Raw genomic sequence first — 72089 nt, forward strand, 5'->3', positions numbered from 1 at the left:
AGAGAACAAAAAACCAGTTCACCATTCAGAGACCTTTATTTAAAGAATTACTGAGGGGCACCTGGATGGCTCAACTGGTTGGGGGTCTGCCTTCAGCTTGGGTCATGATCCCGGAGTCCCGGGATCAAGCCCCACAAGGGGCACCCTGCTCAGCGGGGAGCTTGCTTCTCCCTCTCCCTGTGCTCTCTCTCACTCACTCTCTCTCTCAAATAAGTAAAATCTTAAAAAAAAAAAAATTACTGAAAGAAAACTGAACCCAGAAGGAAGGAGTGGGATGAAATAAGCAACAAACAAATTGGTAAACCTAAATAAGCACTGGCTAAAAGACTTTTTGGTGGGGAAAGTGACATAACTTGGTGAATTTGGGAATAATTTAGCCTTGGTCTCACTTATCTTGGGAGCCTACACACATTCTGGTCCATTCTTTCTTGGATTTTTACAGGGACAGGCCTCAATGTGGAACTAGGTGTTTTTTATAACTAGATAGATAAGTCTGCTTAATTCTGGGGTGTGATAATTCCAAGCCTATAAGACACATGCATTTCTATAATACCAGTTTTATCAGTAATAATGCTGATATTTTTATCTCCATTGCCTACTCTTCTCAGTTGTTCAAAAATTGAGATAGAGATTCAGCTAAAATGGTATCTAGAAGGAAATTTGTAGCTACAAATATACGTATTAGAAAACAAGAAAGACTGAAAACTAATGATCTAAGTGTTAAACTCAGGAGATTAGGAAAAGAACAAAGTAAACATAAAAATATAGAAGGAAATAATAAAGAGCAGATGAAATAGAAAACAAAGAAGTAATAAAGAAGGCAAGAAAACCAAAAGCTGGTTCTTCTAACAAAGCAGTAGTAATAAGAACCAAGAACAAAAAGATTAAAATAATACTAAGAATGAAAAAGTGGATATATAACTACAGAAGAGAGTTTCAAAACTCACAAGTGAATAATCAACTTTATGCCTACACATGTGAAAGCTTAGATGAAATGGTAAATTGTCAATAAAAATATAAATCAATATTGATTCAAGAAATAATAGAAAACACAGAATATAACCACTAATGAAACTTAACCAGTGGTCATCAATCTCCTAAATTCCAGGTCAAGATGTTTACAGACCTATTTTACCAAAACCTTGTCAAAGAAAAGAAAAAAGAGAGGAAACCTCTCACCTTCTATGAGGCTAGTATAATCCTGATATCAACAAGATGAGTAAAGAAAGGAAAATTTAATCTTACATATAAATGCAAACATTCTAAATAAAATAATCACAAGCCAAATCCAATATATCTAAAAATAATCAGAATGTCATGGCCTCACTAGCTTATCCCAGGAACACAAAGATATTAGAAAAATTATTAATATTCACCTCATTAATAGATTAAGGGAGAAGAAAAAGGTCATACCAATAGATAAATAACATTTGTTAAGTTCAAAATGTCCACTTATGAGAAAAATTTAGCAAACTAGGAAAAGAGGATAATTTTAGTTTCTTACATCATAAACACAGAAGTATTTAACGTTAGGCACAAGACAAAGATGCTCATCATTACTGCTCATATTCAACATCAGAGAGTTTAGGCAACAAAAAACGAGAAGTAGAAGGATTAAAAATGAAGAAAAAATTAGTTATTTCTCAGACCATATTGTTCTATACACAGAAAATTCAAGAAACTACAAATACTAGAATTTATGAGAGTACAGCACAGTTGCTGTATACATGGATCAGTGTAAATAAATCAATATAATTCCTATATTCTAGCAACAGGCATTTTTTAAAGCATATTCAACTCAAGTCTATGTGACCCCACAGCTTGTCATGCTTTTAGCCACTAGATTCTATGATTTCCTCCCCGTAATTATGTAAAGAATGTGGTGGTAACCCCTTGCTCCTGACCTCAACTGTTTCTTTTTACTCTAATATTTTAAGTGTTCTTCAATGGAAGAATCATTCTCACACCTTCAAATTTTAGACAGAAAGCATGGATAAATAAATGGTCCTAGGAGAGTTTCAGGATAATTCTGGAAAAAAATCTAGATGGTGGCAGGCTCAAAAGGATGATGGCTAAAGAGGCACCTGAGGAGGAAAGCTGGAGGCCATGAGATGCCCAGTAGGACTGGGGGCTCAGGGTTCTGCTGGGGGCGGCAGTACCCAATCCCTGCTCTGCTCACGCACTGCCTGCTGGGAGACCCCTCCACCCAGTCTAGCCACATCCAAGAGGACCACAGGGTCAGCCAGGAGCTACCCGGCTTCCTGTGTGCTCGTGACATGGGAGAGAGATGGGATTCTTTAATATAGAAATGCTAGAGTCAAAACACCACCATACCTTCCAGTTTCCTTAGTATTACCCTTGAAAATGGATTTCATGTTACTCATCGCAACAGCAGCAGGGGCTGTAGTCACACTTGCTGCTGCAGCTGTTGCAGCATTGATAGTAGTAAAAAGTCTAAGTTCTCTTAAGAAGAGAGCAAGTAGGGACAATGAGAGGAGTAAAAAAATCTATTTCAAGACGGAAACAAATAGGAAACAGGAAACACACAAACAATTGGGTAAGAAGAAACAGGAAACACAAGAAGAATTGGGAGAGAAGGAACAGGAAACCCACGAAGAAGTGAACGAGGAGAAACAAGACAGTCAAACTTTGTAAGTGTAAATTATAATTTGCTTAAATTTCTGCTAGACAACAGACGACGATCAAATGAAGGCAGATAACTGGACCACACTAGGCTCCTTTTCTGCGGATCAAAGGGCACAGTCTGGAAGCAATGCACTGGCTTGCCTGGTGTCATAGTGACAGAAAGACTTAAGATCAGTTTTATGGAAAACTGGTTTTCAGAGGTAAGGGTTAGTGGAGGAGACTGCATCTTTATAATGGTGTAAAGGAAGTTACATGAAAGGAAAGTTGTCAGTGTGCTCTTGTTTCCTGGCAGAAGTTTGTTTTTTGGCATTTCAGACCCTGGTAAGGAAAAACAAAACCCTTAAATTTGTTCCGTTGGCTTTCACACAAGACTGCCGCGAGCGCAATGAAAAGGACTCCTTTCCCCGGGAGCGGCGGCGCCCCTGCAGGCAGGCGAGGCTGCCGCCATGCGGCACAATGGGCGCCACCTCACAGAGCCGGGCGCGGCGGGCGGGCGGCAGGACCGCGCGGTCAGACTGCGAGCGCTCCGGCTGGCGGCACATGGGCCCCTCGGGGCGGCGAGGCTGGCGGGTGGGTACTCTGGCTGCGGGTGGCCCTTCGTCGGGAAAGAGTGAGGAGTGGGCGCAGGCCAGCCCCTGCCGGCCTGCGCGTCCCACTTCGGGCAAGCCTCGGCAGTGTCCAGCCGCTGTGATAGGCGTGCCTCTCGTTGCCACAAACAACCCAAAAGGGATGCTTCAAAACACGTTGGCTAAGCGCGGGGCCGGCCGGCTGCCTCTCACCTAACCCACTCGCAGTTCTCCCAGCTGCCGCGCGATGGCGAGCAAACTACCTTCGCTTTGCGTCCTCTCCTCCCTGATCCTCCCCGCTCCGCCTTCTCCCTCCCACCCTCAGCTGGCTCAGCCTCCTCCATTTTCCAGATCTTTCTCGAACCCTCAGCTTCTCGGGCAGCCGTTGCCCGAGTACTGACGGAAGCGGCCGAAGTGGAGGCGTGGAGCAGCCTCGGGCGCAGAGCGGCAGTTCGCGCACCTCCCCGGCGGCCGAGCGCGCAGGCGCAGACCTCTGTAACTGCCGGTTGGAGGCGGTCGAACCGCAGTGGCGAGAGACCGAGGCGGCGGAGCCAGCGGTGCTGGAGGCCTCTGTTTCCTCCTCTGGTCCCGGACGCGCTGCCCTAGATTTAATGCGTAGCGACTTCGGGTCATCTCTCCTTTGCTTCTCGTAGGAGTCACAGTTATTCGAGCAACAGCTCAGAAAAGGACGCGGTTCCCGCACAGGAGGCTTCAGCACCAGCACCCCGACCATTGGGCGGCGGGATGTCTGTGGTTGGCATTGACCTCGGCTTTCTCAACTGCTACATCGCTGTAGCAAGGAGTGGCGGCATCGAGACCATCGCCAATGAGTACAGCGACAGGTGTACCCCGTAAGTGTCTTGGCTCGATCATAACCCCGACCCTAACAAACGTTTTCTGCCGACCCTGCGTTGGTCCTGCTGGCTGGTTTCTTCTGCGCGCCGAACCTTGTGATGACAGGTGCAGTCCATCAACTGCAATCTCTGGAGACCGCTGGTTGGCGGGCCCAGGTGGGAGTCGGACTTCGTCTCACTGCAAAGCTGCTTTTCCTTAAGGGACGAGGGACTTCACTCTAATAGTTGGCGCATCTCCTTTCTGTACCCACTCACGCCCACATCACCACCCCGGCCTCTGTTCCCCAGCGGGCCTGCTTTAGTTTTCGGGGGGTGGTGCAGAACCACCTCGATATCCCGAACAGATCTCTGAAAAGATGTCTGGTTACCTCTAGCAGGGCTTGCGTGGGATTATCGGCCGCGGGCGGGTATCTCCCATTAGCTGAGTAAAGAATTCTTCCTTCTGCCCTTCCTTCTTTCCCCCATCTCTCTCTGGGTGACAGCTTTTCAGAAAAGTAAGAGATGAAAGCTTAGACTGCACACACCAGAAGATGAGCTGCAGGTTCATCTGGCCCAGAAAGCCTTTTTTTTTTTTTTTTTTGATAAGTTGTTGAGGTGTTCGAGGTTTTACCCCAGTGCCCTTGAAAATTCGAGGTAATCGGACTGGTTTCTAGTGGCGTATATTAATGATGCATTAATAGGGAGGGAATCGGGGATGGGAGTTGTTGGCCTCCTGTATTGTATTGGTAATGTATGTCCATTAATGGAAAGCGGTGCAGCTAGAACCTATCAAAAGCGAATGTCTACAGAATGAATAGAAGAATCAGAGGCGGCTGTCCTGTATAAACAGGATTGTGGAATGATTCGTTTATGAACACTTAATGAAAGACTTAGGAGTGGCATTATGTCACGGAAACATGTTTCCACACGTTCCATTGTTTCTCTGGTCTGCGAAGTTTGTTGGCAAAGAATAATTAGACAAAGAATAATTAAGACAGGTCTATGAAAAACTAGGCTTTTATTGTCAGCTCCTGTTACTGGTAATTTTGTGAACAAACCAACTGTTCCTGTCTTACTTTCTGTGGAAAAGTAACTAAACATCTTGATTTGACGCTTTAAGATGACCCAAAATATAATTATATAAATATGGATTAATTTTAAGATCAGTGTTAAGCTAAGCCTTTAAATGATAAAATTACTATGATTTTATGAATAATTTAAAAATATGTCGAGGAGATGTTGAAGAGTAGCTTACTTGAAGCAGTCTGTGCTTTGGTTTCTTTCAAAGAATATTCTGGAAGATTTTATACCACGTTTTTCTAGATATATACATTATATTCTTTTGAAATTCTTCATGTTTAAATTCTCAAATATGACCATAGATCAGTTAATCTTCATAGTACTGTTACAAGTTTTGCTTCCTTTTACGGCTTTTTCCAGCCTTTGTGCACAATGAGAGGCTGAAGCAGTAATTGTGAGCTGTTTTATGACTTTATGTCTGCAAGATCTTGTTTTAAGCCACAACAGATACCGGCTGCCAGAAAAGAACCAGTAATTCCATTGTACTCTTTCAGCAAAGTAGAGGTTAATGAGGGCAGTCTCTGGCTTCAGGGACTTAGCCCATGGAGAAAAAGTGAGGGGTATAGGATGGACATTCCTCTAATCCTTAAAGCCTTATCCTAAAAGATCAGAAACCAGAACCGTAAGACAGATACTACATTTACGGCTCAGAAGTCTTAGTAGTGCCATGACTCTTTAAAGAACCTGGCCAGACTTACAGAGAGTTCTTTAAAAATTAGGCTGCTTATTTTCATGTTCTGGAAGTCTCTTTGCTACTATTCTTAGGCACATTGGCTAATTCTACATGGCTGAGATTTAATATATTTCTGATCAGTGTGTAAGAGTCACTAATACCTAGATTTAATGAACCTAATCCAAACCAGAAAATTGCTAAGGTGGAAGTATTCTTAGCTTGAATCAGCACCTCTGCCCTTCTTTTCATGGCTGTGTACTGTTATTTACCTCAGGATCTTCTATTGTTACTGAACTAATACTTGACTGTAGTCTGTTCTTAACTCTGTATTTGCTCTGTGGAGCTTAAATTATTGAGTGAAAACCTAGCTTTTCCAGATCCCTGGACCTTTGTTTATTGAATACATATCTTGCAAAAAGCATAACTATTAGAGAACCTGTAAATTTTCTAATACACCACAGTATTTAATGATATAGATAAACTAGCTTTCAAAACCTTTTTTTCCCTGTTCCCGTCACTGCCACTAAGGTAGTAAGACATAGGTATTTCCAAATACATTGCAAAAGGACCTTGTGGAAAGAGGAAGGAAATGTTCCATTTAGTTGGTTTTGGCATTTATACTTTTTAACATTTGTTTCATTCTTTAACATACTTGATTATGTATACATGGGAAGGTCTGGTGTATAAACCAAGGACAGTTAAATGGAAGAGATAATTGCTTAAGTTTTGGCCTACAGTTAAGGGACCAAGAACAAGTAATTTAACTTAGTCTTCAGATTCCCCTTCTATAAAGTTGGAGGGCTGTACTAGCTGCTCTTCTCTCATGGATAAATTGAAGAGGGAGAAGGAAATTAACATGCATAAGTTGAAGAGGAAAAAATTAATTTCAGAACATTTTCTTATTTAAAACAATTGTTACACAAATAGTACATGTTCATTGTAGAGATGTAGGCACATTAAAAAGTGAAAGTAAAAATTTAATTCCTCCACCCAGAAATAAAACTTCCTGATGGTTTTCTCTGTGTTTCAAGGATAGATTATACTTTATAGTCTGGTAACCTCTATGTAATACATGCTTCTCTATACCGTTAGTTTCAGTGTTTGTATAATCCTTTCTTTAATCCATCCCTTTTTGGACAGTGAGGTTGTTTATATTTTTTTTATAAGCCATACTGCAATAACTATCTTTGTAACTAAATGTTTGACCCTTATAATTTTTTCAAATAAATTCTTAGAATAACTAAGTATGCACATTTTTGGATAAGTTTGTATTGTTCAATTAAGCATAGATGTGGGGATTGGAATTTTCATCCCAGGCTTAATTATATCAAAGTGATTAGTTTCATACATGGGAAAAGAAAACTGTAGCCAAGGACCTTCATTCAATATTAGACTAAAGCATGTGATCAGCTAAAACATGCTGCTTTTGTTGATAATAATGATTGCTATGTGACAGGCATTGTGCTTCTATTGTTATACATATTACATCAATTCTTTGAGTTTGATAGTACTAGCTTTTTTCATAACCTTAAAGCAAACTTAACTGTTTTGGCCAAGAACTTATAAGCAATGAAACTGATTCAGTTTCAGGCCTCTTTTACCCCCAGAACCTCAGTGTCCTTCCATTATCCATTGGCATAAGGATGGTATATCCATATTAGGTTAATGAGGATATAACAGTCAAAGGAACAAATTATCTGGCTGAGAAGCATCTTTGCTCTAGTATCAATAAATTCATCTGTTTTTGACTAGTTTCTAAGAACTACTGTTTTAAAATGGTTTTAAGTTATTTTAAGAACATGTAGAAAATCTTATTTTGTTTGAAAAATTCATTAAAATGTGTACCAACACAAAATAGGTTAGTATATGGAGGAAAGCAATGTGGAAGACTGTAAACTACAAACTGCATATTTCTTGTGGGTAGAATTATGGAGGGCGTGCTTTTAATACATAGTCTGTAATGTTTTGAATTTTTCTGAACATACTTTACAATAAGGAAAACTGATTTTTTTTTTTTAAGCGAAAGTATTTCAAGAGATTTTTGTTAGGTGTATTTTATCAAAATTCTGTATGATCAGACTTAGTATTCAGTTCTCTGGTTTTCTGTCTTCCTTTTTCCCTATTTCTTTTTTTTTTTTTAAAGATTTTATTTATTTATTTGAGAGAGAGAGTACATGAGAGGGGGGAGGGTTAGAGGGAGAAGCAGGCTCCTCGCTGAGCAGGGAGCCCAATGCGGGACTCGATCCAGGGACTCCAGGATCATGACCTGAGCCGAAGGCAGTTGCTTAACCAACTGAGCCACCCAGGCGCCCTTTCCCTATTTCTTTACCAGTGTATGAATAATCTGGAAATATGGGAATATATTATTTATACATTACTTTGAGAAGTCCTCTTCAGTGCACACAGGTAGAAATCACCACTTTGGGTTATTAAAAATAAACATTTTTATACATAGGAAATGCCAAACTCCAGAGATTAATAGTAGCTATAGTTGGGAAGGAGGAGGACTTTTCTTGGTGATAGCAGTTGGGGAAGTGAGGGGAGGCTTTTACATTTTATTTAAATATTCTTTGTACCATATGAATTGGCTTTGTGTATCTTACTCTGAGCTTATGTTAACTTTGATTTAAAATATTTTAAATATAAACGAGAAAGTAAATCTCCAACCCTTCCCAACCACCCAGTAAACTTTAATATGTATGTTTTTAGTTTTATGCAAGTGTATGTGTAAATAACTGGGATGTTTTTCTATTTGCTTTTTCACAAAAGTAGAATTACATGGTATGTATTTTGCAACTTTTTCTCAACATATATTGTGAACATCTCAAACTTGTGTGTATAGTGCTAATTTACCTCATTTTTAAATTTATTTATTTTTTTTTTTTAAAGATTTTATTTATTTGACAGAGACACAGCGAGAGAGGGAACACAAGCAGGGGGAGTGGGAGAGGGAGAAGCAGACTTCCTGCGCAGCAGGGAGCCCTATGCAGGGCTCCATCCCAGGACCCTGGGATCACAACCCGAGCCGAAGGCAGACACTTAACGACTGAGCCACCCAGACACCCCAAATTTTTTATTTTTTTTAAGTTTTTAATTTCAGTTAACACACAGTGTAATATTAGTTTCAAGTGTACAATTTAGTGATTCAACCTTCCAAAAAACACCCAGTGCTCATCACAACTGCATTCCTTAGTCCCCATCACCTATTTCACCCATCCCCCACCCACCTCCCCTCTGGTAACCATTAGTTCTCTATAGTTCAGAATCTGTTTCTTGGTTTGCCTCTCTCTTTTTTACCCTATGCTCGCTTGTTTTGTTTCTTAAATTCCACGAGTGAAATCATATGGTACTTGTCTTTCTCTGACTTATTTTGCTTAGCATAATACTCTCTAGATCCTTTGGGTAAATACCTTGTAGTGCAATTGCTGGATCATAGGGTAGTTCTATTTTTGGCTTTTTGAGGAGCCTCCATACTGTTTTTCAGAGTGGCTGCACCAGTTTGCATTCCCACCAACAGTGCAAGAGGGTTCCCCTTTCCACATCCTTGCCAACACCTGTTGTTTCTTGTGTTGTTGATTTTAGCCATTCTGACCTAATTTACCTTGTTTATTTAAATGGGCTGTACAGTATTCCATTGATAGATGTACTACTATTAGTGGACGTTTCAAATTATTATTTTGCTATTGACAAAAATTCAATGAGTACCTTTTTTTTTTTTTTTAAATTGTGCTAAGTGGAGTGGAAAGGCAGATGGCTCACACATTAGCATGGCCAAAGCTAGGACTATAAAATCTTTCAATATGAATATTTTCTATGATAAAACAAAATGAATCTTTAGTTATTGCCTTGAATTTGTGGGTGAGAAATTCTGAAAAGTTTCTAGAAGGCAAGGAAGGATAAGTACAAATTATATACTATTTATTGTGAGTTTGTGTTTAACATGCTTTGGTAGTCTTTCGTATGTGGTCACTACAATACAAATTAATCAGCATAGCTGTGTTCTGATGAAGCTTTATTTACAAAAATAGGTGACAAATGGTAATTTACAAACCCCTTGTCTAGTCAGTCATAATCAAAAGAACTTTAAAATTATAGTGCATTGCTATTGAAATTTGACCTGTCGAATTTTAAGATAGTTTTTTAAATAATGTATCTAACAGTTAAATACATCTAATTTAATATAACTAATCAGCTTTTTAAATATGTCTACCTAAGTATAGTTGACCCTTGAACAACATGGGTTTGAACTGTGCAGGTCCACTTATATGTGGACTTTTTTTTTTTTTTTTTTTGATACATACAATACACTACTGTGAATGTATTTTCTCTTATAATTTTCTTAACATTTCTTTTTCTCTAGCTTAATATAAGAACACAGTGTATAATACACGTAACAAAATATGTGTTAACTTATCAGTAAGGCTTCTGGTCAGCAGTAGGCCATTAGTAGTTACGTGGAAAGTTAAAAATTATACATGGACGGCGCCTGGGTGGCTCAGTCGTTAAGCGTCTGCCTTCGGCTCAGGTCATGATCCTGGAGTTCCAGGTTTGAGTCCCACATCGGGCTCCCTGCTCAGCCAGGAGCCTGCTTCTCCCTCTCCCACTCCCCCTGCTTGTGTTCCCTCTCTTGCTGTGTCTCTCTCTGTCAAGTAAATAAAATCTTAAAAAAAAAAAAAGCATTTAGAAACTCTTAAATTTTTATTTTTTATATGTTAAAAAGTTTTATCCATTGTCCATACTGAAAGACTGGAAAGTTTTTGTTATTACTAAATCATATATGCCTAAAAGAAATCTTATTTTTGGGGACACCTGGGTGGCTCAGTTGGTTAAGCGGCCGACTTGATTTCGGCTCAGGTCATGATCTCAGGGTCCTGGGATGGAGCCCCCTGTCGGACTCCACTCTCAGCTGGGAGTCTGCTTGAGGATTCTCTCTCTGCCCCCCCACCTCCATGCATGCATGCATGCATGCTCGCACTCTCTCTCTCTCTCAGATCTTTAAAAAAAAAAAAAGTCATCTTATTTTTCTAAGTAGCAAGCTAGAAAGCAAATGGCAGCCATAAGTCTTTTTTTTTTATTTATTCATTTGAGACAGATACAGAGAGAGAGCATGAGCAGGGGGAGGTGCAGAGGGAGAGGGAGAAGTAGGCTCTCCGCTGAGCAGGGAGCCGGATGTGGGACTCGATCCCAGGACCCTGGGTTCATGACCTGAGCCAAAAAGCAGAGGCTTAACCATCTGAGCGACCCAGGTGCCCCAACCATAAGTCTTTTTGAGAATATTCCTCCCCCACTTCCTTCTAGGGCAATTTTTTTCCAGATAGTTAACCTTGAAAAATAATAACCATATATTTTCTTTACTGCAGAACTTCTCAGATCCGTTAATTTGTTTATAGGCATTGAAACTCCCAGGAAAGAATATTTTCCCCAACTTATTTGAACCTCCAAGGGAATTACATTCCACAGAGCAGTATTTGGAAAATGGTGCTATAAGGCAGTGGTTCTCAGTTGGAAATTTTGCCCATTAGGGCACATCTGACAATTATATGAAGATACATTTTTGGTTGACACTCTGGGTGTGAGGTGTTGGGGGGAGTGCTTCTGGCATCTCAGGAGTTGACCCCCTGATTTAAACCAATTGATGGCCCTTTCATATCATCATTCATTCAGTTATTGTTTTCTTAATATGTACTTGATAACAGAAGAGGCTATAAATAGTAATTGTGATCTTATGGAAACTGGCAAGGGAAAGCTGACAATTTTTAAAATAGGGTTATTTTTAAAGTGAAAGTGGTAAAATCAAAATAGGCTTTGAATCCTTAGTGGAGACTGACAAAGTGAGCAAATTTAAAGAGTACTGACCTCTTAGGTGAGGAATCTCCTAGTCTTTGGCAGTACGTGTTTTCTCCAGCCTGGTTGTGCTTGGCCTTAATAGGCTTTATAAGACAGAAAGAAAATTAATTTTAAGTTTTAAGGGAAAATACAAATACAGCTTTTTTTTTTTAAAGATTTATCTATCTAAGATAGCGTGCATATGGGGGGGGGGGCGGTCAGAGGTAGAGGGAGAGAGAGAATCTCAAGCAGACAGTCCACTGAGGGTGGAGCCCAACATGGTGCTTGATCTCACAACCCTGAGATTACGACCTGAGCCAAAATCAAGAGTTGGATGCTTAACAGACTGAGCCACCCAGATGCCCTAAAATACAGCTTTCTTAAATTAACACCTGACATTTGATTTTCATGCCCCTGCTTTACCAAAAGTGACATCGGACATTTAGAAGTTTTGTTTGTTTAGAATTTTGTGGCATTCTCTGAGAATCTGGGATTACCACTGTGGTGGCAATATCAGATTGGAAATTATAGATTTAAGCTGCATTGTAAACCCTTTGTTTTGTTTGTTTTTAGGTATAAGATGGAATTTCTAAAGAGCAGTTGAAATAAAGTATAGAAAGTATAATATCAATGGATTATGCAGTATACATTTGGGTAAACTACTGAATGTCCTTTCTATAAAAACTTTTGTGTCGGCCTCTAAAGTATGGTATAATGTGTTTATTTCCCTTGGTGTTAGTAAAGTCAGGTAAAAGTTTTGAGAGATGCTAGGTATTTTGATTTTTCTGAAAATACTTAGCAAGTATTCATTTAGTGGTTGTATTCCAGAATCTTTTTGAAAGAAAATTAAAGGAAGGAGTTTGAAGCACTTTTTTAGTTATGTGAGGAAGGTTTTCTGTGTATTGAAACTGGGTATTTCCAAGCTATAACACTAAATTGTTTAAACTTTAAAAGTTGTCTACTTTTAACTTTAGAGAATATCTAGTAATGATAACTGTTTAGCTTTGTCTGTGAAGTGATATATGTGTGCAGCATGTTTCAAAGAATCTAGTACTTAATAATTGATACTTGAATCAATATTATTTGGCTCCTGTGTTCTAGGAGAAGTGAACTTCTAGAGAATCAACCTAAGAATAAGATTATCTATGTACTGAAGTGATGGTAGCCTAGTATTAAAAAATTAAAAGTATTCTTATGTGTGTCCAAATAATGGAGTTGAGAAAAGGACAGATTATAATAAAGTAGACTAAGAGGTGGCAAATCCATATTTTCTCTGATGAACTTTAGGATGGAATGCCAACCATCCACATAGATAACCATATTAGGTATGCAAATACTCTACTCTGGCAGGGACTATGGTGAATCAAGGAGTTACTTGGAAGAGATCATCTGCTTGGATGTCTCAAACATACCTCAGTCTCAGCATGTCCACATTAGCACTGCGATGGTCCATCCTCAAACCTGTCCCTCTTACAGTGTTTTCTGTCTCATTAAATGACACCACTCTACCCTCTTATGCAAATGGGAAACCTAGACATTAGTCGTGATACTTGCCTCTTCCTCTTATCTATTCCAGCCCTGTTCAGTAAAAATATGTTAGCAACATGCATAAATGTTCTAGTAGTTACACCAAAAAGATAAGAAACAGGTGAAATTAATTTTATGTATTTGATTTAACTCAACATATCCAAAATCTTATTTCCATATTTTAAAATCAGTGAGATATTTTATATTCCTTTTTAAATATTAAATTTTCAAAGTCCAGAGTATGTTTCACACTTAAAATGAATACATCTCAATTCATACTAGCCACATTTCATGTGCTTGATCATCACATATGGCTGGTGGCTACCATATTAGACAGTGAAGATCTAGTCTGTCACTAAGTCCTTTGAGTCGTACCTCCTAAATATCTCTTAATTCCTTCTCCCCCTCTCAGCTGCCATCATCCTGGTATAGATTACTGATAACTTCTAGCCTTCCTCCCATCAGTTCACACTGGTCAAAATGATCTCTGCCAAATCTCCTTTAATTCCACCCCCATCATCATTTACTCTTCCTTAAAATCTCATCACTTCCTCGGGTGAGCCTTTCCTGATCCTCCTCCTCTAGGTCAATTCTGTTATCTACTCATCTAGCATCAGGTATACCCTCTATTGTAGCACCTAGTTTACTTTCAGTTGTGTGAGCACTGTAAGTTCCAAGAGAGCCAAAACCATGTCTTTTTCCCCTCACTGTATCTCTAGTAACTAACAGAGTGCCAGACATAAATTACTCAACCAAAATCTGTTAACTAAATGAATTTAACTGCTTGCCCTTCCTGAAAATGCTGTGGCCCCCAGTATAAAAGTGTCTTGTTCAACCCTTAAAAAGCACTGTTCTGAGGACGGCGGGGCGGGGCTGGGGGAGGCACCTGGGTTGGCTCAGTTAGTTAAGCATCAGACTCTTGATCTCAGCTCAGGTCTTGATCTTCAGGTTTTGAGTTCAGACCCCATGTTGGGCTCCACATTGGGTATGGAGCCTACTAAAAAAAAGGGGGGGGCATTGTTCTGGGATCTTTCCTCTTCAGTTCATCTTCTATATAAGCATGAAATGTTCTCTTCTTTATCCAAAAGCCTTTAATGAGTTCCTTTTACCTACTGAAATAAATGTTAAATTTATAACCTGTCATTTGAGGCCCTGTATAATCTGACCCCAATACTGTCAAAATGTCAAATGAAACTAGCCAAGTTGTATTCTTCCTACTCTCCAAATAAGCATTACCCTTAGGAGCCATCTTTCTATTCATTCAATAAGTACCTTTACTATATTACCAGATCATGATCTAGGCCAGTACTGTCCAGTAGAACTTTCTATTCTGTATATCTCTTCTGTTCTATGTATTATCTCTTCTGTTCTGTGTGTATATATATATATATTTAAAATTTTATTTATTTATTTGACAGAGAGAGACAGCGAGAGAGGGAACACAAGCAGGGGGAGTGGGAGAGGGAGAAGCAGGCTACCCGCCGAGCAGGGAGCCCGATGCGGTGCTCAGTCCCAGGACCCTGGGATCATGACCTGAGCCGAAAGCAGACACTTAACAGGGACTGAACCACCCAGGCGCCCCTGTTCTGTGTATATTCTGTTCTCTGTATACTCACTGGCCACATACGGCTGTTAAGCCCTTGAAAGTTGGCTGTGGAGCACTTAAAATGTGAATAATTCTGAGGAACTGAATTTTTTATTTTGGCTAAATTTTATTAGCCACGTGTGGCTAGTGGCTACCAGATTGGGTAGTGCAGATCAAGGGAATGGAGCACACGTTATCTGCCCTCATGTAGTTCATGCCCTGGTGTGGAGATACAGTCAGTAAATAAATTGTATCAGATGGTGATACATTATGCAGGAGAATGAAATTAGGTAAACAGTAGGAGATGTATATGTTGGGAAGGAGCAGAAAATGTTTATATAAGATAGAAAAGGTGTTGATGATAAACTGACATTTGAGCAGAGACATGAAAAAAAAATGAGAGAGGTGTGTAAGCCATGTGGATGGATATATTTAGTAGTGTTCCAGAGATAGAGAATAGCATGTACAAAGGCCCTGAGTAAGAAGTGTGCTTGCATTATTCTAGAAATAGCAAGGAGACCAGTGTGCCTAGATTGAAGTTACAGGGTAGAGCAGCCAAGGACCAGACCACAAAGGGTTTTATTGGCTGTTGGGGAGACTTAAGCTTTTGCTTTATGAGACAAGACACCATTGGAGGGGGAGTTTCATGACCTTAGTCTTGAAGAGGATCACTCTGGTTATCATATTGAGAATAGATATATCCCTACATACTGGGAATGTCCTTTTGAACGAAACAGATGTGTATTAAAATGTTTTCTCTTCTTTCAGATCTTAATTCAGAAATCACCTCTTCCGCTTGCTTTTCCTAAGCCTTATATAGAAGTGATTATTCTTTTTCACTAGTATTCATAGTCCGTATGGTCATAGTCCTGTATGTTGATTTTTTTCTGTAGACTATAAATTCTCCAACAACAGTGATTGTAGCTAGTATACACACAGTGCTCATAGTTAGTGGTTGATATGAATGGTACCTGTAGTTACAACTAAAATCATGGAAACACTTTCTTAAATTATAACATGAAATGATATTTTGATGAAAATGTTGCTCCACACTTGCTTTTATAAGCAGAATTACATCTAAATGCAGAAATTAAAAAAAAGAGCAATCATAGTGTTCAAAGCATTTACCCATATTCACTCATTTAATCCTCACACAAACCTGTGAGTAGGTATTATTATCAGCACTATCTTCCAGATGGGAAACTGAGACAAATAATGGTTAAGTAATTTCTACAAGATTACAGAGCCTGGATTTAGATCCATGCAACCTGGCCTTACTGAACACAGTTAATTTTTTTAGTAGGTCATAGACCAATAGAATTCGAAAAACAATTTTGGGGGCCAACAGAGCATTGCCAGCTATTAGCAACATTTATTCTAAGAATTCTAACATTCTGACCACTATTCCATTACTTATGAAACCAAAATATGGAAAGTTCTGATGTCCATTAACCTATTTTTAGAATATACCTGATTATGTTAATCCATTTAACTCATTTTTTTCATAAGGAGAGGCAGAATGATGGCATATCAATTTAAACGTACCATGGGAACAAACTTTGTGTTTTTCGCTTGTTTAGGGCCTGTATATCTTTGGGATCAAGAACTCGAGCCATTGGAAATGCAGCTAAGAGCCAGGTAAATTGTTAATGTAGATGTTTTGACTTACAGGAAGAATTTAATGGAATCTTGGTAACTAAGCTCCCACTTTACATAGTTAAGAGTGAGAAAAGAGAAGGAGGGAAATTTGACAGACCCGAATATCTTTGTATTTTAATAGATATATTTTGCTTTGGGGGTTGCAAAATATTTCTTATATTTTATTTTTTTAAAAAGTCTTTTTAGTTGTGAAGTTAGGGTGTTGCTACCATATGACACCACTTTTTCCCCTGTATGGTCACTTTTCTAAGAGGTATCCTATCTAGAATATACACTTCAACAAGTAAGCAATGTCTTTGTAAAAGAAGGTGGGAAAGATGGAAGAACTAATTTCCAGAGTAACCCAATGTAGCTACTTTACATGGAATCTGTTTAAGTATTCATATTTCTAGGCTTCTGAAGTGCTTATAAGTAGAACGTTTACTTTTAACATTCTTTGTTAGAGGTTCATTTTCCTCAGACTTTATTTCCCTGAACCAAAAGCCCTTAACAATTACTTCTTACATTTTAATGTGTACCTGGGTCTTCTTTTCCTCATAAAATAACTTTGTTTAATGGGGCTTTTTTCCCTCCTGATTTTATAAGGATAATTGACTCATTTATCTAGGAATTTTTGCTTAAGACTTTATCAAAGTTGTCTTCTAATTGGCCTATATATGAAAATGTTTATCTTCTCCTACACTTTCATATTGTACATAAACAAATGTGTTTGTGCCAAAATGACTTCTTCACTAAAGTTTACATCTCATATTCTGTGTGATCTTCTAAGCATATCATAGATAACAGAGTCTCTGAAGAAAGCAAACTAAAATTACTCCTCTTAAAGGGACCACTGTGGTAATTCAGCATCCCAGTAGCTTTCATCTCGTAATTGAAGAGCAAGATCTATTTGGCTTTAACTAAGAGGGCAGCAACTGGATCTCAGTATTATTCTATAGTGTGAACTACATGTTCTAGTTAAAGAAAAAATTACTTTGCTAAAATACAAGCCATTTGCAAATTAAGACACTTTAACTTTTGCATCATGCTACACAGAAGGAGTTTAAATTTACTAGCCTAGGAGCTCTTCTCAACAGTGAGGAATTGCATTCTTGCTGCATGAGAAGTTTCCCAAAGAACTAGATATTAAGAGGGAAAAAAAAGGGGGGGCAATATGGAAAAGTGTTTCAGTAAAAACACAGTAATGAATGTGGAAGGAAGAGAACTCAAACCTAATTCACTAAAGCAAAAGGTTGAGGAAAAACAGAGATAAGTTATAGATAGATTTTCACTGTATTACTTGAAAAGTTTTACATTTTTGTTCTTTCTTTTTTGAAAACATTAATTTTGAGTCTACATTCCTAGGATAGGAGGAGAATTTGGGGGGCAATAGATATGATGCATACATTCTTATTGTATAATTTTACTGTCAGCTGGAAGCCAGACAAATGATTGTGTCTAATTCTAAATTTAAATGTGTAGGATAAAGAGACTTGGTGGTATTAAGTATTAGCATAGTGTTTATTTTGCATTCATTAAATATTGATAAATAAAAGTGTTTACTGCCAACAGATAGTCACGAATGTAAGAAATACAATTCATGGCTTCAAAAAGCTTCACGGGCGATCATTTGATGATCCCATTGTCCAAACCGAAAGGATCAGGCTTCCTTATGAACTGCAGAAGATGCCTAATGGAAGTGCAGGAGTTAAGGTAAGCTTCTCAGAGTATAAACATATTTAAATTCAAGAAACCAAATATAATATTGCCTGTTTGTAATTTAACTTTTTTCCTCTGGACGCAGTACATATGTACCAAGATTCAGTTTTTGTAGTAAGCTTTAGTGAGTGTAAAAAAATTCTAATTAGATAATTTTTAAAATCCAAACAATACTTTTATTGTCAAGGAAAAATTATTTGAAGAACTTTTAGAGGTGAACAGTTTTCAAGCAATAAAGGCAGAGCCGTAAGTGATTTAGAAAAATAGACCCCATAAGTATATTAATTGCTATATTAAAGCAAACTCTACTTCCAAGTAAGAGATTGATTCTTGATTTTTAATTCTACATCCTGAGACAGTAAGTTGTAGATTAGTTAACAAAAACATGTTTGTTGATTTTTCAGAAACTAACAGAATACCTCGAAACATAGTTACCTTTTGACCCAGCAGATTCACTCTTATTTATATACACCAGAGAATTGAATGGTATGTGTACACAAAAACTTGTACATGATTGTTCATAGTAACATTGTTCATAATAGCCAAAAAGTAGGAACAGTCCAAGTGTTCATTAGCTGATAAGTGGGTAAATGAAATGTGGTACCTATACAATGGAATACTATTTAGCCATAAACTGGAGTGAAGTACTGATATGTACTTCACCCGGATGAACATGGCCACATAAATATACATATATACACTTACATGCACGTATGTTGTGCTGCTTGAGAGAAGCTCTTCCAAAGTTTAGTGTTAGAGAACAAAATTATGTTCACTGAGGACACAGAAGTAAGACATAACTTTTTCTTCAGTAAATTAAATGTAGTTATTATATGGGTTCCAAGGTAACTTTGTATTGCTCGTAAATTTATTGGTTATTATAAAAGGGTTTGATTACTTAAAGCACACATCTTCCAGTATTCCTTTCTCAAGAAGCATTGTAAAGTTTCCTTTTGTGTGCTTAAATGCAACCTACTCTTAAACCTGTGTATAATTTGAGGTGGTTATTTGGTCTAAAAAACATAATTTTGAAATTTCATATATATATCTCTAATATTTAATTTATGATTATTCCCAGAAACCTTGGAATAATACATACTATACCTCTTTTTTTTTTTTTTTTAAAGATTTTATTTATTTATTTGATAGAGACAGCCAGAGAGGGAACACAAGCAGGGGGAGTGGGAGAGGGAGAAGCAGGCTTCCCGCTGAGCAGGGAGCCCGACGTGGGGCTCGATCCCAGGTCCCTGGGATCATGACCTGAGCCACCGAGGCGCCCTATACCTCTTTTTTTTTTAATAAGAAATTTTCTTTCCTGATGTTCGCATTTCCTTTTCCTAGAACTGTATGACTAAAGCTTTCATTTTAAACCCAGAAGAGTTCTAACTTTCAAAAGAAAGATTATTTGATCTTTTTCTCCTTCATTATGTGCCTGGAAAGTGAATGATAAAAATTGCTTTTGTGAGAGACACCTGGGTGGCTCAGTCAGTTAATAAGCATCTGCTTTCAACTCAGGTCATGATCTCAGGGTCCTGGGATCGAGCCCCCATCGGCCTTCCTGCTCAGTGGGGAGCCTGCTTCTGCCCCTCTCCACCCCCCTTCCCCCCGCTCATGTGCATGCGTGCACTCTCTCTCTTTCTTAAATAAAAATCTTTTTAAAAAATTATTGTGGGGGTGCCTGGGTGGCTCAGTCATTAAGCGTCTGCCTTCAGCTCAGGTCGTGATCCCAGGGTCCTGGGATCGAGCCCCGCATCGGGCTTCTTGCTCCGCGGGAAGCCTGCTTCTCTCTCTCCCACTCCCCTTGCTTTGTTCCCTCTCTCACTATGTCTCTCTCTGTCAAAAAATAAATAAAATCTTAAAAAAAAAAAAATTACTATTGTGAAAGGCAGAAAGCTAATGCAGGAAGACGTTTTTGAGAACAATTTGGTTATATTACTATGTGTAAGGCACTTGAACTTTAGAAATGAGAGGTTGTAATACTAGAATAATCTTTTCAGAATATAACTTCCTTGAGCAAAAACTTGTCTTTTTCACTGTTATCTATCTATCATGTATAGAGTAGATCCTCACAAAATACATACTGGATGAATAAATGACTCTTAATAAATATCTCAACTTTTGGTTTTAGGTGCGGTACCTAGAAGAAGAGAGACCTTTTGCAATTGAGCAAGTAACTGGAATGCTGTTGGCTAAACTTAAAGAGACTTCAGAAAATGCTTTGAAGAAACCAGTGGCCGACTGTGTGATTTCAGTAAGTTTTACTTCAGTACTTTTAAATCACACCTTCCAGTATATTAATATTCTATTGAAATATTTTTCTTCTCTTTATTCTTTCTGACCTAATTTAGCAAATAATCTAAATCCATTTTTGGTTTTGTTTTTTTTTTTAAAAAAAAAAAACCCACCTTATTTGGTAAAGTTTAGGATTAAGTTAGTTTCCCGTAAAGTCAGTTGTGATAATCCGTGAATCTTAAAAAACCAATGTATATGATTAGTGACTGCTATACGTTCCAGTTATCTAAGAATCTTTCCTGGTCACCCTTCACTTCCCACGTATAGGGACCTTAACATTTTATGGCAAAGTTGAAAATTCCCATTTGGGAATTTGAGATTATGTATATTCATATATTCTGTATCAGAAAGAAAAAGATCTTTTTTAAAATGAAAAATTGGATATATTTAACATGTTATATACTTTCAGAAATTTTGACATGCTTACACACAACCATCAATCATTATCAATATTACAAACATATTTATCACCCTCCCAGAATCCATTGTGCCTATTTTTTTTTTTAAGATTTTATTTATTTGAGAGAGAGAGTAAGAAACAGCATGAGAGGGGAGAGGGTCAGAGGGAGAAGCAGACTCCCTGCCGAGCAGGGAGCCCGATGCGGGACTCGATCCCAGGACTCCAGGATCATGACCTGAGCCGAAGGCAGTCGCTTAACCAACTGAGCCACCCAGGCACTGCCCACCCATTGTGCCTCCTTTAAAGTAAAAATTGTTTACGTATAAGGTGTGCATCATGACACTTTGATATACATAGTGAAATGATAATGATTACTGCAGTTGAGCTAATTAACATACGCATCTCCTCGTGTACTTTTTTTTTTTTGGTGGTAAGAACACCTGAGATCTATCTTAGCAAATTTCCAATATCCAATACAGTATTACTAACTTCAGATACCATATGCTATACATTAGATTTCTAGAATTTATTCATCTTACATAACTGAAACTTTGTAATCTTTGGCCAGTATCTCCCCATTTCCCCCACCTCCTTGCCCCTGGTAACCACTACTCTACTCTCTGCTTCTATGAATTCAACTTTTGTAGATTCCACATATAAGTGAGATCATGCAGTATTTTTCAGAAAGAAAAAGTCTTTCTTTAAGGATTCTTAGAACATTCCATCATTTCCTCTCTCTCTTGAGATCCCATTATATACTGATAACTTTTTGAAGTTACATGTTGTCCACTTAAATGTGAGTATATTTCTAATACTATTAAACTTCCCTACCTAAGTTCGAGAGTCTCATGTCCTCAGAAAAATAGAATCAGATTATGAACTCCAGTGGAATTTAGTGATTAGATTTTTATAGGTATTTAGAATTTTTTAAATGAGAGAAAAGTACTAGAGCTTTAATATTTTATATTCCGACCATTTAATAATAGCAAATAATAGGGGCACCTGGGTGGCTCAGTCGTTAAGCATCTGCCTTCGGCTCAGGTCATGATCCCAGGGTCCTGGGATTGAGCGCTATATTGGGCTCCCTGCTCAGCGGGAAGCCTGCTTCTCCCTCTCCCTCTGCTTGTGTTCCCTCTCTCGCTGTGTCTCTCTCTCTCAAATAAATAAAATCTTTAAAAAAAAAAAAAAAAATAGCAAATAATAGAGTTTACCTTTGGCCAGGCACTGTTATAGGCATTTGATATGTACTAACTCATTTAATCCTCAGAACCATCCTATGAAGGTAGGATATTTTTAACTCCAGTTTTATAGATTAAAAAACAGACACAGAGAAGTTAAATAACTTGCCCAAAATCAACAGAGCTAATAAGTTGTAAGCCAGAAATCAGACCCCGTAGTTCATTCCCAAGCCTCTGCTTATAACTCTTCCATTGTACTGCCACTTGAAAGTATACATCAAAGTGGGTTTGGTTTTAAAATGCATCTTAAATTCAAATCCATCCCTATTAACTATACTTGATAGTAATTTCACATCAGAAATTGTCAGAAGAGAACATTATGAACTTCTTGGCCATTATTTACTTTGTGTAGTTAGTGTGATAGACCCATTGTGAGCTATATAGGGGAAGTATTTTCTCTGTTTTATGCACTATTATATCCCTAAGTGGTTAGAAAAGTACCTGGTACATAAGTGCTCAATGAGTATTAAATAAAGTCTATATTATAATTTAGATTTTTGTCAGAAGGATAATACCAAAATCAGGATAAACAGGTTTATCAAAATTCAAGTTCTTTTCCTGTTGTTAATATCTGTTAAATGATGGGGCGCCTGAGTGGGTCGGTCGTTAGGCATCTGCTTTCGGCTCGGGTCATGGTCTCGGTCCTGGGATCGAGCCCCGCATCGGGCTCCCTGCTCCGCGGGAAGCCTGCTTCTCCCTCTCCTACTCCCACTACTTGTGTTCCCTCTCTCGCTGTGTCTCTCTCTGTCGAATGTATAAAATCTTTAAAAAAAAAAAAAAAATCTGTTAAATGAAATTTCTAGCTTCAGGGCACCTGGGTGGCTCAGTTGGTTGAGCGACTGCCTTCGGCTCAGGTCATGATCCTGGAGTTCCGGGATCGAGCCCCGCATCGGGCTCCCTGCTCAGCAGGGAGTCTGCTTCTCCCTCTGACCCTCCCCCCTCTCATGCTCTCTCTCTCTCTCTCATTCTCTCTCTCAAATAAATAAAATCTTTAAAAAAAAAAAAATTCTAGCTTCAAAAAGCAATAAAATTGGAGACAACTTACTTAAATTGGAAGAGCCCCAAGTCATTTTGTACATGAATATACTTAATTAGCTTTTTTTTTTTTAAGATTTTATTTATTGAGAGAGAGAGAGCACACACATGTACGCAGCACACAAGGCTCACATGCAGGGGGAGGGGCACGAGTAGGGTGAGAGACAGGGGAAGAAGCTGACTCCCTGCTGAGCAGAGAGCCCGCAGCAGGGCTCTATCCCAGGACCCTGAGATCATGACCTGAGCCTAAGTCAGATGCTTAACCGACTGAGCCACCCAGGCACTCCTACTTAATTCTCTTCTCAGAAATCTGTCTGTAGACACAAATCAAAGTGCTTCTTAGTTTGACAGAATGAAGTGTATGTAAATCGTAACTATAAGTTTAAGTCTCAGTTTATCTTTTGATAAAGTCTTTAATTAACATTAATTAAACATTTAATGTTTTTTTGGTGATTTTAAAAGAAGCACATGCTCCTCATAAGTCCTCTGCAATATAGTTCCTGCCTCGCTTTGAGATAATAGCCACTGTAAACCTTTGGGTACTATATTCTCCTGGGTAACATATACCTACACAAAAATCATGCTACACATGTCCTTTTTTCTGATGCAATATAGATACTGTTCCATGACCATTCAGATCTGCCTGATTCTAACAGCTACATAAGATTCCATTATACAAATATACCAAGATATATTTAATCTCATTTTAACAGTCTTGGGCTTTCAATTTTTCATTATTAAAGATGAACAAACATTTTTTTTCCATAGAGCAGACCCAACAGAAGAAGGATTTAGATGAACATATTTTGGAAATCCTGAAATATTATTCCATCTTATTAATTGCTTTAAATTTGTGTTCATACTTAGGTCAACACTTTATGGTATAGAAATTGCCAAAAAGTAAAAAACTAGTATTTTTTTTCTTGTTTATTTTATTAGAACACCATTCTCTGCCTCAAGCCCTACATAAGTTTTAGAGCAGTTATTTTACATTTTTAATTGATGAAATGTTTAAAATCTAGTACATCAAACCAATATATTTAATTATTGTTTTAAAATACCAGATTCCTAGCTTTTTCACTGATGCTGAGAGAAGATCTGTGATGGCTGCAGCCCAGGTTGCAGGTTTAAATTGTTTGAGGTTGATGAATGAAACTACTGCAGGTAAGCACTTTGCAATTTGAAAATCACTGTCAGAAAAATACTGTTCTAGTTTTGGGTTTTTTTTTTTTTCCAATTAATATAAAGCATTTATCTTTTTTTAAACTCATTATGTACTGGCTCTTGTAACCTTTGGTTTTTGTAGTACAATATTTTGCTAGAAGTTAAACATGTCTTACATTTGCTGTAAGAATCATTTATGTTACAGATGGATAGAGAAAAAATAAAATTAAAAACAACCAAATTATAAAAAGTTGTTTACTTTGAAACTAATAATTTATGCAATATCAAAATGACTTATCTTTTGTTTTCCAAGTGATTGCTATCCTGATAGTAACGTGATTTCTTCGTTCTTACACAGTTGCGCTAGCATATGGAATTTATAAACAGGATCTTCCCGCATTAGATGAGAAACCAAGAAATGTAATATTTATTGATATGGGACATTCTGCTTACCAGGTCTCAGTTTGTGCTTTTAACAAAGGAAAACTTAAAGTAAGTAAATAAATGATTTGCTATATATAAGTTTAATGGTTAAGAGCATGTAAGACAATATAGAGAACCTAAGTGCTCTGCCACTTAAAAACTATGACCTTGAGCAAGTTACATAACCTCCTTAAATCTCAGGCTCCCCACTTGAAGGTAATATCAGTAATTACCTCAGTTTTTGAGGACAAATGAGTTAATGTATATAAAATGCTTGGAATGCCTTATACTGTAATATGTATTAGCTATTTTTATTATTGTCAAGATGTTAAGTCACCTATCAGGAAACATTAAGTACATTACTATCCATAAATATACTTAGGAAACATTTTGTAAAATGATTCCCTTTGTTTTATAAACTTTCCTTATCCAGGAGTTCTAATCAGAATTTTCTATAATGTGGCATCATTTAGTTCTGTGTGCTCATCTTATAGTTTGTATTGGATTTTATATTCATTTTTATATTGATCATCTTATCCGTACTTACGTTCTCTCTTTCTCTCTCTCTCTCTCTCCATTAGTCACATGTGTAGAAGTTACTTAGAAGATGAAATACTTTCGGTTATCCAATGGACCTTTTAGAGCCTTTTGTCTCACAGTTTATAGTAACATCCTTGTAATCAGAAAACTCAAAGGAAATGACTCATAGTGAATATAGGGTAGTTTTTTGTAAATTGTTTTAATCTTTGCTACTTAGTCTTGAATTTTAACTTAAGAACATTTTCCTTCCTTCCTTTTTAGTAGATACCTTAGAGTAACCATATCTATGGCCCTTCTGTCCAGAAGGATGCATGTTTGCACTAGTCACATACCAACACAATTTTGCATTTAATTTTGGGTAGTACTGGTCCTAGCAAGAAGTTGATCCATGAATTCTCCATGCGAGTCTTGGGATGACATCCCATCACGTTAGTTTACAACTTTCTATAGGGCTTACTATTGTTCCATCACATATCCTTGTGAAAAAAACCTGATGAGCCACACCAACGGTGGGGTTCTATTTTTTAAGTGACTAGTGTAAGTAGTCATTTGTGCTCTCCTTGGAGAGAGACTAGATATCTTGCTCCTGCATTTTCAAGAGGTTTAGTGTTGAAGTTCTATGACTTGTCTACTCCTCTTCCATCCATCCACTGGCTGGGGCTCATTGCTCAACAAGTTTATTATATTCTTGTCTCTCCTCTTCACTTTTTTTTTTTTTTTAATAGTAGTCAGAAGGCCTAATTTCTGACCTGTAAATTGACCAATTGCAGTATTTTAAATTTAATCTTCGAATTGGCTTTTCTTGGTTGTTTTGTTTTGTTTACATACTTAGGACTTACTCCCTGAACTTGGTTTTTGGCCTACCTGTTCAGTGCTATTGTAGAACCAATGGATATGAGATAGTGAAGTTTTAATTGTTGTAACTCAGTTATTTCAGAAATAGAATTAATTTTAATTATATATGGATCTGCATCCCAAAACAGATAATTCAGAATGGGTAAGTATGTTGGCTAAATATAAGTGATAATTAATATCAGCAATAGCAAGTTTTGACACCCCTGTGATTTTTCACAAGTTCTTTGGCTTTGACTTTAATTTTAAAAGGTTGTTTTTTTTTTTTTTTTTGGTTTTTGTCTTTTTGAAAGCATTTATATTTCTGAAAATTCAGTTCTGGTTTTTTGATTAAACAGGTCTTGGCTACCACCTTTGATCCATATTTGGGTGGCAGGAACTTTGATGAGGCTTTAGTAGACTACTTCTGTGAGGAGTTCAAGACCAAATACAAGATAAATGTGAAAGAAAATTCTCGGGCCTTGTTGCGTTTATATCAGGAATGTGAGAAACTGAAGAAGCTAATGAGTGCAAATGCATCAGATCTTCCACTGAACATTGAGTGTTTCATGAATGACCTTGATGTTTCTAGTAAAATGAACAGGTACGGTGTATGTTTTCAGTTTAAGAAGTGTTGGCTTATTTTATGTTTAGATCATGTCTGATTTTTTTCATTCTGTTTAGAAGATATACTTGAGTTTTATATCCCAAAATGATGAATTTTATTTCATTTTCCCACAGGGCCCAGTTTGAACAATTATGTGCTTCCCTCTTCACCAGGGTTGAGCCACCATTAAAAGCAGTAATGGAACAAGCTAGTAAGTGTAAATTACTAGACTAACCATCAAAATTGTATCATGGCGTTAACTCACTTGAATGGGGTAGGAAATGGTAAAAGCAATAAAAACTTCTATTTGTTTTTTGAAGATTTGTATTTCTCATTTTAGAGAGGGAGATTATAATTTCATTCATAAGAGTAAGGGCACTATGAATCTGGGTTTATGAGAACAACTCCTGGCTCATGTTATTGTTTACATCGTAAAACTAACACTAGTTATATTTGGAGGTGTTTATATGTAAGTATACTGTAAAGTCTAAGATGAAAATAAAGTAGAAATGGGACATGATTGCTTTTTGTTAAGATTTTTGGTAATCAGTACTATCTATGGGTATTTGTGAGGTGAAAGTTAGAAAATTGAAGGACTCTGAAGAGCCCATGAGGTACTCGTCTGTTCTTATTGTCACTGTCATCTGGTCCAAGTGCAGTGCCTGACACATAGATAGTTAATATTAAGTTTTGCCTTTCTCCAAAATTTGTTTTTATCTTCTTTCTATTTAGTCTTTGTTGAGCAAAAACAAAATCCATTTTTTTAAAAAAGTACTTTCCAAGGTCTTTTGTTCACATTTTTATAAAGACTGTCTTATTTTTCTCAATTAAAAATATTTTGTTTTACAGACTTGCAACGTGAAGACATAAGTAGTATAGAAATTGTAGGGGGAGCAACTCGAATTCCTGCAGTGAAAGAACAAATCACTAAATTTTTTCTTAAAGACATAAGTACCACATTAAATGCTGATGAAGCTGTTGCAAGAGGATGTGCATTACAGGTATGATTATTTTTCCTTTTTTTTTTTTTTTTTTACAGAGTATATTTTGCCAGAAAAATGGTGATAGGCCTAAAGGGACCTTTTAATATTATCTGTTCAAACCACTTGTCAATAGGCTAAAATAAATTAAAATTATTCCTGAAAGATAAGTCTTGTGTCTTTCCAATTTGTTTTTAAACTGTCATGGGACAATATGTGTGTACTGTAGTGAAAGAACATTTACTTTATGAATTCTTGTAATTATTCCCATTTAAAATTCTTTTTTCAGATTTGTAAAAATATATTTTTGTAAGGTCATAAAAGTACTCTTGACACTTTAGCTGTTACCAAAAATAGTAATTTTTAGGATGTAACAATTTTATTGCAAGGACTTTATTAAGCAGTTCAGTCAGGGTAACTATAGTATGTTTTGTGTTTGTTGATTTAAATATGGTATACATCTTATTTTCAGTGTGCGATTCTCTCACCAGCATTTAAAGTGCGTGAATTTTCTATAACAGACCTTGTTCCCTATTCAATCACATTAAGATGGAAGACCTCTTTTGAAGATGGAACTGGGTAAGTTACTTTTAAAGCCTTGGTTAGAGAGCTTGTTGTAAATAACCAATTGAACCTACTTTCTGAACTAGAGGAATTTACGCTTCTAAAACTCTCAAATACTTTTAAATAAGATGTTAGAGAAAAGGAACTATATTATATAATCTGTAAATCATGATGGCATATTTTTAATTAGTATTTTATAAAATCATATTTTCAAATAAAATCGCAATATGGCAATATAAAAACTTAAAAAACCTGCATCTGCCATACCCTAACTCCTACTTAGCCCATTTTACAAAGTTAACCATTGTTAACAGGTATGCTTATATCTATCCATTTTTTTGAATATCCAAAAATAAAAGCTGTTCTTTTTAAATTACCTGAGTGTCTCCAGTGCAACTTGCTTTTTAAAATGTCTGTCATTTTAAATATGTCACAGACAGTGACTGTTTTCTCAGCATTTGTGTGTGCCATAATTAATTTAACCAGTACACCCTAAAATCCTATTTTTTTCTGATTCAAGCAGTGCTATTAGGAACATCCTTGTACACATCTCCTTGTTTAGTTGTGTTTAGTATATCTGTAAGATAACTATATAGGACTGAAATTGACCCAAAGGATATGAGCATTATTATAATCAGTATTGCCACATTATTCACCAAAAGGATTATACTAATTTATATTCCTTTTAACATTGCTGAATTATCTGTTGTAGCTCATTTTTTTCTATGCTTTTAAAGATAACATTCTGAAAGTGAAAATAAGTACTTTGTTATTAGATTTGCATTTCTGACTATTATGAGCCACAATCTTTTCATGCTTTTATTGACATTTACATTTCCTTTTCCATGAACTACTTAAGATTTAAATAGCTTCGCTTCCCTACCAAAATAAAAACTTGTGTTTCAAATAATATATTTGACTACTTTTCAGAGCTTATAATTTGTACAATAAACCTGTATTTAGGTTTTGACGTTGCTTTTAATATTTTGTTCTGTGCTCTATACATCTACACCCCCAAGAAACTAAAATTTTTGCACGAATTCTGAAAATATGGATTATCAGTCTGATCTGAATGTTTTGCAGAGCATTTAAATGGCATGTCCTAATGTCAATTTGGAGGCAAGAAATGGTGTTCTTTAAAAGAGTTAACTTCAGGGGTTAACTGGCTGGCTCAGTTGGAAGAGCATGCAACTCTTGATCTTGGGGTTGTGAGCTTGAGCCCCATGTTGGGCGTAAGAGATTAGTTTAAACTTTATTTTTTTAAAAGATTTTATTTATTTGAGAGAGAGAGAATGAGAGCGAGCATGAGCAGGGTGAGGGGCAGAGGGAGAAGCAGACTCCCCACTGAGCAAAGAGCCCAACACAGGACTTGATCCCAGGACCCTGGGATCATGACCTGAGCCGAAGACAGACACTTAACCGACTGAGCCACCCAGGTGCCCCTAAATAAATTTAAAAAGATAATTAAAGTTAATTTCAGTTAAAGATACAGTGATCCAAAAAAAAATTATAAGAAACATATGGGGAGTTACATTGAAAAGTAAACCTATCCTAGTGATTACAATAAGAAAGTAAAAGATAATGTAGGTTCTTGAAAACTAGGATAGAGGGAAAGATCCATGGATATGAGATTTGCAAACCTTGCATAATGAATAGGGTAATGGTATAGTATTATAAAGTGAATTTCTGGGCCACTATAAACAATAGTTATAAGCCATTTCTGTTAAACTATTTAAGAGTGGGAATTGTTATGTAGGTTTTAAAACTTCCTGTACTGGAGAGGAGGAAATACTAGGACATTATTACATCAGTTGAAAAAATTGGAATATGGATTACATGTTAAAGTATCAGTGTAAATTTATAGTTGACAGCTGTACTGTGGTTATAGTAGAGAATATCGCTGTTAGGAAATACACATTGAAGTACTTAGGGGTAAAGAGCTATAATGTATGTAACAACCTCCACTGGTTCGGAAAAAAATACACATGTACACGGAGTATGCACTTAAGTGATGAAACAAATAGAATAAAATGCTGACAGTAAATCTAGGTAAAAGATATACAGGTGTTCCTTGTCCCTTGTGCTGTTTTTATTTTTGCTCCTTTCTGTAAGTTTGAAATTAGTTTCAAATAAAAGTTTTTTTTAAGGGAGCTAGAATAAAAAGGGTTACATATGACAAGTATTTATTTTGGAAACTAAGGGGTAGGATTTGGTCCACATATGTGAACAAAAAACTAATTCCTGTATATTAGCCTCAAAATATACCTAATTGCAGTTAATTTTTCTTTTTTTTTTTTTAAGTAGGATAGAATTATGTTACTATGACAGACTTTCTAAAAACTTTGAGCCATAAACCTATCAAATTGCATGTTCATAGCAAAACCAGTAATTCTTTTTCTTTACATTTGTGGATAGAGGTCTTTACAGTTGCTGCTTTTGAATTAGGAATGACATGGATTCTGTAATTAGATTCATAGAAAACTTTCTATTTGTTTTGAACTGTTTTCCCACTCCATTTTAGGGAATGTGAAGTATTCTGTAAGAACCATCCTGCCCCATTTTCAAAAGTCATTACTTTCCACAAGAAGGAACCATTTGAACTAGAAGCATTTTATACTAATTTACATGAAGTGCCTTATCCTGATCCAAGAATTGGTAAGAGAACTCAAGAAAAAAATTTCACAAACTTTTGCCTTTTGTAAATTATTAATATTTGAATCAAGGAAATAAATTGATATTCGAGCTAAGCTAGCACTGAAAGCAATATATTTTTTTCTAAACATGCACTTTTAGTGCTCACAGTTTATCCTGGAGTAACAGGTTTGAGTATTTTTAATTCATTCTGACTTCTCTATTTTTTTTTTAATTTTTTTATTGTTATGTTAATCCCCATACATTACATCATTAGTTTTAGATAGTGTTCCATGATTCATTGTTTGTGCATAACACCCAGTGCTCCATGCAGAACGTGCCCTCCTCAATACCCATCACCAGGCTAACCCATCCTCCCAACCCCCTCCCCTCTAGAACCCTCAGTTTGTTTTTCAGAGTCCATTGTCTCTCATGGTTCTTCTCCCCCTCCGATTTCCCCCCCTTCATTCTTCCCCTCCTGCTACATTCTTCTTCTTCTTTTTTTCTTTCTTAACATATATTGCATTATTTGTTTCAGAGGTACAGATCTGAGATTCAACAGTCTTGCACAATTCACAGCGCTTACCAGAACACATACCCTCCCCAGTGTCCATCACCCAGTCTGACTTCTCTATTTAAAATGCTCTGTAATTTGCCTGAAAGGTTTGGGTGAGGGTCATTTTTTATGGAAAAACTCCTTAATCAGTAAGTTGAAATTGTGTTGCCAGACTGACCGTATATCCTGACTTGAAACTTAGGTTCCCTGGCAACAACTAGAATTCATATCATTGGATTAATACAAAAGTGAGAATTGGGGACTGTAATAACTGTTTTAGCTGAGTAATCTTTTTTAGAGATATAAAACAAAGTACGATTTTTATAACATTTAAGAGAAAGAATAATTTATAATTCTTTAAATTTCTATTTGTATTGCTTTTATTGATAGACTAAAAAGGGAACAATATGAATATCTCAAATATGTTATTTAAAGCAGTAGAAATAAGTTATGGAAGGTGGAATTAGTTTGCCAGGGCTTCTGTAACAAAGTACCACCAACTGAGTGGCTTAAAGAGAACTTGTTGTCTCCAGTTCTAGAAGCTAGAAGTACGAAATCAAAGTGTTGACAGGATTCCTTCTGAGGGCTTTGAGGAAAGGATCTCTTCCAGGCTTCTGTCCTTGGTTGGTAGATGGCCATCTTCGTGTTCACATGACATGCTCCCTGTATGTGTATCTGTCTCCAAATAAGGACACCAGTCATTGGATTAGAGCCCACCCTGATAACCTCATCTTAACCTGATTACCTCTGCTAAGACCCTGTCTTCAAATAAGGTCACCTTCTGAGGTACTTGAGAGTAAGACTTCATATTAATTTGAGGGTGAGGTCTCAATTCAACCTATAACAAAGGTCAACCAAATTTTTTACTTACCAGTTTTTCTGCCTAGTATCCTCTCTCTACTATGGATATCATTATCTATTATGGGTTTTTAAAAATAAAACAGCAGAGGGGCACCTGGCTGGCTCAGTTGGAAGAGTGTGTGAATCTTAATCTTGGGGTTGAGTTCAAACCCCATGTTAGGTGTAGAGATTACCTAAAAATAAGATCTTTAAAAAAAATAATAAAAATAAAATAGTTTCTTAAAGTGAGAAGTTAATATCTCTGTAGGTATTAGTAACTAAATAACTTAGCAATTTTGTTATAGAGTGAAATTTTTTAAAAATTGCTTTATTCGTGAATTACCAAGATGGTTATGGTTTGCAAGACTTACAGCAAAAGGATAATGTCCATTTTGTTTCCAAACTCAGAAATTGGATTTTGTTATTTTGGTTTTAGGATAGCAGTATTATAAAATACTTAAAAGCTATATTGCCTTGGGTCAAATTGTCCTTTGTTGAAATTCCAATTTACCTTTGTCCTAGCATTGATGATTTTGGGCAGGCTGCTTAACCCTTCTAAATCTTAATATTAGGTTTATTAAGATATAAAAAAAAGGTGATCTAGGGTTAGTGCATTTTCCACAGTAATTATTCTGGATATAATTTATGATTATTTGCCATCATCTGAAAGATAACAGTCAAAATTATTGAATGAATAGGTTAATTGGAGGCCCATGTACTGATGGAAGCTCTTTTTTCCTTAAGGGAGCTTCACTATTCAGAATGTTTTTCCTCAGTCTGATGGTGATAGTTCCAAAGTGAAGGTTAAAGTTCGTGTTAACATCCATGGAATCTTCAGTGTGGCCAGTGCATCAGTAATTGAGAAGCAAAATGTGGAAGGGGATCACAGTGATGCTCCTATGGAGACAGAAACTTCATTTAAGAATGAAAGCAAAGACGATGTGGTATGTAGAAAACCTATTGCAAGGTTCCTTTAATAAATATTTAATTTCTTAATCATAACTGATACCTTAATAATTGAAAATATTAATCTCTGAGATTTTATTGTAGGAATCAATATAAACTTTTTTTTTATGAAAGCGAAGAATGATTTTTTTTAAGGATAATTTTAAATGCTGTACATCTTTCACATTTTAAACTCTTCAGAGGTTTTGCATCTTTAATAGCCTTACATGAAACACGTGTGTGTTTGGAGTCATCTTTCCTAAATTCTTCTTTATTTCCATTAAAAACATGTATTACGGCTAGCTTTTAGCTTACAGATAAAACCATTCAGATTGATACATTTTGAACTATACATGTACCCTTTTTTTAGATAAAGTACGTGCTTAATAAAGAATTGTTCTGGGCTTAGGGGATATCTGTGGCATTTGAACATAAGAGTGTGCTGTACATTCAGTAACGTTAATACAGATTTTAGACAGTTTATTTCCTTAGGAAAGAGTTACATGACTCTAACACTATGTTTACTCTTGGTATATTATAGATGCAGGAATCACAGGAGAACATGATATATTCCATTCCACAGAGGTTTCATCTTTTTATATATATACCTTTTATAAGTTATTTTTAATGGCGTATTAGATTTTTTTTGTTCCAATCATAATTGGAGATCTGGCCTAGATTTTTTGTGTATTTGTGTATATCAAGAATGGATTTTGGGGGTGCCTGGGTGACATGGTTTGTTGGGCATCCAACTCTTGATTTCAGCTCAGGTTGTGATCTCAGGGTTGTGAGATCAAGCCCTGTGTCGGGGAGTATGCTTGAGATTCTCTCTCTCTCTGCTCCTCCTGCTCATGTGCTCTCTCTTTCTCTCTCAAATAGAAGAATAAAGCTTTAAAAACAAAATGGATTTTGTTTTGTTAAAGTTCAAGACTGTTTCTCCCTTTTGTGAAGTTTATCTTTTTGTATGTTTTTATTAATAATTACTTTAAAATCTTCCACATTGATCAGAATTCTACTACTTTTTAAAGTACCCATTTAATGATCATGGCATTTTCTTTCATTCTTTTTCCCGTGTATTATTTTGCTATTACATCCTTCCTTGAATTGAGGAGAAAAGAAATGTCCTAATCTGTTAGTAAAGAGTAAGAATAATAGGTGAAAAGTTTTCCTCTTTTTTTTTTGAAAAGTTAGTTTTCTTAGTTGGAGTTCACAATAATTTAAGTCAGACATGTAAATTTAATCCATTAAGATTTATTTTTACTAAAATTGAGAGCACTCTGTATGCCTTTAGGATGAATTTTTCATAACCATTTCAGTTTTCTTCACCTCTTTTTCTTAAAAGTCTCTGCTGAGACCTTTAGTTTTCTCTGTATAGCGAATCCTAGGCACTAAAAACAATAATATGGCACCCATTTTTCTCCCACCTCTAGCATTTCTTATTTGCTGCTTTTATTTTGTCTGTGGGCTTGAAAGAATGATCTGGATGTGGACTTAAAGGATTCACCTGTGAATAAAGGGTATGACATAAATAAAAGTTATGACATCTGCTTTGGCCATTCAAGAGACTTACTTGCCTACTAAGAGTGTTTTGGCTTACAGGAACATTTCCAAGTAGTTGATGTTCCCATATAAGGGATTTCTTCTAGATAAGAAAGATGTTCCTAAATATTCTTTCTACAACGTATATAATCAAGAGAAAAAGAAAGGTTAAAATTATGGATCATATCCTTGGCATTTTTGGCAAGCACATTCCACATACATTATCTCCTTTTAAATCCCTACCATAGCTGGATATAATAAGTGTTGAATAAATTGTAGTTTATTTCCAAATCATTGCTAACAAGGGATGATGGTTGAGTATCCTGTGTAGAAAACATCCTGTATGCTGTATTTCTTAATGGTTTTCTCTAGGATTTTTTTCTTTAATTCTGTATCCGGAAGTTTAAAAGCTAAGGCTTACGTACCATTATAAAGTCGTTTCTCCCTTCCTCCCAAAAAATGTGAACCAAATCAGAGTAGACTTTGGAATAATTGTTTCAATTTTAGAGGAGAAAATAAGATGGTAATAAGTTCATTTTACTCTTCCCTGCCTGCTGACACTTGCCTCTGACATAAACCCAGTAAGTAGCAGGAGTCTTTTTTTTTTTTTTTTGGCTTTTGTGTGAGTCAATTTATGAAAGATTATTTTATGGGCCTCTTTTTTTTTTCCAGTAAAAATTAAGATAGCTTTGATTTTCCTGAGAAAATCATAACAGATTGCTGACTTTTCTTCAATATAAAGATGTCTCAAAATTAAATTGATATTTCTAGGTATATATTAATATATGGTGATACTAAGAAGTTATTACAGCTTAGGCTTTATCACAAAACCAGAGATCAGAAAGACTATATGCTATTTATTGTACTAATATACTTTGAATTTACTATTCCCCAATTTTTGGCCATTTTTTCCAAAATATCTAATTTCCGGGGTACGTGGGTGGTTCAGATGGTTAGGCGTCTGCCTTCGGCTCAGGTCATGATCTGAAGGTCCTGGGATCGAGCCCCACATCAGGCTCCCGGCTGGCTCAGCGGGGAGCCTGCTTCTCCCTCTGCCTCTGCCTCTCCCCCTGCTTGTGCTCTCTCTCGGTCTCTCTCTCTCAAATGAATGAAATCTTTAAAAAAACAAAACAAAACAAAAAACCCCAAAATATCTGATTTCCTGTATGTACCAGGCACTGTTTTAGGCACTGAGGAAACAGTGGTAAGCAAGGAAGAAAAGGTCCCCATCTATCTGTAACTTACATTCTAATGGGAAAGGACAAGCTGAAAGCAACAAGATACCATATAAATATAAAGGAAATTAATGGGGGAGGGAGATGCATAGTGGAAATTAACTATGTGATAGTGATGAGGAAATCCACCTGTGAGGAAGGAATAGGTAAGCCAGCCTGAAAGATGAAAAAGCAGTTTGAAGGTAAGGTATGGGTAGGTGTCTGGGCAGAGTGAGTAACAAGTATAGAGCCACTGAGGCAGAAAGCTCTTTTTGTTGTAACAAATGCAAGGGTAGCTGATTTATGAGATATAGGAGTGGAGAAGGTGGGGAGAGTGGCAAGAAAAAAAATTAAGGTAGATCAAGGGACAAATCTGGTAAAGCCTTTATATAGTTCATGATAATGATTCTAGATTTTTTTTCTTTTTTTTTTAAGATTTACTTATTTATTTTAGAGAGCACAAGCTAGAGGGGCAGAGGGAGAGGGAATCTCAAGCAGACTCTGCACTGAGCATGGAGCCTGACGCGGGGTTCGATCTTATGACCCTGAGATCATGACCTGAGCTGAAAACCAAGAGTTGGATGCTTACCCAGCTGCGCCACCCAGGCGCCCCAGGATTTTATTCCTAAGTGCTTTTTATTCAGCAAATAACTAGAAGCACTAGAATGTGTGTTTGGATATAGCAGGGAACAGAAAAATGATCTCAACCCTCATGCAATTTAAAATCTATTAGAGGGCGCCTGCGTGGCTCAGTCATTAAGCGTCTGCCTTCGGCTCAGGTCATGGTCCCAGGGTCCTGGGATCGAGTCCCACATCAGGCTCCCTGCTCAGCAGGAAACCTGCTTCTCCTTCTTCCTCTCCCCCTGCTTGTGTTCCCTCTCTTGCTGTGTCTCTGTCAAATAAAATCTTTAAAAAAATAAATAAATAAAATCTATTAGAGAAGCCAGAGTCTAGAAGCACTTCTTTTAATTTCCCCACTATGGATAATATTTCTATGAACTTTCTCAAATCATTTCAAAAGGTTAACATATTACTCTCAAATCAATTGTAAGCTATACAATTTTCCACTTTTTTAATATATCTGAAATTGGGGTAGGTCTTGCAAATGATCATACTTATTGTTGCCAATGGCAATAATCCTGATACCGTTCTCATCATCTGTACATGTGTGAATTTGGTTGCTATTCCCAGTGGCATGACTAGGCAATTGCATCCCCTTGACATTTCCATCAACAAAGTGTTTTAAAGACTATTCATGGAAGGAAGTCGAGTCCTGGTTGTCTGAAAACAATCTACTGACTCCTTTTGGTATGATAAAGAAAACACCATCATAACTTTATCAGTGGCTTATAAGAAAATATTGAGACCTATATACTGGAACAATTTTTAAACAAATGCTGGGTTACTGATGCTTTTGATGGCACAGAGGACAATATTGTGTAGAAAACTACTTAGCTGAATTAACTGATTCAGAAGAGTTGGATTCTGAATGTGAAGTTTTAGAACTACCTTAACCACTTTATATGATTTATCTTTTAGAAATATAAATATTATACACGTTAGAAGAGCTCTTTCAGTAAGTATCAAGTAAAAATGCTAACTGATCAAGCATTTTGGCCACTTAATTGGCAAGATTTTTTTCTTAGTTTTATATGAAATAGTTACGTGTATTTGTGTCTTCCTACATTACACCAACTCACCACTATATCACTTTTTTCACCTTTTTTCAGTTGGTGGGGGAAATTGTACAGTTGGAAGTTGGCTAGGGGGGTGCGGGATGGAAATACCAGAAATAATTGGCTTTTTAAAAGTTTTTTTTTTAAAGATTTATTTATTTATTAGAGCACCGGGGGAGGGGCAGAGGGAGAGAGACAGCCAGAATCCACAAGCAGACTTCCCAAATGGGCCTTGATCACCAGGACCCTGAGATCATGACCTGAGCCAAAACCAAGAGTCAGCCGCTTACTCTACTGTACCACCCAGGCGCCCCAGAGATAATTGACCTTTTAACTACAAAGAACACTGGTGTAAATGATCTTCTTTTTCTCTTTGGCACAAATAAGCATTTATTCATGATAGCCTTCTGGGTATTTTACATTTGCTTAACTCCAAATGTATAAGAAGACTTAAATTATACTGATTCCTGAACTCCAAGCTTTCTTTTTAGGAGGATGGTCATAAATAAGGTTAAGACCACAAAAATCTATTACTTGTGACTGTTTACCAAGTAGAGTCCTTACAGTCTTATTGGTTAAAAGTTTGTCCTTTAGACATTAAAAAATCTTTGAAGTTTACATTGTAATAATTTGGAGACATCTACTTCGACAGTTTTGATGTATTGAGTATTTTACTACATTTAAAAAATATAATGAACCGGGCGCCTGGGTGGCTCAGTGGTTAAGCGACTGCCTTCGGCTCAGGTCATGATCTTGGAGTCCCTGGATCGAGTCCCGCATCGGGCTCCCTGCTCGGCGAGGAGCCTGCTTCTCCCTCTAACCCTCCCCCCTCTCATGTACTCTCTCTCTCTCATTCTCGCTCTCTCAAATAAATAAATAAATCTTTAAAAAAAAAAAATAACTAAAAATAAAAATAAAAAAAAATAAAAAATATAATGAACTTACGTAATACACGTATTTTGTATCTCTCATTTTCCCACATTAAGTTCTTTATAAACATTTTTCAAGTCAAGTTTAATGTTCTCTTTTTTGTAAGCTTATGTTTGTGGATTTTGATTCGTGAATTTAACTTGAGAACAGTTTTCTATTTCTTTTGCAGTTATTTGACCACAGCGGAATGAAACCGTTTATTCACTTTAGCATCAAATAGAGCTTTTTCTTTTACGTATTAATCTATTTATTTGTAGTTACTCTCATTTGAAAAACAACCTTCTACTTTACAATGTTCACATATTACAAAGCAGTTTTGAACACTAAGATGCTGTTTATTAAAAAAAATAGAATAAGGAAGACACTCATGTTACCAATTATATATTTTCTATCCAGGATAAAATGCAAGTTGACCAAGAAGAAGGAGGGCATCAAAAATGTCATGCTGAACACACCCCAGAAGAGGAAATCGATCATACAGGAACCAAAACAAAGGTGTGTTTTACTATTTTTGTAGTTGTGTCTCTTTAAGATTGATATTTTGAGTGATGTACTTACTTTTTATTGCATGCTTTTAATACACTTGATATTTTAAATCTTAGTACTCTGGGAAAGTATGGAAGCATATAACCAGAATAAATACAATTCGATTAGCTATAATAGAGGATTTTTAAAAGAATGAACCCCTAAAAATATAAGTAAAATTACTTCTTTGGTAGGAAAAAGAAGATGCATTTTTCAGTAATCTTTTGTCTCATTAAAAACCATATAATCCCAGAAAAATAGGAAATGCAGTAAGCTAAATGTAGAAAACTTAAATTGGCAGTAACGTCACATCTCTGCATATCATAAAATATTTTCCTTTGTGCAAAAGTAAATATTTTTATGGGTAAAACTTTAAAGGATAACTCTTTTATTGAAAGTCATTATTTTACTGAGACAGTCATTGCCAATAAAAGGGAGAGACCCCAACCCAGTCACCCAGATGAATGTGGCTGAGTTTTAAATACCATCTTCAACAGGTTTTTCTAACCTGAACAGAATTTAATCTATATTGGTTAGTTGTATAGATTTTTTTTCAGAGGTTATAAAGATTCTGTTTGAAATCCTAGGCTCTCCAGTAGTTTAAAAACTGAAACCTATTGGGGCGCCTGGGTGGCTCAGTCGTTAAGCGTCTGCCTTTGGCTCAGGTCATGATCCCGGGGTCCTGGGATCGAGCCCTGCATCGGGCTCCCTGCTCTGCAGGAGGCCTGCTTCTCCCTCTCCCACTCCTCCTGCTTGTGTTCCCTCTCTCGCTGTGTCTCTCTCTGTCAAATAAATAAATAAATAAACCTGAAACCTATTTTTCTAGATTTTTAAATTTTACTTGATATTTTTTGCTTTAATTGTTTAACAGCTTGAGATTACATACCGTATAGTTTACATACCGTATAGTCCACCCATTTAAGTGTACAATTCATTGGTTTTTAATACACTCACAGAGTTTTGCAACTAGTACTACAGTCATTTTTACAGCGTTTTCATCACCCAGGAACTGCCCAACTGTTTTTCCAGAATGGTTTCAGTATTTTATAATCTTGTTTGCAATGTATGAGGGTTGCAGTTTCTCCACATCCTTACCAATTCTTGTTATTTTCCTTTTTTTCATTATAGTTGTCCCTAGTGGGTGTGAAGTGGCATCTCATTGTGGCTTTAATTTGCATTTCCATCCTGGTATTTTTTATGTAGAAAGATTTAGTGTACACAGAGTATAAAATATTTTCCATATTAAAGGTAGTATTAAGTATAGTAGGTGGTAAAAGTTTTTATTTTACTTTTTTGTTTCATCTGAAATCACTTTTAAATCTATTTTTAAGCTGGTTTAGGAAATTTATACTTCTCTCGCATTTCTCTTTGCAGTCAGCTCCCTCAGACAAACAAGATCGATTAAACCAGACTATTAAAAAAGGAAAAGTCAAGAGTATTGATCTGCCTATACAGAGTAGCCTGTGTAGACAATTGGGCCAAGATCTTCTCAACAGCTACATTGAAAATGAGGTATATAAATCTTAAGTTGGTGTTGAAATAAATGGTAGTATATTCTGAAATTTTTGTAGAAGTCAATGATTATTATCTCCCCCCCCAATTTGGGGACCTAGTCTATAACTCCTAAGGAATTAGTAAATCATTGAACTACTTTTAGACAAAATACTGAACTATATTAATGTCATGTACAGTGTAGCTTTCATCAGAGTTATGTGAAAAACATGCATTGTCTCCACTATAAAGAAAGACCACTCTAATACTAAGGATTCTTTTTCCACTACTCTGTCTTTAACATTAACACACGGCAGACATCATATGGGGAAGTATTAGCAGCTCCGCTCTTCTAATGTGTTGTTCTTAAAGATAAGGCTCTTTTCAAAATGTTTTCTGACTTCCCTTTACTACTTCTTAAGATCTATTGTCATTCCTGAAATTTTCTTTACATGTCTGTGTGTCTAATTTTACAGTCTCTTGAGGAAAAGAGTTTTGTTTCTTGACTAGCAGTTGTGTAAAAAGTAATTTTATTTTTAAAACTTTTATTTAAGTAGTGGTAATTTCTACAGGCTTGGCTAGTGTTAGAGAAGGTCAGTTTTCTTTGAAGCGCCCCATACTGCCATTGGTGCACATTATTTTCGGAATTTCTTCAAGAGATTTTGACTTTACAATGCTTGCTCTTTTTAGTTCCTACCTATATTGTCTATTCACTAACTATTAAAGGCTGCATTTTAGGTCAAGCAAGCATTCCTGGAGACCATGAGTAATTCAGAATTTGTTTTGAGACAAATTAATTTTTGCAAAGGAATAAATTGTAGGCAAGTGCTGCTGTGGCACATTTTGTGTATACAATTTTTCTTAAAGTTTTAAATGTCTCACTATTTTAAATTCCAAATGTCAGTGCACTGTAGTCTTCTGTTTAAAATACTATATTTCTATTAAAGTGAAAATTTGGTTCAGGTATTACAATCCTCAGATTCTTTCTTTGCTTTAATTATAACAATAATCATATTTGCCTTTAATTATAACAATAATCATATTTGCTAACCTCTTAAAACACGTTGATATCTTATTTAATCCTCAAAACAAACCTGTGAAGTACTTAGAGATTTATGTTTTACAGATGAAGAAACAGGAACAGGTAGACTAAATCATACAAGGCCAGAGAGTAACCTTTGAGTTGGATCTGGGTAGTCTGTCTCCAAAGCTCAAGATCACAACCACTATACTATATCCCCTTCCAGAGCTAACATTTGAGTTATGTGCTAGGCACTGTTCTAAAATTTTATGTGAATCATGTCAGTCTTACTAACAGCCCTAACAGACAGATAGTTGTATTCTCTCTGTTTTCGGATAAGAAAACTGAGGCTTAGAGAGGTTCAGTGACCTTCCTGTGATCTCAAGGGTAGTAAATGGGGAGCCAAGGAATTGAACCCGAGTATGTACAATGACATAGTCTTTGTGGGGTTTTCTAAATAGCTTTATTGAGATATAATTCACATACCATACAGTTCACCCATTTAAAGTGTACAATTTGGTAGCTTTTGGAATATTACACATTACTAATCTTTTAAACTGTAGTAAAATGTATATAACATAAAATTTGCCAATTTGACTAAATGTACAACTATTCAGTGGCATTGTTACATTCACAATTTTGTGAATTGTCACCACTGCCTATTTCCAAAACTTTTTCATGACCCCAGAAAGTCTGTAATCATTAATAACTCACCATTCCTTTCTTTCCCCAACCCCCAATAAACTCTAGCCACTTTCTGTCTCTGGATTTGTCTATTCTAGATAAATCATATGAATATAGGGACACCTGGGTGGCTCAGTTGGTTAAGCATCTGCCTTCAGCTCAGGTCATGATCCCAGTGTCCTGGGATCGAGTGCCGCATCGGGCTCCCTGCTCAGCGGGAAGCCTGCTTCTCCTTCTGCCTCCTATGCCGGCTCTGCCTGCCGCTACCCCTGCTTATGCTCTCTCTCTCTGACATAAATAAATAAAATCTTAAAAAAAAAAAAAATCATACGAATATAATCATACAATATTTGTCCTTTTGTGTCTGGTTTAATACACTTAGCATGTTTTCAGAGTTCATCCGTGTTGTAACATGTATCAGAACTTTATACCTTTTTATAATAGGATAATATTTCATTGGAGATATATGTACATTTTATTTATCCATTCATCTGTTAATGGACAACTGAGTTGTTTCCACCTTTTGGCTATTGTGAATAATGCTGTAGTGGGCATACAAATACCTGTTTTGAGTTCCTGTTTTCAGTTCCTTTGGTTCTATACTTAGGAGTGAAATTGCTGTCATATTATAATTCTTTGTTTAGCCTTTTGAGGAACCACCAAACTGTTTTACATAACAGCTGCAGCATTTTACATTCCCAGTAGCAATATGCAAGGGTTAAAAATTCTCCACATCCTCACCAACACTGTCCATTTCTTATAATCCATTTCTTTGATTATAGTCATTCTAGTAGGTATGAAAGGGTTTTGATTTGCATTTCTCTGATGCATATTCTTTTTTTTTTTTTAATTGAAGTCTAGATGATACACAGTGTTAATTTAGTTTCAGGTATATAGCATAGTGATAAACCAGTCTATACATCATCTCTCACTATACAGTATTATTATACTATTGACTATATTCCGTATGTTGTACCTTTTAGCCCCATGACTTACTCATTCCATAACTGGAAGCCTGTATCTCCACTCCCTTTCACCCATTTTGCCCATCCCCCCCACCTATCTCCCCTCTGGCAACCATCAGTTCTATTTATGGGGCTGTTTCTACTTTGTTATTCATTTGTTTTGTTTTTTAGATTCCACATATAAGTGAAATAATATGGTATTCATTTTTGTCTGACTTGTTTCACTTAGCATAGGTCCATTTATGTTGTTGCAAATAGCAAGATTTCGTCCTTTTTTAATGGCCGAGTAATACTCCATTACACACACACACAGAGCCCACACCTTCTTTATCTATTCATCTATCAATGGACACGGGCTGCTTCTGTATCTTTGTATTGTAAATAATGCTGCAATAAACAGAGGGGTGCATACATCTAATTATTTTTGTTTTCTTTGGGTAAATACCCAATAGTGGAATTACTGGATTTTATGGTACTTCTATTTTTAATTTTTTGAGGAACCTCCATACTGTTTTCCACAGTTGCTGCACCAATTTACATTCCCACCAACACTGCATGAGGATTCCTTTTTCTCCATACCTTCAGCGACACTTGTTATTTCTTGTCTTTTTGATTCTAGCCATTCTGACAGGTATTAGGTGATAGATTATTGTGGTTTTGATATGCATTTCCCTGATGACTCTCCTGCATATTCTTAATAGCAACTAATCTAAACATTTTGAATAGGGGAAGATGATAATGCAAGATAAATTAGAGAAAGAAAGAAATGATGCTAAGAATGCCGTTGAAGAATATGTATATGATTTTAGAGACAAGCTGGGCACAGTCTATGAAAAATTCATCACTCAAGAAGTAAGTCTATATTTTAAAATTTTTTATTGGAACTATTTGTTTGAGGGGCACCTGGGTGGGTGGCTCAGTTGGTTAAGCATCTGACTCTTGATTTCAGCTCAGGTCATGATCTCAGGGTCGTGAGATTGAGCCTCATGTTGGGCTCCACGCTCAGTGTGGAGTCTGCTCTCTCTCTCCCCCCACCCCTCCCTCCACTTGCGCTCACATGCGCTCTTGCTCATTCACACTTTCTCCCTAAAATAAATCTTTAAAAAAATGATTTGTTTGACAATGTTAATACGAATTTTGTAAATAAACATACCAAATGTGTTACTGTTGTCAATCTCCTTGAGCCATGTTTAGGAATGGTTCATAGTTATTTCTCCCAATTGCAGAAGTATGGTGAAAAACATGTTTATGAATAAAAAGCCCGAGAAATCTGAAATTTAATCTTTTATACTTGAAAAACATTCTGTCCTTCTTTGATAACTTTTATTTCTGAGGAATGCATTTTCAGTCAGTGTCTTTTAAATGTATAACTAGGACTTGAATAAACTGTCTGCAATATTGGAAGACACAGAAAATTGGCTTTATGAAGAAGGAGAAGACCAACCTAAACAAATTTATGTGGATAAGCTTCAAGAACTTAAGGTAAATTTTTTAAAGTCCATGTTAGTTTTGAATAGAACATTAAGTCTTCCTAAAAATTATGCTGTAAAACACAGTCTATTTTTAATAAATATATTAGAAAATACTAAAGCAAGATACATGTAGGAAGAAATGTTGTCTAATCTTAAAAGCATTTTTAGAGGGCAGTAATGCTACATGATAATTGAAATCAAGTAATGTATAATTATATTTGTTATGATTTTCAGGTATAAATATGTAGCAGATGATTGCAACGTTACCAATTTTATATTAGCCATCTATTTCTGAGATGTCATTAAGATGAGATTTGTGAACCTGCTCCCTTCTTAGCCATTGGAGGACACACCCTTTCTCTGCTTCTCTCCCCCTTCACTGCCATGATTTAGAGCAGTAATATACTGCCCTTTTGTATTTTCACATTGCAACTGATGTGGACACCTGGCCAGTGAAGAAATTCGAAAATAGTGCTCCTGCTCTTGAATGTCATTCCACAAAGAAATAAGGAGATGTGGCCATCAGGTCTACCTTTTCTAGGTCCAGTGGTATGATTTTAAGAAAAGACCACTATTACTCCTTTCTGCTTGTCTACCCTACCCTGAAAAAAAGAAATAGTTTTAAGTTCAGATTACAAGGATGATAGGAAATTTGTCTTTTCTTCCTAGTGTGGATCATAGCAATACTTTAATGTTCACATAATTACCAGGGGCTCTTACTAAATGCAGACTGTGATTCAGTATATATCTGAGGTGGTGGGCCCATGATTCTCTGTTTTTAACAAACTTCCAAGAAATTATGATGGTGCTGGTCACTGAGCCACTCTGAGTAGCAAGGGAAAAACATAGATGACATTGATAATGATTCCTAGACTACGGGAAAAGGCAGCCCTTTAGGACTGGGGAGGTGGGGAGTGTAAGAGAAGTTACTTAAAAGCAAAAGTTAATATCTTGAAAAAGTTAGAATTGTCTTCATGCCAGTAAATGACTTCCAGATGGAATAATTAGAAAGCAACTAGAAAACCTAAGCTTATGGTAGCAAAACTAGGCTTTATCACATTTTTATCTTGATGGTGGTATTACTCCCCATCTCCCTAAGAGAATGTGTATATTTTGGGTAGTAGGAGCAGCCAGGCATCTGAGGCTAGTAGAAATAACTGAAAGCCCAAGCAGCCCTGAAGAAGAATTATTTTACCCCAAATATATAAGTAACCATAGAAATGAACGTTATAGAAGTTTTCACAGGCCTTAGTATTCTTTTTTTTTTTTTTTTGAGTTGGCTGTTAAAAATACAGTACTTGGGGGGCGCCTGGGTGGCTCAGTCGTTAAGCGTCTGCCTTCGGCTCAGGTCATGATCCCAGGGTCCTGGGATCGAGTCCCACATCGGGCTCCCTGCTCCGCGGGAAGCCTGCTTCTCCCTCTGCTGCTCCCTGCCACTCTGCCTGCTTGTGATTCCTCTCTCTCTCTCTCTGTGTGTCAAATAAATAAATAAAATCTTAAAAAAAAAAAGAAAAAAAAAATACAGTACCTGGTCCTCTTTTCAAAAACATTTACAATAAGGGGCACCTGGGGGGCTCACTTGGTTAAGCATCTGTCTTTGGCTCAGGTCATGATCCCAGGGGTTCCCTGCTCAGTGGGGTGTCTACTTCTCCCTCTGCTCCTCCCCTCCCCCTCCATTTGCTATCTCTCTCTGCTCCTCCCCTGCTCATGCACTCTCTCACACTCGTGCATGTCCTCTCTCTCAAATAAATAAAATCTTTTTCTTTAATATTTTATTTATTTATTTGATAGACACACAGCGAGAAAGGGAACACAAGCAAGGGGGAGTGGGAGAGGGAGAAGCAGGCCTCCCTCTGAGCAGGGAGCCTGATGAGGGGCTGGATCCCAGGACCCTGGGATCATGACCTGAGCCGAAGGCAGACGCTTAACGACTGAGACTGAGCCACCCACGTGCCCCGCAAATAAATAAAATCTTAAAAATTTTTTTTTCAATAAAAAATGTGATGTAAATAGACTAAATGCAGTATGGTATCCTGGAACAGAAAATTATGAAATCCACATGAGGTCTGGAGTTCAGTTAATAGTAATGCACTAGTGTTGGTTTCTTAGTTTTAAGAAGTTGTATGTTCTATGGTGGTATAAGATGTTAACATTAGAGGATAGCAATGAGAGATACTTGATGCTCTATTATTTCCTTTATAATTTCTCTGAAAATCTAAAATTACTCTAAAATACATTGATTATTTTTAAGTGTATAAAGAATATAAAAAAATAGGTATTCATTCTTCTAATGCATCCCCCTTCTCAAAGTTATAGAGGCTGTTTTAACATTTAGAAAGTCCCCATTCCAGGCACTTAGGGTAAGGGGCCAAAGGTTTGTTTTTTTTGGTTTTGTTTTTTTTTTTAAGTGCTATACTCATAGATCCAGAATTTCCATCAAATTAATAAACATAAATAATATTCAATAGATACTGAATATCCAGAAATTCCAGTAATCATGTTGTTTACAGAGTTATACACAGAAATACTTGAAACCAAGTTTCAAATACATGAATTCTGCATGGAGTATTGTCCTTACGGTCTTCTCATTTAACAGTTCTGTAAACTTTTAACACCTAACTTTGAAGGAATTAAAAGTGTTGCCTTTGGATTTGAAAGGAATCAAGAGGTGATCTTAATAAATGAGAGAAAGACCTCAAACAGTCAGGCATGTCTTTGTAGGATTGCATAAGGACGTAGCCACCGGAATTTACCCTCACGTAGGGAAACAGAGGAGGCATATTTTGATCTGGCCAGCTTTCTTTCCTATTCATCTGCATGTAAAGGCCCATAAAAGTTGTCTTCTGTTAAAAATTGTTTTCTGTTAATAACTTTTTTCTTTTAAAAAAATTTCTTAATAGAAATATGGCCAGCCTATTCAGATGAGGTACATGGAACATGAAGAGAGACCAAAAGCTTTAAACGACTTGGGAAAAAAGATTCAACTTGTTATGAAAGTGATAGAAGCATACAGAAACAAGGTATGAAAGCCACAAAGCCAGCGAATGATGATGCCATGTGGGGGTAGTACATGGTGGCGGTAGGGTAAATCTGTAAGTTCTCAGCTACAGAACGATCGCAATTATTGCCACCAAGTTCTGGAGACCTTGTGCACCAAACTTAAAACTTTTTTTTTTATTGGAGGGGCGCCTGGGTGGCTCGGTCATTTGAGCATCCAACTCTTGATTTTGGCTCAGGTCATGATCTCAGAGTCATAGGATCGAGCCCTGTGTTGGGCTCCACACTGAACAGGGAGACTGCTTGGGATTCTCTCTCTTTTCCCTTTCCCTCTGTCCCCAACCCCACCCCATGCATGTACTCTCTCTCAAAAAAAAAAACAAATTTTTTGTTGGAAAATTATTGGTAAAGGGTACTTACACACTTAAAATACAGGGCAGATATGTGGCTTTAATCTCTTAAAATTCCCTAGGTGTGTATGGTTTTAAAACAGCATCACCATTCTCCAGCTCTTTGGCTTTGGAGTACTCTTTAATTCCATTTCCCTTTATTTTCCATGTCCAATCTATAATCCATCAGGAAATCCTCTTTATGTTGCATTGCCATTTCTTTCTGGTCTTGTGACTACCATCCTAAACCGTGATTTCTTACATTGTTTCCTATCTGTGGTTGCCTGCAGTTGTATCTTTCAGACAGAATGTTATGTAATTCTCATTATCAACAACTTACCATGCTGTTCTGCTATATATTGAGAATTTTCTGTCTAGCTTGCGGTATGCCTTCTTCTCTTATTTCTCTTTATTCCCTAACAAATTCAATTCCGTGCATCTTCTTTCTTGGCTAAGTACTGTTCCCTTGAATATTCCCCACTAGGCATTTTTTGGCAAACCTGACTTCTTCAGAAAGCCTTTCCTTTTAAAAAAGCACACTGATTTTTTTTCTTTCTCCCAGTCTCTTCAATTCTATATAATTTGTATGTGGCTTCTTCACATGGATATGTGTGAGGTATACATTCAATAAGAATCTAAATCTTTTAAATAGAAATTATTAATTGATGCATTACTGACAATTTTACATTAAAATTTTTTTAATAGGATGAAAGATACGATCATTTGGATCCTGCTGATGTGGAAAAAGTTGAAAAATACATCAGTGAAGCCATGAGTTGGCTGAACAGTAAGATGAATGCACAGAACAAACTAAGTCTCACTCAAGATCCTGTGGTGAAAGTTTCAGAAATAGTTGCGAAGTCAAAGGTAAGTAACTATAAAATTCTCTTTTTAATGGGTTCAAGCATTAAACATTTTTTTAAGACTTTATTTGGGGCGCCTGGGTGGCTCAGTCGTTAAGCGTCTGCCTTTGGCTCAGGTCATGATCCCAGGGTCCTGGGATCGAGCCCCACCTCAGGCTCCCTGCTCCGCGGGAGGCCTGCTTCTCCCTCTCCCACTCTCCCTGCTTGTGTTCCCCCTCTCACTGTGTCTTTCTCTGTCAAATAAATAAATAAAATCTTAAAAAAAAAATCATCTAAGTAGAAAAATTAGTAAAGACATAGGATAAGCAATTGACCAAAAAAGGCATATATGTCTGATAAATATAGGAAAAGGTGTTCATCCTCATCACGTTCTTCTCACCCATCTCTTTTCATCGGATTCATGGTTGTGTGTTTACATTCATAATCTTTGTCATAAGTTGTCAAGGGTGCAAAGCAACAGATGCTCTCCCTGAGCAACTTGGTTGAATTCGTTAAAACATTTTTTATCAGTATATGTATAGAAATTTAAAGGAAGTATACATACCCTTTAACCCAGAAATCACAATTCTAGGAATTCATCCTAAATTGATCATTGCACAGGTATAGGCACATAAATACCCTTGCTTATTAATTAGCAAAAAATTGGGAAGAAACAAATACCTAGCTGTAAGAAACTAGATAAATTGAAGCATCCACACAACACTTTGCAATCATTACATAATTTTAGATATAGAGAGATATTTAGATAGAAAGATGTATACAACATATTGAATGGAAAAGGAAAGATTATAGAATCTAAATGAAGTTATTTAGCAAGCATCTTCATAGATCTGTAGCTTTGCATGTATGTGTATGCATGGACATACATCTAGAAGGATATTCACCAAAATGTTCGTGTTAATCTGTAGAAGATGGAATTTCAGGTGCTTTTTTTTTTTTCTTTTCTAGTTATGTTTTCAAGGTTTTTGTTTTTCTGTTTTTTTTTTTAAACAAAAACAGGTATTTTTTTTAATCAAAATATTTTCCTTTTGAGAAAGTTTTGCGAAGAAGCCATAATAATTTATGCCTCATCAATTGAGACATAGTGTGATAAGAGCAGTTTCCCCAGGATGTTAACACTCCTTCCTATCTTTCCATCACTATCCCAATCTCTGTGACACTGGTCTTGAAAGATTTTAATGGTCTTTTATTTCTGTGTTAAAAAGAAATAAGCAAAGATAGAGAAAATACATTGTACTTAAAGTTATTATATTAAGTTGCATTTACATTCATGACTTATTTTTCCTTCAGCATAGTTCTACAGTTCCACTTATTAAAGCTGTTTTCATGTAAATATCAATTTATGAAATAGGTGTTATTTGACATAATTCTCAGAGCATTAGGCATAATTTAAAGGAATGAATTAAAAATTATTTCTGCCCAAGAAAACTAAATTATGAGGAACCAGGTTTTAGGAAAATTAGATACAAAGAATTTATTAAAGATTGAAGAGTTCCTTGTCAACACTAACATGCACTAACCCTGAAGTAAATGCTTCATTGAAGTATTTGAAGAAACTTGGTTTTCTGACTGAACTAACATAAATTCAGGAATGTCCTATTAATGTGGAAATTTAGAAAGTTAATGTGATAACTTATTCTGTAGTATTTTTAAAATAATCACTTTTCTTCATGTCTTTAGGAACTGGATAATTTCTGTAACCCCATCATTTACAAGCCCAAACCGAAAGTAGAGGTTGCTGAAGACAAAGCAAAAGCTAATAGTGAACACAATGGACCAATGGATGGACAGAGTGGGACTGAAACTAAACCAGATACAACAAAAGACAGCTCCCAGCATACTAAATCTTCTGGAGAGATGGAAGTGGACTAAGTCTTAAATTTACCTTCACATAATTCAAACAGTGCAAGCAACCACAAGGTCCATTCTTCCTTTTACATGTGGTACACACAACATATGTTCAGTTGTTCTTAACCACTTTTTGTCATTTGTTTTTTGGAGTAGTTTTGAAAAGTGTTTTATATTGAGTGCACCTCTGTTCATTTCCATTGCTGCTTATGTGAAGCTTTAGCTGAGTATAGATTACAAGTCAGTTTTAGCTTTCCTAATACATGTTATATCAAACATGCGAGACTGATACGTATTTGGCAACAATCTACCTTATTTAAAGCTTCTACTTGGATAAACCTCAGCTCCTGTATTCAGGAGAGGATATTGTATTGCACTATTGTTGCAGAAGCATAGATTTAATTGCATCATCATTTTGAAAAACATTGAAATTGATGTGGTTTAAAGCCACTGAGGCACTGACTTTTTTTCTAGTTATTGTAGTTAGAATTTAAATATGAAAACAGATAATCTCATTGGTTGTGCCATGAGAACTCCAAAGTATTGTCATCACACAAATGAAATAAATCACATGTTGAAAGGGAAAACACAATTTTTATGTTACAGTGACACCAGCAGTTTGCATCTTTTATTAGTAATGTGGATTGATGTTTTCTCAGAGTAATTCAGTGTCATTTTCACTTGAAACTTCTGATCTACTTGTCCTGAAGACCAGCTGCTGCTAAAGTAATACTAGCCTAAAGATAAGAAGCATTTTTGATGAAAATACCTTCATGTTAAGGGGGAAATGCTGTTGACCTACTCAGACATGCATCTGTGATGTTGATAGCCTTGTTTCAGTTTTAATAGTTGTTTTGGTTTTCTTAATTGATTTTGTTAATAACACAGGGTAGGGAGAAATGGCACAATGTGTATCGCATAATATACATTTATCACTGATTTACTTAATGTTAAGAAATAGATAAACACTATTAAATAAGTGGTAATACTTGAAAAGAAGTACTTCTACCGTAAGTCTTAGGAAATAATGCTTGTAATAAACTTAACTATGTTACATATCAACAGGCAAAATATAGAATGTTACATAAGTGTAATATGATATGATGTGATTAAATTATAGTTCCTGCTGTTACATTACCTGTTCAGATCTTGGCTCCAGTTTTGGTGCTTCTTACATCTATTATATGGGACAAAGGACTGTGAAATTAAGATATTTGAAGGACTTAATCTGTGCTTCATCACCAGACTTGTTCACATTGTTCAGTTCCTTCCAGAGGCTTGAAACTATTTAAGTATGGGAGCAGACTGAAATGACTTTCTAAACCTACAAGAAGCATAGACAATGCCATGGGCACTTGTGTTTCATGCCAATCAACTAGATTAACCTAAGTTAAAATTTTGAAAGGCTCACTTTTCCCCAAAGCTAAACCTTTATATTAAGAACAATTAATACTGACTTTTCTTAAGTAGTAAAAATTGAGAGTTGAATATCTTTAGGGATAGTCATTATTACTCACAAATAGTTCTCTTAAGAGAGATTTTGTTTCTACAATGTAGTCTGCACTGAAGGGGAGAGTATGGAGCAGTGCATTTTGCAGGGATTTTTATTCATCCTTTTTGAGGGAGATGTCCCTTTTTTGCATTAAAAAATCATATAGACCCAATATATTTTTAATGTCTTCTAGTCTTTAAACTTATCCTTGTCGTAATACTCTAGAAGTGAACTGATTATATCCATTAGTAATGAAGTACTTTTTTTTTCTTTAAAGCATCAGTTACTTTTCCTTTATAGGTTGAATTATATAGGTTCATTTCAGGAATAGCATCAAAGTTAGGAAGGAATATTTCAACAGTACACATTAGGGAGTTTATAGCTTTTTCCTGAGTTAACAAGAAAATCTCCACCAACTTCGTTAAGAGCTATGTAGCTCCATAACTTCTTGCAAACAGATGAGGAAATAGCCCTTTCTGCATCTGAATTGTCTAATTATACCCAACATTTCCTGTTCTTCTCTTCAGTTTATGTAGCTCTGTTTTAGTCAGATATATAACATTCCACTTCTTGCAGTTATATAACACCTGACTTAATAAGTTAAATACATCCAAAGATAATATGTATACTTTTCCTACTCATTCAACTTAAATGATATTTTCAAAAGCCCTTTAACCTTTATATTGAATATGTTAATAAAGGAAAATATGTTCTCCTTAATACAGTTTTGGGTGGAAGGCATGGTTCAGTTTAATTTTAATCTGCACTGAAATATATGCAGTACTAGACAAAAATTTTTTCAAAAAGGCCACTATTTTAGAAGTTATTTTAAAAGACCTAGAAAATTATAATGTTTTCCTATAATAAGCAAATACGAACTAAGTATGTAGAAAATATCTAGGATGGTTAATCTAGATTAGCACACTTTGGAAAAGTATAAATTACTTGATTTCAGAATCCAACTCCTGATAGCCAATAATACTGTGATTTTAAAAACAAAGATTGCTTAAATATATAAGAAAGTTTGAGATGTTTCAATTCCTTAGTAGTATACAGAATTCTTAAGTTAACAACTAGAAACAGCACACCAAAGAATTGGGCTTTTGGAATAAACAGATCATCTCCGTTTAAAAGAATATAATTAATTAGACTTTTATTAAGAAATAAAGATTTCTTAGAGTTTCTTGGCCAATTTTTAGTATATTTATGATTATTTCCTAGATAGAAGTCTATATTAAAGTGAATTTTGGGGCTCAATATTCAATATAATGAGTGTTAAAGCATTTTATCCAAATTAGCACATCTTGAACTGTTGTGAGGAATTATCAATATTTAAAGACAAGAGGCAAATACAGTAAACCAATTAGCTGACTTCAGTTTGACCCAAAATACATAGAACCATTCCTCCATTTTCATAAATTTGAGTTGTAATAATAAACCTATAAACCTTCCCATTAGGAATTTTTTTTAATAGCTGATATTTGGTAGTTCACAACAACTGAAACCCTGGCATTGGTCTTACATACCATAGAAGTGAATCTTAAATGGCAAATACAACTTCACCCTTCTCACCTTTTAGAATTTCAACCAAAAACCTCAATCTTCTAAGGTAAATGTTATTTCGTGGTTAAACTTTGGAAGTTTTAAGTGGAATTTGGCTTTGTGATATTTGATCCTACAAAATTAATGATAGGCATAACTTAATTTTATCAGTATTTAAAATCTGATGGCACTGCTTAAAGGAGCCACTTGATAACTTTTCAAATTACATAGGTAGTAGGGATGCTTATCAAGTGTGGTTCTAATATTTTATTATCCTCTTACTCTACAGTGGTTTGTGACTACCATTTAGCAAACTAATCTTTTTTAAAGCAGTCAATTTCAGAAAACAGACTTTCTGATCAAAAAAGAAAAAGCAGGTTTATAATTACCTTTTGTTTTTTGTCAAGGTCTTATTTAATCCAAGGTGTTATCATTTTAAAAGTTCCCAGGAAGCATATAATTTTTTCTTTTGATAAAAAAGTAACAAAAATTAATGCAGATCAAAAAGACCAAAACAAACAAAAAACTTCATCTGTTTTGCTTCCACATCTCTAATTTAAAAATGTACTAAAATTAATGTTCTCCCACATATTCCTGTGTTTCCTAAGAAAACAGCTTTGGGTTTATAAAACAGATGTCTAAATTTTTTTCTTGCTAAATTCAAGGGTACTTGTTTCACACAAAAAAGGGCACCTGGAATTCTTAGAATATTAAACTGACACTGCTTAAAAGAAGAAAACTTAAATGTGTATGGCAGTAATGGTCAAGTACCTATTAGGTGGTAATCATTCTTTCATCTTCCAGATCCCTAAGGATACCTCTAGCATATTATTACAGTAGGTACTAAAAGAAAAAGCACATCTATTAAAATACATTATTAAATGACTTGGAACATTCAAATCAAAGAAAAAAACTAATAATTGAATCATGATTATTTGACTCTGTCAAGCAGATCAAAATCCATAACCATAATAAAAATCAACAGTATAATCTTTGCTTTGGAATCTATTACTGTCATGTTCTGAGTCACAGGGTGATTTATTAAGGAAGTAAAATGATACCTAAAAATAACCCATCCTGTACAGAGATAAGTAAAATTCAGTATGTTTTACTTTTATAGTGTATAAACTTGTAGATGGAAATGATCTTATTATTTCTGGTTAATCTTGCTCTATTTATCCTGTCATCCAGTTCTAAGCTCTTAAGTAATCCTATTTTTCTCAAGCATATTTTGTTGTTTTTTTTTTTAGATTATTCTTTAGGTCTTTTATTTCATGGATTTTTAAAAATAGTTTCACTGCTATCCTATCACTTTGATAGCTAATTTTATTGCCTTTGTCCCCTTTAAATACCAAATCTTACTGTGAAGAATATTTTGACTCTTAAATTCATACTTGAAAGCCGTGTTGTAAGTTTCCATATATAATATCTCTAAAATTTAATAATGGCTTCTAGATTTTTCATTTTTGGCCTTTAGAATACTTTCAAGTAGAATACTTTTAAGTAGTTCTGGACCAAAAGAGGTCAATTTTGTGAATTATTATGTATTAAGAAACCCAGCATTCCTTATTTTTAATACAAATATCAATGTGACAAAATAACAAGGTTCAGAAATTCAAAATAGTTGTTTAAGGGTTAGCCACCTTCCATTGTTTGTTGCTTTCTGATTTACGTACATGTGCTGTGCATCTTTCTTGTTTTTTTTACAATTTCCTAAATTTTTTGCTTCCAAGACCTTGAGTAAAATCCTCTTGAAATCATACAGACCCATCCAGAATAAGATGTTAAAATGTAATTAGAGATAGGGAAATCAAGGTAATGTTTTAAAGTGTTGTATCTTTGTCCCTGAAATAAAATTTTATGGCTTAGCGTTTTACAAGGAGACTCACATTAAAAGTGGTTACCTTTTATACTTGGTAGGATGAAGCCATTGTTCAATACTACAGTATACAGAAGCAGTTTTTTAATGAAATTATCAAATTGTTTTAGTTCTAACAGTATGGCATCCAAGTCATTTTTTCTTCAACCATTATTAAAATAATTTCTGTACATGGTGACTCTGACTCTAGTCATTAGTGTAAAATAATTTCTGGCAGTTTAGTTCCTACTAGCTATTTTTTCTTTTTTTAAGAAAACTACATTTGATTTCTTAATTTCCCAGTTTTCTATACACAGAGTAACCAGTGCGATGCATAAAATCATAACCAAGTATGACGTGTCTATAAAAAAATAACTGATTTTTGCATGTAATAGACCTCAGCTTCAATGAGCCAACATGAGAATGGTTTGAGATGTTATATTGATAACATTCTAGGACTACACAACTGGAACACAATTTTGGTTCGCTACATCCTTAAAAATGTTTACATATGGCAGGATCAAAGTATATAAAACATTTTATGTATGTAAATTGACATCTTCATACTAGTGAACAAATAGCAATTGATAATAAATGCAATTAATGTTTGGATGACAGTGCACATTGTCAAGTCATGTAATTAGAATAAATATATATCTACTTCTTGAACCATGTGTTTTGCACACCTTAGGTTTAATTTTCACATATTGAACTTCACTGACTTGATGGTAGTTTGTGGACAAGTCATCAGAAACATTTACAAAAGTTTGCTTGTTGATGAGGGTCTTTAATTAAATGGGCAAATTTTTCAAACCTTCAGATGCAATTGATTCTAAAAACTAAAATAGTTTGTTCATGTTGGATGTGTTGTCAGAGAATAATTTAGCTTTATATACTAGAAGAGAAAACGTAGGAATAAATGAATTTGAAGACTTTAGACATTTTCAGTAGGCACAGAGGAGCTCCATGCCCCATTAAGTCTCATAATAGCTCTTGCTTGAGAATTGCAATTATTTTTTTTTTAAAGATTTTATTTATTTATTTGACACACAGATCACAAGGGGGTGGGGGGTGGGGGAGAGGGAGAAGCAGGCTCCCGGCTGAGCAGGGAACCCGATGCGGAGCTCCATCCCAGGACCCTGGAATCATGACCTGAGCCGAAGGCAGACGCTTAACCGACTGAGACACCTAGGCGCCCCAGAAAACTGCTATTCTTAACAAAAATGCATCAAGTAGTTTAGGATGTTGGGATAAGAAAATGATTAAGGCCCCCTGGTCTAGATTAGAGCATTTGGTGCTTAATCTTATAGGGACAGAAAAACAAAAGAATCAAAGGCTAATGGATCCTCCGTCTAGAAAAATGTTTATACCCCCATGTACTTTAGACTGTCCAATGAAATGCAAATGAATACTTAAGTCTAGAAGGTTTAACAATTGACATTTCATTCCTATTCGTCTTATGCTGAATTGGGGAGAATTGGATAGGATTTAGGTTTGTTTTGCTTGTTTGTTGAAAAACCTAAGTCACTAGTAATTACATAAGAAAGACAGCCTTCCAGCGGTGAAGAAGGAATGTCTGTTGATTTTAAGTACCTCCCAATACTTTATCCTTAAAAATTCTCCCTTTTTAAGTGTAAAGAAAAAAAGGTGCAAGAGGTTCACATAGCCTGCAAATGCCAGAAAGCAGTGTGCACTAGTGTCCAGCAGCAGCATTGCCAAATGACTACATTTGGTTTCCTATTTAAGTTCACTGTGATGGTAAAAAGCAGTGTAAACCTGGAAGGATTTGTGTACTGTTTTACAGTTCGCAAGAGTTAGGTTAAATTAAAAGTTAGTATTAAGTAGGAAGGAAATAATTTGTAGTTAAGAAAACCCTGTTGAAGGCAAAGAGAAACAAAGAACAAATCACACAAAATAATAGAAATCCAAATGTCAGTAGTTACAGTAAATGCAAATACCATAAACTTGCCAGTTTAAAAATTATGTGGTTTTTACAAAGATAACTATTAAACAATGATGTGATAGTTTAAATTAATGGAATAAGATGCCAATCAAATGAAATTGTGAAAATATTAATCAGATAAAATTGACTTTAAGGTGAAAAAAATAAGTGTTGGAATAAAAAGTGAGCTTTAATAATGATAAATGGAGCAATTCTCACCAGGAATAAAAAAAAACTCAAGCTTTGAAATCTATAAAGCAATTGACAGTTACAAAGAGAAATTTAGGCCTAAGGTATCTGTGATAACTGATAGTAGGTGGTAAGTAATTAAAAGAATTGAATAGAATTTTAAAAGCTAGATCTAATAGACTCACATAAACTATCACTCAATTGTTAGGTAAAACTTTAAGTACACATGGAATATTTATAAAAATATCAGTAAATCACAAAGCAAATCTCAATAAACACCAAAGGCCATTATATAGATTTTCAAGACAACAGCACAATAAGACGAAGTAACCTATGAAGATAGTCCAAAAGAAATTCTTATGCCCATATGCTTGAATTGAAAAAATTAATTTCATGAAACATCAAAGCATGTTAAAAATTAGAAAATACTTCTAATGGAATGACAATATAAACTTTTTATATATTTTTAAGATTTTTTTATCTTAAATTGCAAATGCACCTCTGAGATTTAAGATCTTTTTTTCTCATTGCAATACACAAGAATGCATGTAAGTGTTCAGCAATATTTAAATAAATGAAAGCTGCATATAAGACTTGGTAACGGGACGTCTGGGTGGCTCAGTCAGTTAAGCGTCTGCCTTCAGCTTGGATCATGATCCGAGGGTCCTGGGATCGAGCCCCGCATTGGGCTCCCTGCTCAGCGGGGAGACTGCTTCTCTCTCTGCTTACTGCTCCCCCTGCTTGTGCTCACTTGCTTGCTCTTTCTCTGACAAAATCTTAAAAAAAACTGGTAACATGCAGCTAGAGAAGTTCATATGCTTCGGGGCATCTCGGTGGCTCAGTCAGTTGAGCATTTGCATCTCAGTTTCAGCTCAGGTCATGATATCAGGGTTGTGAGGTGGAGCCCCAGGTCGGGCTCCACAGGGGGGCGTGGAGCCTGCTTGGAATTGTCTCCCTACCCCTTGGCCCACCCCCAATATAAATAAATACAATCTTTTTTTAAAAAGTTTCTATGCTTCAATGCATATACTGGAAATGAAGATTAAAAATGTAATGACCCTAATCATCCTAGTAAAGGAGAAAGACAATAGCAAAATGAACCTAAAGAAATTAGAATGAATAGGGGGCACCTGGGTGGCTCAGTCGTTAAGCAACTTGCCTTCGGCTCAGGTCATGGTCCCAGGGTCCTGGGATCGAGCCCCACATCTGGCTCCCTGCTCCACGGGAAGCCTGCTTCTCCCTCTCCCACTCCCCCCTGCTTGTGTTCCCTCTCTCACTGTGTCTCTGTCAAATAAATAAATAAAAATCTTTAAAAAAAAAAATTTAGAATGAATAGAGGAAAAATTAATAGCAAGTAGAATAAAGGATCAACAAAATCAAAACCTCTATCTGAAAATAATTTTTTTAAAAAGCCTCTAGCAAAATTGATGAAGGAAAAAAAATCATTAAATCAATTCTGAGTTAAAAATTTACCCATAAAGGATAAACCAAGACCAGAATGTCTTTCAAATATCCTAGAAATGAGACTAAAAGGTTAGGGTTTAAGAAAATATCCTAATTCCTTTTATAAAGCCAGTCTCACAGTGTACTCTTGATATACCACACCAGAAAAGGATGGTCTGAGGAACAAAATTACTTTCCTAAACCCAATCATGCACATAAATGCAACAAATTACAAATTTTCTAAATACTAGCAAACTAAATTTATAAACATATTAAAAATATGTTATCAGATTAGTTTTATCCCAAGGATGCAAGAGTGGTTTAATGTTAGGAAATCTATCATTCTGCACATTGACTAAGAAAAAAATATTTTAACAGTTGCTTGAGAGTACATTTCATTGTTCGTTTATGATTTAGAAAAATAATCATCCTTCATCTTCATTATTACAGTAGTGTACTAATGGGTCTTCCTGACATTCCCAATGCAATTCAAATTTATCCTTTTAAAACTTGTGTATCAGATCATAGGTCACTCTTCTGATTAAAACACTCCATAGATCTCCACAGCATTCAGTGAAACCCAAAGTCCTTACCATATCCTGCAAAGCCCTACATGATCTGTACCATTAACTTTTACCTCATGTTTTACTGCTTTCCTCCTCCATCACAGAGCTCCAACACAATGATCATCTCCTGTTTTAAGAGCACTGTAAAACTGTTGAAAGATAAAGAGAAAAATCTTAAAAGTTGCCAGAGAACAAAGACCATTCCCCCTCTAAGGAGCAACAAGACTAGTTGATGACTGACTTTCCAAGAGAAATGATAGAAATCTAGAAGACAAATTTTCTGTACTAACATAGTAAAGTGAAACAAAAATCTACCAACCTAGGATTCTATACCCAGTGAAAATATCCTTCAAAATGAAAACAAAATATTATTTAAAGCAAAAGCTCTTAAATCTAGACCAAAAGTAATACTAATAGGGAATTCTTCAGAGAGAAGGAAAATGCAAGGAAAAGAAAGCACCAGAAAATATAAATGTATGGGTAAATCTAAATATTAAATGTATTTTAAAAAATACTGTCTTGGGTGCCTGGCTTGTTCAGTGGGTACAGCATGTGACTTGATCTCAGGGTCATGAGTTCAACTCCATATTGGGCACAGATCACTTAAAAAAATTATGTCTTGGGTGTTATACGCAAACAATGAATCATGGAACACTACATTAAAAATTAATGATGTATGGTGATTAAAAAAAAATTCTGTCTTGATCACAGTTTAAGTGTGATAATGCATGAAAAAGAATTAGTGCTCTAACACAGAATAAGAACCAGCTTTGGAGTTCTGCAAATTTTGTCTCAGATGCTCTTCTTCCTTAGCAACACAAATGAAATGCAACTGAGATGATTTATATGAGTCGGCTGTTATGTGAACTTACATACACGTGTGTGTATATATATATATACATATATGTATCTATTACAATTCAATACCATTTCTAAATGTCACTGATGCTATCTCCTGTACATTTTTAAAAAATCAGGTTTCTAAATTAAAAAAAAAGGTACATTTTTAAAAAATCAGGTTTCTAAATTTCTAATACTTCTGTATATTTATCTTTCCTTGGTGCAAAGAGGTTTATAACATCTTTTTAATTTGTTGTGACATTATATACATCTTTCTTTATGCTGTTACTATTTTAACATTAAATTCCACTGGAGTCTAGTTCCAGGCCAAAACCTTATACGTGGTCCTTCAGGTTCAATGACAGGCAATTGCACAGGCTTTACCAAGCTGGCCTCGTGGGGGAAACCTGCCCTCCTCACAACAGACTTGGTGCATGGTCAGTGTATTGCAGTCTCTGGAAGGAGTTGCAATCAAGGACTCAGACCCTCATTCCACCCCTGAGCCAACATTGCTGATACACATTCAGCATTCCTAGCCCAACTGCCTCCATTCAGAGGCCTCCATACAGTGGAGCCTCTACCAAGACTTCTTTATCAGGGGACCTCGACTAAAACTTTTTTCCCTTCTGACTCAGTACTTTTTTACTCCTAGCCATTACCCCTTTTCCTTCTCCCAAGCCCCAAGTCCATAAAATGGTAGGAGTGTTTTGTCCAGCTCTTCAGCAGTGAAACATTTCCCACTGCCAGCACTGCCTATCATCTGACTGGCCCATGCCTGGTACCATTCCATGATAAAAAATGGAACATTGAAGAGCCAGCATTTTTCTTTGCTTCTTACCTGCAGTAGCACAGGAAAGGAATAAAGTCTTCATTATTACTTTCAGTTTGGCTCACTGTCCTATTCGACTACATTGACACTTGAAGGTTTGACAATTTTTCAATTTCCTCTTTTTTGATTTTCACTGGCCTAGTATTTTAATCTTTATTTCTTTGTATCAGTTTTTTATTTATATTGTGGTTTGTTAACATATAGTGTAATATTGGTTTCAGGAGTAGAATTCGGTGGTTCATCATTTACCTATAACACCCCGTGCTCATCACAACAAGTGCCCTCCTTAATCCCCATCACCCATTTAGCCCATCCCCCTGCCCACCTTCCTACATCAACCCTCAGTTCACTCCATAGAGTTAAGAATCTCTTATTGTTTGCTTCTCTCTTATTTTTTTTTTAAATAAAGATTTTATTTATTTATTTGACAGAGAGAGACACAGCGAGAGCAGGAACAACAGGGGGGAGTGGGAGAGGGAGAAGCAGGCTTCCCGCGGAGCAGGGAGCCCGATACGGGGCTAGATCCCAGGACCCTGCGATCATGACCTGAGCCAAAAGCAGACACTTGACCAACCTAGCCACCCAGGGCCCCCTTTTTTTCCTCTTCTATATTCATCCGTTTTGTTTCTTAAATTCCATATATGAGTGAAATGGTGTGTGCCCGGCTGCTCCCGGCCTCGCCCGCCAGGGGCCCCCGGGCCAGGCCGCTGGCCCTCACCATATATGAGTGAAATGATATGGTATTTGTCTTTCTCTGACTTATTTCACTTAACATAAGGCACTCTAGCTGCATCCACGTCATTGCAAATGGCAAGATTTCATTTTTTTCTTATGGCTGAGTAATATTCCATTTTATGCCACCCCTTCTTTATCCATTCATTAGTCAGTGAATATTTGGGCTCTTTCCATAATTTGGCTATTGTTGATAATACTGTTATAAACATCAGGGTGCACACATCCCTTTGAATCAATATGTTTGTATCCTTTGGGTAAATAACTAGTACTGTAGTTGCTGGATCATAGCATAGTTCTATTTTTACTTTTTGAGGAACCTCCATACTCTTTTCCAATTTTAGTATATGTGCTACTGAAGTGAGCACGATACTGTTTTCCAGAGTCACTACACCAATTTGCATCCCCACCAACAGTGCAAAAGGGTTCCTCTTTCTTAGCATTCTTGCCAACCTCTGTTATTTTCCTGTGTTGTTAATTTTAGGCACTCTTACAAGTGTGAGGTGGTCTCATTGTGGTTTGATTTGTATTTCCCTGATGATGATGACCTTGAGCATTTTTCATGTGTCTGTTAGCCATCTTAATGTCTTCTTTAGAAAAATGTCTATTCATGTCTTCTGCCCATTTCTTAACTGGATTGTTTTATGGGTGTTTGGTTTGATAAGTTCTTTGTATGTTTTGGACACTAACCCTCCATCAGATATGTCATTTGCAAATATCTTCTCCCATTCCGTAGGTTGCCTTCTAGGTTTGTTGATTGTTGCCTTTGCTCTGAAGCTTTGTATCTTGATGAAATCTCAATAGTTCATTTTTGCTTTTGTTTCCCTTGCTTCTGGTGACATGTCTAGTAAGAAGTTGCTACAGCCAAGGTCAAAGAGGTTACTGCCTGTGTTCTCCCCTAAGATTTTGATGGCTTCCTGTTTCATATTTAGGGCTTTCATCCATTTTGAGTTTATTTTTGTGTATGGTGTAAGAAAGTGGTCTAGGCCACCTGGGTGGCTCAGTCATTAAGCGTCTGCCTTCCGCTCAGGTCATGATCCCAGGGTCCTGGAATCTAGACCCATGTTGGGAAGTCTGCTTCTCCCTCTCCCACTGCCCCTGCTTGTGTTTTCTTTCTCGTTATGTCTCTCTCTGTCAAATAAATAAATAAAATCTTGAAAGAAAGAAAGAAAGTGGTCTGGTTCATTCTTCTGCATGTTGCTGTCCTGTTTTCCCAACACCATCTGTTGAAGAGACTGTTATTTTCCGTTGGATATTCTTTCCTGCTTTCTTAAAGATTAGTTGACCATATAGTTTTGGGTTCATTTCTGGGTTTTCCATTCTGTTTCATTGATCTATGTGTCTGTTTTTCTGCCAGTACCATACAGTCTTAATCACTACAGCTTTGTAATATAGCTTGAAGTCTGGAATTGTGATGCCTCCAGCTTTTCTTTTTCCAGATTGCTTTGGCTATTTGGGTTATTTTGTGGTAATGTACAAATTTTAGGATTGTTTATTCTGGCTGTGTGAAAAATGCTGGTGGCATTTTGATAGGGATTGCATTAAATGTGTAGATTGCTTTGGGTAGTATAGACATTTTAACAATATTTGTTCTTCCAGTCATTGAGCATAGAATGTTTTTCCATTTCTTTTTGTCCTTTTCAATTTCTTTCATAAGCGTTCTATAGTTTTCAGAATTCAGATCCTTTACCTCCTTGGTTAGGTTTATTCCTAGGTATCTTATGGTTTTTGGTGCAATTATAATTGGGATCAATTCCTTGATTTCTCTCTCTTCTGCTTAATTATGGGTGTAGAGAAATGCAACAGATTTCTGTATGTTGATTTTGTATCCTGTGACTTTACTGAATTTATGTATCAGTTCTAGCAATTTTTTGCTTTAGTCTTGGGTTTTCTACAGAGTATCAATGTTGTTTGCAAAGAGTGAAAGTTTACTTCTTTGTAGATTTGGATGCCTTTTATTTCTTTTTGTTGTCTGATTGCTGAGGCTAGGACTTCCAGTACTATGTTAAATAACAATGATGAGTGGACATTCCTGTCTTGTTCCTGACCATAAAATAAAAGCTCTGTTTTTTCCCCATTGAGGATGATATTAGCTGTGGGTATTTCGTACATGGCCCTTATGATGTTGAGTTATGTTCCCTTTATCCCTACTTTGTTGAGGGTTTTTATCAAGAATGGATGCTATACTTAGTCAAGTGCTTTTTTCTGCATCTATTGAGAGGATCATATGGCTCTTACCTTTTTTTTATTAATGTGGTGTATGACCTTGATTGATTTGTGAATATTGAGCCACCCTTGCATCCCAGAAATAAATCCCACTTGATTGTGTTGAATGATTCTTTTAATGTACTGTTGGATTCTATTTGCTAGTATCTTGTTGAGAATTTTTGTATCCATGTTCATCAGATATATTGGCCTGTAATTCCCTCCTTTAGTGGGGTCTTTGTCTGGTTTTGGAATCAAAGTAATACTGGCTTCATAAAAGCAATTTGTAAGTTTTCTTTCCATTTCTGTTCTTTGGAACAGTTTGAGAATAGGTATTAACTCTTCTTTAAATGTTTGGTAGAATTCCCCTGGGAAGCCATGTGGCCCTGGACTTTTGTTTGTTGGGAGATTTTTTATTACTGATTCAATTTCTTTGCTGGTTACGGTCTTTTAAAATTTTCTATTTCTTCCTGTTTGAGTTTTGATAGTTTGCATGTTTTTAAGAATTTATCCATTTCTGGGGTGCCTGGGTGGCTCAGGCTCAGATGGTTAAGTGTCTGCCTTCCGGCTCGGGTCATGATCCCAGGGTCCTGGGATCAAGCCCTGCATCGCGCTCCCTGCTTGGCGGGGAGCCTGCTTCTCCCTCACCCTCTACTGTTCCCCCAGCTTGTGCTCTCTTGCTCTCTCTGTCAAATAAATAAATAAAATCTTAAAAAAAAAAAAAAGAATTTATCCATTTCTTCCAGATTGCCCAATTTGTTGGCATATAATTGTTCATAATATTCTCTTATAATTGTTTGTATTTCTGTGGTGTTGGTTGTGATCTCTCCTCTTTCATTTGTGATTTGATTTATTTGGCTCGTTTCTTGTTTTTGATAAGTCTGGCTAGAGGTTTAACAGTTTCATTAATTCTTTCAAAGAACCAGCTCCTAGTTTCATTGGTCTGTTCTGTTTTTTTCTGTTTCTGTATCACTTATTTTGGCTCTAATTTTTATTATTTCTTCTTCTGCTGGCTTTAGGCTTTATTTGCTCTTCCTTTTCTAGCTCCTTTAGGTGTAAAGTTAGGTTGTATATTTGAGACTTTTCTTGCTTCTTGAGGTAGGCCTGTATTGCTGTATACTTCCCTCTTATGACTGCTTTTGCTGCATCCCCAAGGTTTTGGACTATCGTATTTTCATTTTCATATGCTTCTGTGTATTTTTTTAATTCTTCTTTAATTTCTTGGTTAACCCACTCATTCTTTTTTTTTTTAAAGATTTTATTTATTTGAAAGAGAGAGAGAGAGAGAGAGCACGAGCAGGGCGAGGGTCAGAGAGAGAGGGAGAAGCAGACTCTCCAGTTGAGCAAGGAGCCTGACACAAAGCTAGATCCCAGGACCCTGGGATCGTGACCTAAGCTGAAGGCAGAGGCTTAATCGACTGAGTCACCCAGGTTCCCCAAACCATTCATTTTTTAGTAGGATGTTCTTTAACCTACATGTATTTGTGGTCTTTCCAAATTTTTTCTTGCTATCAACTCCAAGTTTTATAATATTGTGGTCAGAAAATATGCATGGTATAATCTCAATCTTTTGTATTTGTTGAGGTCTGATTTGTGACCTAGTATGTGATTTATTCTGGAGAGTGTTCCATGTGCACTCAAAAAGAATGTATTCTGCTGCTTTAGGATGAAATGTTCTTAATATATCTGTTAAGTCCTTCTGGTCCAGTGTGTCATTCAAAGCCATTGTTTCCTTGTTGATTTTCTGCTTAGATGATCTTTCCATTGCTGTAAAGTCCCCTACTATTATTGTGTTATCAGTGAACTCCTTTATGTTTGTTACTGTTTTATAGACTTGGGTGCTCCCAAGTTGGGACCATAAATATTTACAATTGTTAGATCTTCTTGTTGGATAGACCCCTTTATTAGCTAGTTTGTCTGTTATAAGTATGGTTATGCCACCTTTTTTTTTTTTTTTTAAGATTTTATTTATTTATTTGACCGAGAGAGAGAGAGTGAGAGCAGGAACACAAGCAGAGGGAGTGGGAGAGGGAGAAGCAGGCTTCCCGCTAAGCAGGGAGCCCGATGTGGGGCTCGATCCCAGGACCCTGGGATCATGACCTGAGCTGAAGGCAGACGTTTAACAACTGAGCCACCCAGGCGCCCCTATGCCACCTTTTTTTGGTGTCCATTAGCATGATAAATTGTTCTCCATTCCCCCACTTTCAGTCTGTAGGTGTCCTTTGGTCTAAAGTGTTTTTGTTTTTGTTTGTCTGGGAAACTCTTTATCTCTCCTTCTATACCGAATGACGGCCTTGCTGCATAAAGTATTCTTGGCTGCATGTTTTTCCCATTCAGCACACTGAAAATATATATTATGCTACTTTCTTCTGGCCTGCCAGGTTTCTGTGGACAGGTCTACTTCCAGCCTTATTTGTCTTCCCTTGTAAGTTAGGGATTTCTTTTCCCTTGCTGCTGTCAGGATTTTTTCCTTATCCCTGTATTTTGCAAATTTTACTGCAATATGTCTTGGTGTTGGCCTGCTTTTGTTGATTCTGATGGGAGTTCTCTGTGCCTCCTGGATTGATATCTGTTTTCTTCCCCAGATTAGAGAAATTTTGGCTATAATTTGCTCAAATAAACCTTCTGCCCCTTTCCCACTCTTTTCTTCTTCTGGGACTCCTATGATATGAATGTTATTACGCTTTATGGAATCACTGAGTTCCCTTAGTCTACATTCATGATCCAATATTTTTCTTTCCCTCTTCTTTTCAGCCTCATTATTTTTCCATAATTTTATCTTCTATATCACATATTCATTCCTCTGTTTCTTCCATCCTTGTGTTTTGTTTTTTTTTTTTTAAGATTTTATTTATTTATTTGAGAGAGAGAGAATGAGAGACAGCACGAGAGGGAAGAGGGTCAGAGGGAGAAGCAGACCCCCCACTGAGCAGGAAGCCTGATGCGGGACTCGATCCAGGAACTCCAGGATCATGACCTGAGCCGAAGGCAGTCGCTTAACCAACTGAGCCACCCAGGTGCCCCATCCTTGTGTTTTATTACCTCCAGACGGTTCCACATCTCAGTTATAGCATTTTTTATTTCAGCCTGACTAGTTTTAGGTCTTTTATCTCTGTGGTAAGAGACTCCCTGGTGTATTCCATGCCTTTCTCAAGTCCAGCTCGTATACCTATGTTTGTTGTTTTAAATTCTAGTTCAGGCATGTTACTTACATCCATTTTGATTAGATCCTTGGCTGTGATATTTTCTTGTTCTTTCTTTTGGGATGACTTCCTCTGTCTTGGCATTTTGTCTCGATCTCTGTCTTCTGTGTGTTAGGAAAGCCTGCTATGTTTCTTTTTCCTTCTTAATGACTATATTAAGAATAGGTCATATACTGTCCAGGGCCTGACGCTTCAGGAAGTGTCTCTGTTGGATGCTGCGTGCACTCTGCTGCTGTGTTTTGGCTGCTCTTTCCCTCAGGTCAGTCCTCTGCAGTTTCTCCTTGCCTGCAGTGGGAAGCATTTTGACTTGGCCAGTGCGTGGTGAGTTTTAACTAGGTGTGTTTTGGTCTGCTTGTTAAAAGAGGCTAGATCCTGGGACACCTGGGTGGCTCAGTCAGTTAAGCATCTGTATCTTGATTTTGGCTCAGGTCATGATCTCAGGGTTGTGGGATTGAGCTCCATGATGGAGCTCAGCTCCCTGCTGAGATTCTCTCCCTCCCACTCCCCCTACCCCTCCCCTTAGAAAAAAGAGCTTAGATCCTGTTTCCACTAGAACTGCAGCTTTGCAGCATTCTATGGTCAGTAGAATTGGTGCATCCAGCAGGGTTTGTGCTAGTCTGCTGGGGGAAGAGCCCATTGCTGCTCTGGCTCGCAGACATGCTTGCCCTAGTAAAAAGCACCTGAAGAACACAGCAGGGGCACGGCTTGGTGTAAGCAGCTTGAGCCTCCACTGTGGGTGCTGTGATGCTCACTGAAGTCTGCCCATGCTGATGGGCAGGAGTAAAAATGGCATTAACCAGTTCTCTCATCCTCAGAGAGGGAAGTTCACACCTGCTGCCATTCAGGAAACCCTCACGTAAGAGTGACCAATCTCCCCTTGTGAGTGCCAGGCGTTCCTCAAATCCCTGTCTTCACCTTTGTCTCTGTTTGAGTCATCTGCCCACCCAACAGCACAGCTCCTGTGTTTTATCTCAGGTGCACCTGCTGGGTTTCAAAACTCCAAATTTTAGGGACCCAGCACATGATGGACCCACGCTGTGGGTCTCGCCCCACCATGGCCAATGCTGGTTTGTCCCAGAAGGGCAGTTGCACGAACACACAGGGGCCTGGAATTTATGGTAAAGCACATCAAAAAGCCAGCATCCAGGTTAGCTGCCTCTCAGCAGGTGTCTCTGCTCCTCTGCTAATGAACGGAGCAGCTCAATGGCACTTACCAGCTCTTTTGTCCCCTAAGAAGCAGTGGACTTCTCCCAAATGCACTCGAAGAAGGGAAACTATCTCTCCCAATGTGTCTCAGGGGACCCTCAGACCACACTGTCCACTCCAGGGCCTCTGCCCTCCTTCTCCACAGCAGCAGCTCTATGCCTGCCAGGCTCTACCCCAGCGATGGCATGGACTTCTAAACCTTCAGTCTTTGAGCTCCACTGCTTGTAAAAACTTGTGATAATCAGCCCCTCTCATTTACCTCGTCAGTGGTTTTAGGGAAGTGTTTTTCTTTTTCTTTTTTTTTTAAAGATTTTATTTATTTATTTGACAGAGACACAGAGAGAGAGGGAACACAAGCAGGGGGAGTGGGAGAGGGAGAAGCAGGCTTCCCGCAGAACAGGGAGCCCGATGCGGGGCTCAATCCCAGGACCCTGGGATCATGACCTGAGCCGAAGGCAGACGCCTAACGACTGAGCCACCCAGGCGCCCCTAGGGAAGTGTTTTTCTTGTGCAATCCTCTGCAAGCTGTTCTTACTCTCTTCTCTCTCTGTGATCCCCTCCACAACACCTGTGATTCTTTTCTCCCCAAATCATGTCTCTGCACCAACTACCTTCCACAATGTGGCCTCTTTTCTCCCTCTAGTTGTGCAGTTTGTTCTCCCAGTCCTCAGATTGATGTCTTGGGTGCTCAGAATGATTTGAAATAAAATAATCAAACAGAAGTCACAGAACTGAAGAATATAATAACCTCACTGAAAAATACACTAGTTCAACAGCAAGTTGCATGAAACAGAGAAAAGGATCAGTCCACTGTAAGGCAAGGCAGTGGAATTCATCCAATCAGAGCAGAAAAAGAAAAAAGAATGGGAAAAGGTAAAAATATCTTGAGGGGTTTATGGGTAACATCAAGTGAGCTAACACTCATAAGGGTCCCATAAAAAGAAGAAAGGGCCAAAATCTTGTCTTGAGTAATAAAGGCTGAAAACATCCCTAACCTAGGGAAGGAAACAGACATCCAGATCTAAGATGCCCAGAGCATTTCAAAAAAGATGAATACCAAGAGACCCACACTAAGATATAGTATAATTAAAATGTCAAAATTTAAAGGCCAAAAAAATATTAAAAGCAGCAAGAGAAAAACAATTTGTTACATAAACGGGAACCTTAACTTTTCAATTATGTAATGAATAACTCATGGGGATGAAAGCAACAGAATAAGGCATGTAGTCAATGGCATTTTCATAATGTTGTAAGGTGAGATGGTGGATACAATTGTTGTGAGCATAGCATTATGTACAGAGCTGTCGCATCACTCTGGTGTACACCTGAAACTAATGTAACATTCTACGTCAACTCTACTTCAATAAAAAAAAAAAAAATTAAAGGAACACCAAAAGACTAACAGTATATTTTTTAGCAGATATTTTGTAGACTAGGAGGGAATGGCACAGTATGTTTAAAGTGCTGAAGGAAAAAACCTTGCAATCCTTGGAAGATGCTGGATTAGGAGGATTCTAAATTCATTATGTTCCATAGACAAACCTGCATAACAGCCACATAGGTACACTGAACACAGAAAACGACCCAAAGATCGGCAGAACAGACTTTCAATGGTTAACCGTAGAGAGGAGGACACATGGGAAAGGATAGGAGGGGTGGAGATGCAGTCTGGAACCAAAGTCTCAGGGAGACTAACTACAGATGGGAGGGACGCCACAAGCACAGAGAAGGGAAAGGAGCACACCCCACCCCGGCCACCACAGACACGGGAACTGCACTGGGAAAACAAGGCCCCATAACATTGGACTTTGAAAACCAGTAGGGCTTAAAATCATGAATTTTGACAATCAGTGGAGCTTAACTCTGGGTAAAATTTAGTAGATTCAGTCCTGGGAGAGCCAAAGGATGATAGGGAAAACTGAGGCCCCACCAAGATACAGCACAGAAGAAGCCCTTTGTAAAGCACCTGGGGTATAAGTGAAAATTACTAATCCCTCAATGTGTGCTGAAGAAGCAGGGGTCTTTAGGAGACTTCAAGAACCAAAAAACCGATGGGCACCATTTCTCCCCCACCTCCAGCCTAAATAGTGGGGTGTCTGCATGAAAAAGCGTGAACACCCTCCACCTACCTTTCAAATACCACATGCCCCCTCTCCCATTCTTCTGCAGATCCTCTGGATCTAAACTGCCCCACCAGGCAGGAGTCCCTCCAAAGCAACTCCTTCCACTTTCTGTCCTGAATGCAGCCCTGGCAAGGACCAGCACCACTGCAAAGTGATTCCTGCCCTGTGGAGAGGGAAAATGACCACACACACCAGTACATTTGCAGTCCCAGCAGCCACACTGGTCGTGTGGAGAGAGTGATCTCCCGATCAGTGCACCTGCAGCCCTAGCACAGGGTCTGCGGCAAACGTGCGGACTAACTGCAGGCCACGCCTACCACCAAAAGCCTCTCAATGGACAAGACAAGGACTGCTGGCTGTAGTTGGGGGGACCACAGCCCAGACAAATGGGCTGAGGACAGTGCCTGGTCTGACTGTTGACCCTGCCCAATTACATGCCCACAACATCCCCAGACTAGCTTGTTAACAGCACAGGACCAACCCAGCCCACAAGAGGCAAAGTGGGCCACTGAAGCTGACTGGAATGAAAGCAAATGAGGCTTAGCTATAAGAGTGGAGCACACAAAACCCGTATAGGAGACACCTCTGATGTGCCTGGTGAACAGGGAACACTGCACTACAGGGCACCACAGGAAATCTTACTCACAGGGCCACATTTTTCAAGATCAGGAGATGTAGCTAAGTTTCCTAACACATAGAAACAAACACAGAGAGATAAAATGAGGAGATGGGAATATGTCACAAATGGAAGAACAAGAACCACAGCAAAAGGACTAAATGAAATGGAGATAAGGAATATGCCTAATAAAAAATTCAAAGTGATGGTCATAAAGATGCCTACCAGACTTGAAAAAAGAGTGGAGAATGTGAGACCTTTGACAAAGAAATAGAAAAAAGAAAAAACCAGAGAAGAAAACTAAAATTAAAAACACACTACAGGAAGTCAATAGTAGATTAAAGGAAAAAGAAAAATGGATTAGAGAACTGGGAGACAAAGTATTGGCGGAAAAAAAAACCAAGCTACACAGCAAAAAAAAAAAAAAAGGAATAATAAAAAATGAGAATAGGTTAAGGGAACTCAGTTACATCATCCGGTGTAATAACATTCGCATTATAGGGATCCCAGAAGTAGAAGAGAGAGAACATTTATTTAAGGATATAAGAGC

The 72089-nt window shown here is 36.8% G+C and overlaps 1 protein-coding gene across 1 annotated transcript; it reads left to right on the plus strand.

Annotated features, from left to right (window-relative positions):
- Positions 1-3595: 3595 nt before the first annotated feature.
- HSPA4L (heat shock protein family A (Hsp70) member 4 like) lies at positions 3596-50879 on the plus strand. The gene is made up of 19 exons (XM_032412802.1): positions 3596-4063; positions 16317-16374; positions 17947-18087; positions 20222-20344; positions 24123-24222; positions 24581-24714; positions 26376-26620; positions 26758-26834; positions 27473-27624; positions 28076-28182; positions 30689-30822; positions 32939-33138; positions 38895-38993; positions 40398-40535; positions 43911-44036; positions 44559-44666; positions 47557-47676; positions 48748-48909; positions 50586-50879. The coding sequence occupies exons 1-19, from the start codon at positions 3957-3959 to the stop codon at positions 50775-50777; spliced, it is 2523 nt and encodes an 840-aa protein (XP_032268693.1). The 5' UTR covers positions 3596-3956; the 3' UTR covers positions 50778-50879.
- Positions 50880-72089: the final 21210 nt, after the last annotated feature.

The sequence above is a fragment of the Phoca vitulina genome, unplaced genomic scaffold (genome assembly GCF_004348235.1).
Source record: "Phoca vitulina isolate PV1807 unplaced genomic scaffold, GSC_HSeal_1.0 scaffold14, whole genome shotgun sequence".
NCBI lineage: Eukaryota > Metazoa > Chordata > Mammalia > Carnivora > Phocidae > Phoca > Phoca vitulina.

What these genes read in the sequence shown, in the direction of transcription:
- HSPA4L (XM_032412802.1), top strand. Translation starts at nt 3,957, where the DNA reads ATGTCTGTGGTTGGCATTGACCTCGGCTTTCTCAACTGCTACATCGCT. An exon ending in GATGAATGAAACTACTGCAG is followed by an intron (nt 24,223 to 24,580) that starts GTAAGCACTTTG and finishes GTTCTTACACAG; the next exon opens with TTGCGCTAGCATATGGAATT. An exon ending in ACAGCTACATTGAAAATGAG is followed by an intron (nt 40,536 to 43,910) that starts GTATATAAATCT and finishes CATTTTGAATAG; the next exon opens with GGGAAGATGATAATGCAAGA.